Source organism: Paroedura picta, chromosome 3, assembly GCF_049243985.1.
Source record: "Paroedura picta isolate Pp20150507F chromosome 3, Ppicta_v3.0, whole genome shotgun sequence".
Taxonomy (NCBI): domain Eukaryota; kingdom Metazoa; phylum Chordata; class Lepidosauria; order Squamata; family Gekkonidae; genus Paroedura; species Paroedura picta.
Window position 1 is genome coordinate 147,971,981 of NC_135371.1, and position 71,201 is coordinate 148,043,181.

Here is a 71,201-nt window from a genome sequence, read left to right on the forward strand (position 1 = left end):
TTGTATTGTTATAAGGGGAAAGGTGACCAAGATGAAGGGTGCAGCCCATTTAGCATTCAGAGCTGGGAACCCTCAGCCCAGCTTTTCAGGGGACGTGGACAAAGATGAAATGCTCACCTGGCAGCTGATGTGCAGCTGTGAAGAACTGGGAAGCAAAACCAAGCTAGATAGACAGTCAACCTAAGTCAACCTTCCACGTCAAGTTAGCTTAAGGACCTTACAAACTTTGCACTGCTTTATAATGGAACTGCAGACCAAAATATTAGTTGCCAGCTGATCAAGAAACTAGAGGTTCTGTTCCTCTGCTTTTACTGGCAGCTTGAGATGCAGAAGTCAGCCAATGAAACTTCATCAGGCCAGGGAGATAATCACTTGCCAAGTATCTTCTCAGCAAGAAGTTTCATCTCCAGATTTCTGCCCGGCTATAAGAGTGGGCTGAAGAGGTGACATTTGTTGTGAAGGGGTTGAAAGCACAATGCCTGCATTTTGCTTTCCTATGTGGCAGTGAGGAGAGCCTGGAAAATTTGGGCTTCTGATGTGTCCCCCCCTCCATTGCATTATGAACTTACAAGCAGTGGATTTTGCCAAGAGCTCCTGAACTGCCAGTTGAGTGTGCAGTTCCCTGAACAAGGAGCAAGCAGAACAGCTGGTCTCAGCCACCAAGGTGACAGATTTGGAAGGGAGGGGGGTCACTGTAATAAGCCAGGATCTTCCTAAAGCTTGAGCTTAATCACACCCAGCCCCCTGCCCACCCACAGCCAATTAGGCAGCTCAGCAGGCACCCTTGGGAGGAAGGAGATGAATACAAGTAAATACCTTGGCCAGAAGGAAAACCATGTTCTGTTCACAGGTGCACAAAAGCTGGTGATGTGAGGGAAGCCCAAGGCCCCACCCCCTCTGCCCTTAAGGCAGGAGGACTTGCAGGTAAAAAGCAGGGCTGGAAGGGTGTGCATTGCAACTCTTCCCTGCTTGTCCTGTTCAATCCACAGCAGGCTAAGGCAAAAATTAGCCAAGCTCTGACACTAAGCCTTGCTGGGGAAAGCAAATGCGAAAGGGGGCATTTTGTAGGAGGAAGGATTAAGCATTCCCTTCCCCTGAAAAGTATCTTTTTGGTTTGCAGGACATTACACGAGAAGTTCACCTGCACATCACCAGCTCCATCAAGGGCCAGGACTGACAGATTGCACCCAAAGGGTGCTTGCAAGGCTGCATGTGAATGGTATTTCCCCAAATTGTGTAAATTGTTTCCAGCTTGTAGGGGAAATGCAGCTTTTGACATAGGCAGCCTCCTTTCATTCTCTTGTGGTGTACTCCTGCTTCTTTAGACTGGATTCTCACCAATAGGGAAGAACTGATTGACAACATAAAAGTTATGGATGCACTTGGTAGGAGCGACTATGTGATTTTGAACTTTATGATCCTGGGGAAGAGAAAAGCTGTACATAGTCACACATACAGACTGGACTTCAGGAGAGCAAATTTTTAACAGATTTCAAGTTATGCAGGGTAGAATCCCGTAGTCAGAATAATTTAAGGAAATGGAAGTCCAGGAAAGTTGGGAGTTTCTCAAAAGTGAAATAATGAAGGCACAATTGCAGACAATTCCCTTAAGGAAAGAAACCAGGGTGGCTCTATAAACGGTTTCAAAAAAACTGAATAATAAAGAGACTCATTTAGGAAATGGAAGGAAGGCCTTATTACCAAGGAGGAATATAAACAGATAACCAATGCTTGTAGGGAGACTGTTAGAAAACCTAAAGCTCAGTATGAACTTAGGATAGCAAGAAATGCTAAAAACTACAAATAAGGGTTCTTTAAGTTACATATTTAAAGTAAGAAACAGAAAAGGAACATGGTAGGACCATTGAGGGGACAAGAAAGTGACACTGTAACAGGTTATGAAAAGAGGGCTGAACTGCTCAATTCCTACTTCTATTCGGTCTTCTCTTGCTTAACATGGCAAAATCATTTCACGTTATGAGGGATGGAAGTTGTGGCCTAAGATCACTGAAGGGGTAGTCCACAAACATCTAGTTTCTTTAAATGAAACCAAATCCTCTGGGCCAGATGAATTGCATCCAAGGGCTTCCAAGTGCAATTTCTGAGCTTCTGTCCATTATTTTTGACAATTCTCGGAGAACAGGTGAAGTGCCAGAAGATTGGAGGTAGGTGAATGTTGTCCCAATCTTCAAGAAGGGGAAAAAGAAGGATCCAGGTAGCTACTGACCTGCAGTACCTTGATTTTAGGAAGGTTTTTGATAAGGTTCCACATGATATTCTTATTGGCAAGTAGGTAAAATGTGGCATGGATCCTATTACGGTTGAGAACCGGTTGACAGATTGCACCCAAAGGGTGCTTGTAAGTGGTTTGTCAACCTCTTGGAGTGATGAGTGGAGCACCTCCAGGATCTGTCCTGGGCCCTGTGTTGTTCAACATATAAATGAATTGGATGAAGGAATAGAGGGAGTACTTATTAAATATGCAGATGACACTAAACTGGGAGTGGGGGAGAACACAGAATAAGACAATCAGAATACAGGATGATCTTGACAGGCTAGAAAACTGGGCTAAGACAAATTTCAATAGTGATAAATGTAAAGTTATTCGTTTAGGAAGGAAAAATCAAATGCATCACTATAGGATGGGTGAGACTTGTCTTGGCAGTAGTATGTGTGAAAAGGATATGTGGGTCTTAGTAGACCATCCACTGAATACGAGTCAGCAGTGTGACTCTGTGGCTAAAAAGGCAAACGGGATTTTGGGCGGTATTAAAAGTATGCTGCCCAGATCACGTGAGATGATGTTAGTGCTTTACTCCACTCTGGTAATACCTCATTTGAAGTATTGTGTTCAGTTTTGGGCACCACAACTGAAGAAAGATGTAGACAAACTGGAGCGCATCCAGAGGAGGGCTACGAAGATAGTGAGGGGTTTGGAGCCCAAGTCATATGAGGAAAGGTTGAGGGAGCTTGGTCTGTTTAGCCTGGAGAAAAGGTGACTAAGAGGTGATATGAGAACCATCTTCAAATACTTAAAGGGCTGTCATATAGAAGATGGAGCAGAGTTGTTTTCTGTTGCCCCAGAGGGTTTGACCAGAACTAATGGGCTGAAATTCATTCAAAAGAATTTTCAGCTAAATATCCGGAAGAAGTTCCTGACAGAGCAGTTCCTTAGTGGAACAGGCTTCCTTGGGAGGTGGTGAGTTTTTCTTTGTAAGTTTTAAGGCAGATTGTGAGTGGGTGGGCAGGAAGGGATGTGCCAGTGTTTGTCTCTTGTGGCCCTTCCCTGCATACCCTGGGAATTGCTGATTGCCACTGTGGGATGGTAGAGACCAGGCCAGATTCAGGAGATTTTTGTGGGGGGGGGATCACTCAGGCATGAAATTGGAGTCACTGTGGGTGGGCAGGTAGTTGTGAGTTCCTGCATTGTGCAGGGGGTTGAACTAGAAAACCCTGGAGGTCCCTTCCAACTCTGTGAGGTGTGAAATCTACAACTTCAGGTGGTTATGATTAAAGACAGCTTTAAAATGTGTGAGTGATGTCCCAGCAAGTGACCTAGAATCTATGCAAAAGACTGGGAAGCCAATCAAGATTTCTATTAACCCCTTAACCACTGGCAGACTAGTCAGCCTTAGATGAATGGCTTCACCTACAGTTCTGTGTGTTTCCTGTCCCATGTTTCCAAACTCCAGAGAGAAATATTAAGATTGCACTCATGAGATTGTACCTCCCAAGGCTTAACTACACTGAGGCAGGTCAGGCAGCCATGCTAGGATCGAGCCAAACACTCCCACCCCAACCGGGGTCTATAGCAGAGGATCAAGTGAGTCAGGGCTGTGGAAGATGCATGGCTGGCTCTCCCGTAGGTTTCTTCCATGCGAGAAGCAGATGACAAGCATCTGAGTCTGCCCACATGGGCTCATTTGGATTAAGGCTTCGGGCTCCAAGGGAAGGGGGGGATTAGCCCCCCTTCCTCACTGCTTGCTTTCTTAATGCAAATGTTTCTAAGCTATTAGGCTGGGGGTTGGGGGAAGAAGCCCTATATCCAAGGACCTATAACCTGTGGTTGTTTAGCCAAATCTGACAGTGATAAAAAATGAAATCTGACAACATAAAAGGATAAGAATAAAAGGGGTGTCAGAACAACCAGCGTGCAAAGAGAATGGTGCCCTAAGCTACCGGGGGCCACCACTTGGAAAAAAAACACATGTGCATAAATATCTAAGCAACGTCAATGCCAACTACGTAGAAAGGTCAGCTAGCAGTGCAAGGGCACACCCACAAGTAAGCAAGGCCTTCCCAGGGCACTCCCCCAAACCCAAGCCTGTCAGGAACAACAGGAGGCCTGTCAGCTGGAGCTGGCTTTGGGGTTTAAGAAGCAGCTTGCATTGGGAGGAGGGGGGATTGTAGCAGTTGTGCAATTCCTCGGGAAGTTTTGGGAGGAAGCATGCTGCTTGGCAGATGGATTGTGGCAGCTTAAGGGTTCCAGCGCCCAGCACTCGAAGATGCCGGAATCCCAACTTGCCCCTTTTGTCAAAAGGCAGGGAATGCCAGGATCTACGCAGACTCCATTTACCTGTAGCAGCTGGAGCAATTTTTACCTCTGTTGCATCTTTAGATTAGCAGCATCAAGGGCTGCTGACAAACTTCAAAAAAGAACAAGCACTCCAAGACACATTTAAGTAGATGTAAGTTTTGCTGGCATGAGGATGAAATGGCAGAGGGAAAGCTTAGCCGGCTAGACGTATGGGCCAGCCTGCTATAAAAGGCCCACAAGCAGCGCCACTGTTTATTTTTCCTGTAGCACCCAGGGATCACCCTCAGCACAGCCGGGATGGTCATCCTTCCCACAGGGCACCTGCTCCTTCTCTCAAGCTAAACTTAACCAAAGCGGCCTCTAATCTGGGTTATTTTGGGGCAGCAATCAGGGCAGGGCAGTTCTCTCTCTAATTAAGGGTAGCCACAAGCAGTCGGTTGGGAAACTCCCCACTTCAGGACAAACTAGAGAAGTAAAAATCTTGGACTTGGCAGTACTGAAGGCATGCAAAGGCATCACACTGTTGTTAGGGCCTGGCAGTGCAGCTGCGACTGGGACAGGCAGCTACAGGAGAAGAGACCCATCTGCCCCAAGAGAACTTCCAGCCTAGCACCCAACAGCCATTACCCGCAGACCCAAAACCGGACAACTCCCGCCTGTTATTTCCATACCACTGGCAATTTCCCGGCCCTGGCAACCTTATGATGCATGTAACTCAAAAGAACCACCCCTGAGCCCTGGCTTCCAGAAGAATGATGCAAAGCCACCCGTGTGCATACATGGTGCAAGGACCGATACAAGAACGACACAACCGCTTGAATGCAAAAACATTTACTACACTTCTGCACATCTGAAACCATTGGTGTGCATGACTTGTAATAACCCCCAGCCCTTTCCTTCCTCTTTACTCCGTCACATTGCTGATCCTTGCATAAACTGCACTTGACCCTTTAACCTGCCCAGCTCTTGGCCTTGCCTTCACTTTGGACTGTGGTGTCTGCTTTTGAGGAGCATCTACCCCTCCCACTGCTGCGTCACCCACCTTTCCTGCCACTATTTCCTGAGATAAGCTTCAGCTACAACTGCAACCCGCTCCCCTCCCCCTCCCCACTTTGGCTGCTCCCATCTCTGCCTTTTGCCAGAGAGAGAATGATGAGGAAAAAAGGCTTTTGCAGGAGAAATTCTACCCCAACAAGATGATTTGGCCCAACCCAAGCCTATATAACCTTCCCCAAAACTCCTTTTGTACTGATTCCAGGAGGGTTTTCATTCAGTAAGACACAGTCATTAGCCTTTCTAGGTTGGCCTTTCTAATGTTTCCAGCTGCCTGTGGCTCTCCTGCTGTTTGTGGGTGACCCGCAGTACCTAAGACAGGGGCTGGATTCCTTAACACAGAGCTTGTCCGCATCATAAGCTTACCTGCGTTAATCTCCATGGCTTCCCTTCCCCAAGTGTCAGAGAGCAGGGGAACAGCTCTGACTAATCTCAGCATTACCCAAAGTACCCTAACAAATCCCAGGAGAGCTTTTCAGTTTACATTTTGCAGGCTTGATGTGCCTGCTGGGCATGTTTTTGCTCTCCGTCCTTGTGGCTTCCAAAAGCGTTCGGGGCGGCCGACAGACAGAACGCACACTACACATGGGCCTTCCCTTCCCTGCTCTACTCTTTGGGGGGAAAATCCTAAACTGCTGGTCTATAAATAGTAATAGAAAAAAAGTTTAAGAGCATCTGGACTTTTTTAAGTGTGAGGAGGCTGTGTGTACGCCTCTGTGGCAAAGCTGGAATCCGTCCTCTGCAGGTGACGCGGCAGGCAGGATGTGGCTCTCCTCGGAGATGATTACAGAGCAACCAGCAAGCCAAAACCACAGACATTCTGGGGCTGGAGTACACATGGGGAGATTCCCATGTTGTAGCCAAATTCTTTCAATATTAGAAGGCCAGATAGGGCTATATGTGACAACGTACAGGTTACTATTGCCAGTCGGATCTACCGGCCCAGCTGTGATAAGAGTTCCACTGTTCAAACTGTGGCTTAGAAAGAGCAAGAAAAAGACACTTAGGTCAGATCTACATAGTGCTTGAACTTTGGTGGACTCACCAGAAAGCAACAGGGTGACAGACATTCTGTAGGTTTTCAGACCTTGTTATCCCAATGCCCCTCAGCTATCTTGTGTAGCTTCCCCACAGCAGTTCAGTCGCCTCTTCGCAAAGCTGTTTTTATCCCAGGTCTGGCCAGCACCACATACACAAACCACCAGCCCTAACCCCCAATGCTACTTCATGCCTTAGGTCAACATGCCACTTCTGCTAACACCCCTTCAAGTCCTACAAGAAAGCCCACAACTACCATTCCATGCCCATCCAAGTTGTTAGAAGGTTTCACTTTAAAAAAAACAACACCATCCCTGCTGGTTAAAGAGGCCGGACCCAGCCACCTCTTCCCACAAGTCATCTAACCCCTTAAAAAAGCAACCACAACTCAGTTGCATGACGAGAGAGATCACTGCCCTGCTCCTGGAATGACAGCAGCTTCAAAGCAGGCCTCCCAGAAATGCCAGATCACTTGTGCTTCTTTGGCCCTAAAGTTTGCTGCATTTCTCTTTGAGATCCCCAACACCTCTAGGGCTCTGGCTTGCACATTTGCTCCCAAGTTCTCCCCAACACCTACGTCAGCCAGCTGGTTTCCTCATGAAGCCAAGCTGCCCTAAGCAATTCCAGCATCCCTCTCCTGGAGAGCACAACCAAGCCTACTGGCCTTGAGATCTGCTGGGCGGCTGCTTTAGAGCCCTTGGAATACCCCAACCGAGGCTCCGATCCTCTTGCTGGTAAAAAATAAATAAATAAATAGCCCCCCTCCCTTTTCTTAAAAAGGAGAGGCAGCCTGGCCCCCATCTGGCCCAGCCTCACTTCGCTAACAACACACATCCATTTACAACTGGCTCTCCTCCTCTTCGAGAGAACGGTTCAGTCCAGGGATGAACTTGAGTAGTCTTTTGCGGAAGCTCCCAGGTTTGCTCTTCCTGGGACGTGGTGTCCCCGTGGAGTTCTTTGGGTCGCAAGGCTTGTCCCAGAAGCGGGCAGCCCCACTGCTGCTGGCACATTTGACGCTGGCGCTGCGGGTCAAAGCTGGCCGCGGCCGTGAAAACTGGGAGAGCGCCGCAGGGAGAGCGTCCAGGGAGTCGGCAGAGTCAAAAAAGCAAGTCTGGTACACGGAATCCTCACTCTCGTCGGTGGCTGTGCTCACGCAGCCCACGCTGCTGTAAGTGCTGCTCGAACTCGGCAACCACATCCCCAACGGCATGGACTCTTTGGCCAACCCAGCGCCGTACAGGCAGGAACGCACAGACTCCAAGGTGTCATAAATGCTGGGGTCTTTCACCACAATGCCTGGCAAGAGAGATCAGAGAAGGATTGGAGCAAGTGCGGGGCCATGTGACCATCTCAAAAACAGAATCGGGCCTGAATGTTCATCCCCCCCCCCATTTGTAACACTTTAATCCTTTCCCTCCTGCAAGGGTTTCAGAGCTCCTCCCTTTTGCCTTTGACTGTCCTGGGCGGTGTATCGAGAGAATGATTGGTCCACGGCAGTCCGGTGAGCTTCACGGCTGACTGGGACTTGGGAAGGGGTCTCTGTAGTCTGACCTGGAGGGAGAAGAGCTTTTCCCATTTGGTCCCAGCGTTTGGGTCCCCAGGCTGAATCACAGTCCTCTAGCAGCCCTCAATCACTTAGCTGGACAGTGAGGGCAGAGGCCTTTTCCAGGTTAGAAGAAAAATGGATGTTTCTTTTGTATTAGCTGGAGCTTCAGCCCAGCATCAGTGCTACAAGCCCCCACCCACACATCAATCGGGACAGGTGGAGGAGTGCAGTCAGTGGTGGGCGGGCAGAAGATCACACTGCAAGAAAATGCCATTATGGGATGCGCCTCCTGGAGACAGTCCAATAGCACCTTTAAGACCAGCAAAGATTTGTGGAGCGCCTCCAGGACCTTTCGAGTGCAGAGTGCATTAAGTCTCGCGCCTTGAATAAATCTTTGCTGATCTTAAAGGTGCTACTGGGCTCCGTTTTTGTTTTGCTACTTCAGGTCAACATGGCTATGCACTTGAATCTACTGCTAAAAGTGCAGAAAACAAAGATGACAAGGGAACGTTTCTCAGCGGGAGGACAAACACAGGGGAGAAGAGAGCAGCTCTGTCTTTGCCACCAAGGGCCTCCCAAGTGCCCCTGGGCTTGGGATCGTGAGAAGTGCTCTCAAGCAAGGCAGAAGCAGAAATAATTTAAAAGGAGTCACAGACCAATTGGGAGGCTGAGTCGTGTGTCTTGCCTCCCACGCTACGTATCAGAATGGTCAGGTTAAGGGTGTAGGGCAGGGGTAGTCAAACTGCGGCCCTCCAGATGTCCATGGACTACAATTCCCAGGAGCCCCTGCCAGCGAATGCTGGCAGGGGCTCCTGGGAATTGTAGTCCATGGACATCTGGAGGGCCGCAGTTTGACTACCCCTGCTCTAGAGTGCTCATGCAAGGACATTCTACACAGTTCAGTCTGGCAGGCCAGGCCTCCTGGAGAGCCCATGCCATTGCAGTTCAGTTGCGAAATACTGCTTGGAGCATGCAATTCCTCCCCCCACCTCCGCCCCAGACAAACATGCTGGGCTGTGGTAAAGACATCGAGATCTTCCTCCTACCAATGCATTTCTTGTGTCCTGAAGGAATGCTTGGGAGGGACTGGGCTTGCCACATCAGAAGGCAGAGCTGGGGGGAACCCTGCCACCCCTTTGAGACCTGCTCTGCAACTATGGATACCCCGCATTTTACTCACCATGGACAAGGCGCTGCTCCTGCACCATCAGTGACCGATACTCTCCCCATTTCTCATACAGAGTTTGCTGAAAGGGAAAGAGGCCCGTTAGCTATGGCTCCAAACACACAGAATAGAACTATGTTTCTGCAGCTCACTTTCACTTGGATGCATATTAGCTGAGTTGCTTATTCTCCCCAGGTTTCTCAAAGAATCCACAAGGCTTTGGGGAAGGTTGAATCTCTCTACGGAAAAGCACAAAAGCTGCAACCAGTTGCCGCTACCCACCACTGCCTCCTCCCAAGCGGTCACTGGGCACCATCTAGGTGTCTCCCCCCGACCCAATGAGCAGCCACAGAGAATAAATTCATACTGGCAACCTTTTCTGGATGACAAGCCCTCTGTCAAATGCTGAACTTTGCAATGCCCTGGCAGCTGTAGGGCCAAACGAACAACTCTTCAAAGGGGTATGCACGGGAGTTCTCAAATTCACTAAGGAGTTCTGCTTAAGCACCCCCAGCTAGGTCTATCTCAGAGTGATCCCAAACAAGTGTGTTTATTAGGCATCCAGGGTGGGAGGCATGTACCTAACTATGCAGTTCCAAAACATTAAATTTTTGCAAAAGGGGGCAGCAATCCTCCCCCATTTCTGCCCTCCTGTTGTATAACCCCCCTCTGCTCCAATGCTGTTTTTAAGGGTCTGGGGGCCTCCAGGAATTAAACATTTGTGAGGATGAGGTCAATGGACTGGAGGAGATGGAGGAGAGCAGATTCCACTCAATAAAGTCCACAGTTGATGGGATGCACTCCAGCATGTCTGCCACCCACATGGCAGTCTTGTTTGCCATGACAGCACAGAACCAATTGTTAAGGACTGGACCCTGAGAGTTATGCTGAAGGCCCATTGCATAAAACACAAATGATCAGATTTTACTGCATGGCTATGCATCTGTCAAAGAGCAACTTTGTACTCATTCTTGAATTCCAGCCCACCTCTTTTTACTCCTAAATCCAGTGACACTGTCCCCCCCGCCAAAAAAAAATTGGCACATGCATTTCCCAGAAGCACCACTTACCTTGAGGTACTGCAGACGGGCCTCAAGCTCTGCTCTCCGGATTGAGGTGCCATACAAGGTCTCCAGACTGAATTGGGGTGGGGTGGGGTGAACAAAGTAGCTCTGGTTATTGATTGCCGGTTGGACCCCCTTTACACTATTGCTGTGGAAGAGCCAGCAAGGGCTGAGGAGATTTCCCAGGGTGAACGATCCTCCCCCCTTACCTGAGCATATTCCCGGATGCCTTGATGACCTCCACAATCTCACGGTGACGGATCCCCTCTACATTGAGGCCATTCACACCAGTAATTGTGTCTCCTGCAGGTGAACCAGGCAACAGAGGTGTCAGTACCCTCCACATAGCCTTCTGCCTGGGCTCTGGATGAGGTCCGGGTTAGCAAGATCTATTGCCTTGCCCTGCCCCACCCCCCCTCCCCCCGGTCCCACTGCAATATCTAGCACACCCTTGTTAGCTGACTGCGGGAGGAAGGAGGGATCTTGCCATCTCAGAAGATTTTGGATATGTGCTGTTTTTATGGTAAGGTTTTATGGGGTCCAAGGACAAAGGCAGGCAAGAAATTAAATAAATAAATAACATATAAAAGGGCAAAATCAGCATATTCTATCCTCTTTTCCAAACAAGGTATCTTGGGGGGTGGGAAGGATAACCTGTGCTACAAAGGTAAACGTTATGTGCTAACAAAGCCTCCAAATTATGCAGAAACAAGGTTCTGCAAACTGCAAATCATGCAAAGTTCCAGCGTCAGTTCTGCATAATTCCGTCTGTTGTGGACTCATTGCAGAGCCAGCTTGGCGTAGTGGTTCAGAGTAGTGGCTTCTAATCTGCCAAACCAGGTTTGATTCCCCGCTCCTCCTCCACATGCAGCCTGCTGGCTGACCTTGGGCTGGCCACAGCACTGATAAAGCTGTTCTGACCAAGCAGTGATATCAGGGCTCTCTCAGCCTCACCCACCTCCCAGGGTGTCTGTTGCAGGGAGAGGGAAGGTGAATGTAAGTCTCGTTGAGACTCCTTCGGGTAGAAAAAAGCGGCATATAAGAACCAACTCTTCTTCTTCAGACAGCCTCACTCTCTGCTTACCCGCAAGTCTCTTCCAGGGAGTTTCTCTAGCTTCTCAAGTTTAAATCAGCAATTCCCCACAATTCTAAGCCAATCTCAATAACCAGAAAGGCTAGAAAGTTTCCTTTAAGAAAAAAAGGATTAAGCTGAGGGAGGGGCCAATACCATTGTCTGAATTGTTCCTGCAGGCCTTTAGCAGAGGGGCATGGAGGCACACAGGAGAGCCCTTCCCATACCTCCCACACTGTGGGGGCCGGGACACCTCCCCCTGCCCGGCACTCAAGTGGAAGAGGTAAAGAAGCAGCCCTATGAAGAACCTGGGTGCCTGCTGCTCTGAACACCCTCCAGCTCCACCTGCAGCCAATGTGACTCTAGGAACATCATCAGCTCTCCGGGGAATGGAGCAGTGGTTGAGAAAGTCCCATGCACCGCCCTCTGCTGCTTCTTTCTCTCCAGCCTCCCTGAGGTCATGCTCATTCTGTGGACCCATCACGGGATTCAATCCATAAGAGGAAACTCTGCCTCCAAAAGCTCTCCCTTGAGTGTTTGCCAGATCACAGCAATGTCCTGCTCTGGCTCTTTTTCTCTAACACGAGTGGTGAAAAACCCTTGTTGATCCAGATTAGATATGAGCCTGTTGCAAGGGTGACATTGCCCCCTCTCTCCACAACGGCATCTACCTTTTATCTGCAACAGATCAGAAGTGACCTGGACAGAGGAAACCTTTTGTCTCTTGTGTTTGAAACTGAACGCCTCCTAGTCAAGGGAAGGGCTCTCTGCTTGGGAGGTAATCGGGTGGGCCAACCCTTCCACGACACTTGTTTTGTCAGAACTCAGACTTCTGCCCGAGCACTGGGAGGCAGCATGAGAAGCGGTGCAGGTGCAGCTCTTATTGTTCCGCTGGCCCAGCCTTCCATTCAGCAACAGCTGGGCAAATACAGCCAGCAACGTCACGAGGGCTCCACTATCCATACATGGCCTATTGATCCTCCGATGCCGACTGAGCGTTCCCCAGGCTCCAGTGTTCATGTTTGCCTGGCCTGGTCTAGTTTCAAGGCTGTAGCTGTTGAATGTTCAAAGAGGAAGGAGGAGGAGGCAACCTCAGGGCAAAAAGCCAGAAGTAGAGGAGGCAGCGATTTCCCTCAAGGTGGTGGGGAAACGATAGGACAGATCTCAGTCAGTGCTTGACTGAGAGCCCTGTGGACATTGTCATGAACTCCAGGATGGAAAATGTGGGAAATAAGTGAAGCAACATGAAGATCTACTTCCAATTCACTCCCCCCCATTGCACAGTTCAAATCATTCCCTCCCCTATAATGTTTTCTAAATAGTACCATAGAGGAGTTAACTGCGTTCTTTAGACCTCTTCCTCCTCCTAGCCCAGCCCTGCCCAAACAGAAGCAATTGGGGGGGGGAGGGGAAGAGCGATAAGCAGCTGCTAAGGGGGTACAGAGCTTCCTACTGCCAGCATGTTCAGTGGGCCATTTGCCAGGTCTCCTGTTCTAAGTTGGACACAGCAAGATACTGAAGAGAGACAAGATATCTGAAACCCAATCCGTATTTGCTCAGTTTCCCTTGCCCAAGGCTCACACTCAGAGCAGCTTATTTGGTCATGTTGTCCCTTACCAGGCTTAAGCCCAGCTATTTGGGCTGGGCTCCCGTCATGAACACGACAAACAAAGGTGAACATCTCCACACTTTTGGTGTCCTGGTGGTGCAGCCCATAGGTCTGAAAAGAAGCAGGGAGGAAAGATGTGGGAGGAGTGTTATTAGACGGCCACAGGGCAACCTCACAGCATCCGAGCTTCATCACAGGCTGAGCATTACCTAGGCGCATAGACACACCTGCAGGTACAAGAGGTTCCTCTAGATACCACAGATCCAGACACTTAACACAGAAACAAAGATTTCCCCAAGAACTGGGTGCATCCCCCAAATAGGTACTTTGGATTTTGAAATCATACAGTGCGGCTGATGCAGTTTTTGGCAAACATTTAACTTTCTTAGCCAAGTCCAAGAAGTTGAGTTTGATGCTGGGACCCGGAATCTATGAAAACTTAATATTTACCATCTCCAGTGAAACGGATCAAGTAGGAGTTAGTGTGAAAGAGTTCCACTCAAGAATCTGGAGAGCCACTGCTGGTCAAAACAGACCATAGTGAGCTTAGCACATCTGAGTTTATATAAGGCACCTTCTTGTGAGGTTCTCCCGGGACCACTGGGGATATTCTCTCTGCACTTACCTGAATCTCAAAACCAAAGGCTTGAGCTTCTTCCTTCTCCAGTGTGATCACCTTCCTGAAAATGTGCATGGAGAAGTCAGTAACTGGAATTTCCCAGAAGCAGCATAAGACACAAGGAGGGAGCCTTCCTACAGCCACAATCTCCACTGGCTGGGCTCAACTGTTACCCCAGATGATGGAGCCAAAGGACTCCCTGCCTTGTAGGCCAATGATTGCTTTCTAAAGAATACAGGCCAGGCAAGAGGTCTTTTGGCCCTGCAGGGTTTTTCTAGTGTTTGCATTGCACTAATCCGTCCTTTTCCGATTGCCACCCAACCTGCTCCCACGTTAATCCGAGAGAGTAAGCGAGAACAGAATTGTCCTTTATGTACCACCCCTTCTTCACAAAGGCTCCAAAGGACAATGTCTGGATACAGACACAAAAGCACAGCCAGAAGACCAGAAGCCTAATTATCAAAAAGGCAGGTGAACTTAGCCAGCAGTAGAGCAAAATCAGGTCACCGGAAATTGGGCATTTCACTATCATTTGCTAACAAGCAACCTGTACACAAACTCATTTATAGTAGTATAATGTGTACATATGCACTGCTACTTTAATCAGGGGGAAACATTAGGAAGCCTTCCAGCAAGTTAATTGTTCACTTGCTGGATTCTTGCTGCTGGAGGATGGGAGCCCCACAGAAGAGCCACACACAGTCTGGGTGAGTTGCATTAAAGAAACATATAAGACTATCAAAATCATTTAATAAACTATAAGGACTTCTTCCTGGGTCTCTCTGCTGTTCACGCAGAATACAGGAAGAGGTTATGGATGAGAATTATACAAACACTGATTGATTCTCATGTGTCATGTTTGCAATGAATTCCCATTGGAGAGAAGCTGAGCATTTATACAGCTTCAACACATGCCACACCTCTTACAAAACACCTATAAGGCAAGTGTCACCATATAACAGATGGAAGAGGGAGCTGATCGAATGAATGTGTTTGTGGAGCAGGTAAAATTTGAACCTGAGTCCTCCCAGATTATTCTGCCCTGCTCTGCTTGTGTGTGACCTATATGCACATGATCACAGAAAGGGACAGTTCACCAGCAGCATCCTGAGACAGTGAGTTCCACTGATAAGCAACAATGCAAAGATCCTTAAATGCAAAGCATCACACCACAGGGGGGAGGAGACTGTGACTGAAGCTTCTGCATCTGCTACTTGAATGGGGCAGGCTGTGATATCTCACCACCTTCGTTTCTGGCATCTTTTCTGAGCTACCCCCTCTACCTTTAGTCTTACAACCATGGTTCAGCAGAAGGTATGGGGGGCTGGGAAAGGCCTCAGGCTAAGACCCTGGAGAGCTGCTGCCAGTTTGAGCAAATCATGCTGATCTTGATAGAACAGGGGCCTGATCCTTCATAAGGCAGCTGCATGTGCTCATTTTACAGCAATGTTCTACCATTCCTGCTAAAGAGGTAGATCAAAATTAGAACGTCCTGATGCATCAACGATAGATCACCCTCACACACCCACAACTGCTTACACTGACCCAGATAGGAAGCTCAACACGGCCCATCCGTTCATTATTTGGTCAGAGAGGTCGAATTGCAAAAGCAATTCAGGTGAGATGGGGAGGGCCAATTTCCATTTATCGCCTGTGAGAGTGGGGAAGTGATAAAACCTCCACCATGACAGTGGAAGCAGCCGATTAACTGCTTTTTACGGGGGCTCTCTCGTTCGTATCCTGGATGCACTACTGTTTGCCCACGCTAAGGAACTGACCCTTGGATGAGTGTGGCTGTGCAATCAACACGGGCCTCTCCTCCCTCTTTACCGAACAGATTCAGTGTCTGAGGCTACAGATCTGGGTTCCACATTAGCATCCCCTGCTCTGATTCCCATCAGTAAAATGGGACTAATGGTGATGAAACAATGCCCAGTTTTTTGTCAGGGCAAAGTCTGGCAAGCATTTTGTTCATTAAAGCACTGCGGAACTAATTGTCAGCAGGCTGCCTGGCTGCCCTAACCTGGTTGTGGAGTTTGTTTGGAAAATGGGCAGGAAAGGATTTAAATTACAGTGCTCAAGAGGGTAAGTAGACCGTGGTTATCTTGGGGAATTCTTGTTTGCAGCTGTAGGCACAGAACCAACTCCTGATGCAGGAGTCGTATCTCAGCACTGCAAGAGGGTGGAAGTTCTGATTAAGCATCTGTCATTCTCAAGGGTACCCCCCAGGGAAGGCCAAAGGGCCCAACAATGCTCTGGGAATTAACCCGTGTGTACAAAGGCCAAGGTCTCTACTCCCTATTAAGCAAGCCACAGGAGGGGGAAATGTCAAAAACTCCCCTAGATGATCCATTTGCACTCCAGCTTTAGAAATCAGCCAAGCTATTGTTGCCATTGAAGGAGCTCCTCATTCAGAGGTATGAATAGAGGGCCCATCATTAAAGTCCACCCCCCCCCAAATGCCATTCACACCCCAGAGGCCATGAACGGAGCTGAGGCCACCAGAAGGTGGCTGCACGCGTCACAGCTGTGACCAGTGATTAACAAGCCACACTGACATAAATTAACCTTGAGGATGAAATTCCGGATGCAAACTTACTATGACGGTGTACTTGTCAGAGACAGGGGTGGCTTTCTTATTAAGACAGCTAAAGAAAGAAAACTACAAGGCCTACTTGCCTGTCCTGTCTTAATCTGTCTTAATCTGCAGACAGAACAGAATTTGCTGATCCCACTCAATTCTCCTGGCAGGAAAGGAACAAAGCCACATACCTGTGCTGCTCTGGTGACTGGCTGAGAGAGCGCCATTTGAATCCGGAGCCCTGAGAAGGAAGCAACAAAAACAGACTAATTAACCACAAACATGGAAGGAGAAAGACAAGAACGTTACAGCTCCAAGGACGGCATAGGCATAAGCAATCTCTTTCAGGGATTTGCAGCAGGAGAATTACAGGTGTGCTGGATCCTAAAATGTGCCCGAAGAGGAAGGTTGCTCGTGCCAGTTGTGCCACACCCTCCTGACCTCTCTATAGCTCTAGAAAATATTTTAATCTCAGGTAAAGGGTATAGAGTCCATTTCCTGACCTCTGTCTTTCCTGAAAAAAAAACTAAAAACAAGCCATGATCTCAAGTACTACTGTGCCATTTTTATAACACACTTGTGGCACCTTGAGGGGGAAGGGCTGGTAGGCCAGAGCCCTCTCCCATCAGCTGTCTGTCAACAAAAGCTTCTGCTTCAATAAGCTGACTAATCTTCAAAGTGAGATGAGACTGCTACAGAAGCTCAACATGCCCACCCTACTAGAATCACCTGTGAGCACACCTTGACAGAGTAGGGAATCCCAAGGCGCCGCATATGATGCTCTTGACAGTGTAGACCAGGGGTAGTCACAACCTGTGGTCCCCCATCTGTTCATGGACTACAAATGCTGGCAGGGGCTCATGGGAATTGTAGTCCATGAACATCTGGAGGACACAGGTTGACTACCCCTGGTATAGACTGTTAATTCCCCACTTCAGATTTCACCTCAGCAACAGACCTTTAGGTAAGTCACCATCTCTTGACCTCATGTTTCCCACCAGGGACTATCCTGGGATGATTCAGCCAATCCCATGGCCCTGTTGAAAAACACTACTGAGCTTTGTTGGTTCAAAACACAATAATGTGATACCTTTCAGTTACATGAAGCAAGGTTATCCCAACTCAGTGAGCAAGTTCGGAGTTGGCCAGGATTCTTCCAGCATGCTGAAAAGTTCTGGTGATCCCAAATGCTTACTGTTGTGACCCTGTGGTTGGTCAGAACAAAAAGGTGCCAATACTCTTCTTGACTGACATGGCTACCCATCGTCGCCAAGGCTCAGAGGACCCAAAAGGTCCTATTTTTTGCTGTTAAGTTGCAGCTGACTTATCAAGGCCTTTCATGGGGTTTTTGAGGTCCCATGGGACCTGCCTCTGTGTAGCAACCTGGGACTTCTCTGATGGTCTCCATCTAAGTACTAACCAAGGCTGACCTGGCTTAGCTTCCAAGATCTGACGAGACTGGCCTGTCCATGGGCTGCACACCCATGCCAATGTTATTGCCCTGGTCCCAACCACCCACTAAGGCAGCTCCCTCCCACTTCAATATAGAAAGTGCCACTTAAACTGGAGGAAGGCTTAAAAGCTTTGCTCAGTGGAGTAGCTGTGGCCACTTTATGAACTTGACTTGGGTAGCCCATTCAAATGTCATGTCTTTTATCAAGACCAGGCCTTCAAGGTATGTCAGAACTTCACAGGTTTAGCCTTCTCTGTGCCTGAGAATCTGCATAAAGATCAGAGGCCAGAAGTAAATGACCTATTTACTGTTATGTTCTTTAGAACTAACAGGAGACCCAATTACCAGGTCCAGCATAAAAATCAATAACGAGCAAACAAACCTGAGCATTTGGGTGATTTTTCAGAGGAACCTCCGCCCCCAGAAGCCCTGAAGTCAAATGTTTCAGACACTTGACTTGAGATTATAAATTCAAAAGAGGGTCTCTTGCAGCTGCTGAACACCCACCACAAATCTGGATGTCAAACCGGCACAGTTGAAGTCACGTTCTGAACATTGCAGGCTTTTAAAAGCCACATGGCTCAGTGCCACAGGGAAATGAAAAATCTTTGGGAGAGAAGGGCTTTGTTTTACCCCAAAGCCCAATTTTTAAATAAATTAATCATCTATCCCATCCGGAACAAACCCTCTCATTGTTGGGTATTTAACCAAAGAGGTGGTCCCAGTGCATGACGGGAGCCGGGCTAGGGTCTATTAGCCAAATGTATTCGCATAAATAGATCCCACCACCCTCAGAGGTGGGTGGAGGCCCCGCATTCCAGTTCACATTTAGCATGGAGAATGTCAGACAGCTTGGCAGAGTCACAAACAGCAGTTGGTAATAAAAGACAGAGCATTGTCATTAAGTTTTCCAAGTTGCGCGATGTGTGCAAACGTATGCGTCTTTGGTTTCTTCATTGAACTCAACATCTGAGATCAGCCAAGAGAGAAGGCAGCAGGTTTGTATTAAAGAGAGACACATGCAATTGGAATTACGCTCGAAAGTAAACATCTGCTCACACTACGATGGGGATGCTTCAGCACGTCAGCTGAGCCTGCATCTAAATGCACAATAACCTTCCCCCAACACACACACAGACCTTTGTTTTCACAAGCCTAAAAGGACTACCAGGCTTCCAAACTGCAGCACGCCAGGTCAAAGTGGTACTTCCTCAAGAACTGGGGATCATCCACAAGAAGGTTTTCTGAAGTCCAGGTTTACTACGAAAACAGAACCTCGCCTAGTGAGCTTGCTGGAGGAAAACCTCAAAAGACCATGATTCACAGCAACACGGAGCTGAGGATTGAGATCACCTTATTTGAGACGTCTCTGGTGGGTCTCTGCAGCTATGAAGGTCCAGCCCCATCCAAGTCAAGCAGGAAGCGACTTCTTTTCTAAGCCCTGTCTTCTTGTGACCTGTGCTTGTATGTGGCCCACTATCCTCATGCTATCCTGAATACTGGGTCAGGAGAACAGCATGCTAGGAGAAAAAGGCCCTAAATTCCACTACCCCCCCCCCCAGCCTCACCCAGGCATGTAGGACAACAAGGTGAGGTCACCCAGGACTGGCAAGGATTCCCCTTCATGGCTCTGATCCATCCACATGTAGAAGAAGAATTGGTTCTTATATGCCGCCTTTCTCTACCCGAAGGAGGCTCAAAGCGGCTTACAGTCGCCTTCCCTTTCCTCTCCCTAAACAGACACCCTGTGGGGTGGGTGAGGCTGAGAGAGCCCTGATATCACTGCTCGGTCAGAACAACTTTATCAGCGCCGTGGTGAGCTCCAGGTCACCCAGCTGGTTGCATGTGGGGGAGCGGGGAATCAAGCCCATCTCGCCAGGTTAGAAGTCCGCGCTCCTAACCACTACACCAAGCTGGAGGGAGATCCAACAAGAGAGAGATTGATTCATTAAAGGAACTCTTCATTCTGCAAGAGCTGAGCAGGTGCTTCAGAGGCTGCTAATTCAGGGGGTCGCCATGAGTTGGAAGCCATCCGATGGCACAGCACACAGGCCCACTGAGCTTCTTAAGGATAACTTACGGAAAGGGAAATGAAAAGTGAAGCCCGTAATTCAAGTGTAAACTATGCACAGATTTTTGCCAGTGTGCTAAAACAACTGTGCGGAGACCTGCTGTGTGTAGGGTCATCATTATGATGAGATGTTGGTTTTTCACTTCTTGGCAAAGGACCCTTGACCACCAGTAGTTGGGCTGCAGGAACTTTGTGGAGTATCAGCACCAGCCATCAGTAATGAGTAATTCAAGTTAGCTGCCTGTAGACCTCTTGCTCTGAATTTTGACAACATTTTGCTCTTTATTCATGAAAGGCTGCTGGCCCCAGAGCAAATACAGAAGTCTGCCATTCAAACTCTTCCTTGGAGATGGCTACCAACAGTGTAGGAAGGCTGTGTTGCTTGGCTGGCATGTGGGGCCTAAAGCTCCATGCTTGAAAACTCCCTGCTTTTTCAGTTTTGCTCAGGGCCCATCTAAATAGAAGCCGAACGTGCTCTCCCGCTCCTGAATATTAAACCCTCCTCTGTGTGGCCAAGCAAGTGAATAGTTCAGTCTGTGCAACAACGTGCAACTGGGAGCCAATGGGCTGCAGTCCTGAAGACTCAGCGGTGTTGGTCAGATTCTTGAGTGTGCGTCACTGCCATGTACAGAGGCTGTGCAAATAGCAAACCTCTTTGCTGTTCAGAGTCTTAGCCAACTGACCAGATAGTTGTGGCCAAGGGAGCCTTTACAGCAAGCCACAGGGAGGAAAGAACGCCAAGAATACACAAACAGGCCTTTGCAAGGGCCTCCTGAGGCCAGAGAGGCCTAGAAGTGACAGAAGCTGCTCCAAATGGCAGCCATCTGAGAGGGGATGCTTGCCTTTCGTAGGAACTCAATTACGCCCCTTTTACTCCCACCCTCGCCTTGGTTCCTAGGCCAGAACATGCACAAGGACAGCCATGGGCCCACTAAGACTGCTGTCTCCATCCGTAATTAAACACAGACGCTTATGCAAACATGTGCTTCCAACAGCAAGCCGGAGGCAGCTGGCTGCGAGAGGGAGACACACGGAGCACTGAGGATGGGGTAGCTGGGCACAAGGGACAGCAATGAACAGGAGACGAGGGTTAAGCCTCCCCAACGATGGCGATCCTGGGCACCAAATGAAAGAGGCATGCAAATAACTGCATGCTGCAGAGTTTTGAAAGTGAAATGAGCCTGAGCCACATCATTCCTTCCCGTCCAACGACTGATGGCTCTGTAAACAAACAGGCTTTTCATCTCCCGCCTGGGAGAGGGACTAGTTTCCTGCTGTGGGTGGGGGCTGCTTTTCCAGGGTTACGGCTGGGTTGGACCCAGCTGGCGCTTTGCAGAGATCGCAGGCAACAGACCAAAGATCGCCGAGAACATGGCCACGCGGCAAGATGTGCTCGCTAGCCAAACGATTCACCGAAGTAAGCTGCTGATACAAAAAGAGAGCAAGTTGGCTGTAGGAAACGGCTTCACAACTTCTCCTGGGCAAAATCTCCACGGCAGGCACCACGGCCAGATCTTCTGCCTGCATGCTTGCTCCTGCCCATACAGCAGTAGGTGCTTTGCTCCCGCCTGGCACTGAGGCCACTAAGTTCCAGGTGGGGCCTGGGGGTCTCCTAGCATTTAACCCTGTCTCCAGATGACAGAGATCAGTTCACCTGGAGAAATGGCAGCTTCAGAAAGTGTATTCTATAGAGTTACACCCTAAGTCAGGGGTAGTCAACCTGTGGTCCTCCAGATGTTCATGGACTACAATTCCCATGAGCCCCTGCCAGCAAATGCTGGCAGGGGCTCATGGGAATTGTAGCCCACGAACATCTGGAGGACCACAGGTTGACTACCCCTGACCTAAGTGAACTTACTTTCCAGGCATTCTCTCCCTCCCCATCCCAAAAAAAGCCTTTAGGAGTTGGTCAGGATGGAGTTGGCAACCCTATGTGGCAGAGAGTTCACTACTTCTGCAGTGAATTAAGCCCTGCAATCCGAGTAACAGGATCCCCCAAACAGACACACAGAATTTTGAATGGCGGGCCTTGTGAGTGCAGAAAGGTGGGATACAAATTTTGTAAAATGAAAAAAAACAGTTACAATGCAGATCTTGTTAAATGCCATGTGAGGCTGAGCTACAATTTTAAGTTGCTATAAACCACAAGGTCCTAACTGTTAACGGTTGGGGTTTTTACGGTTCCAGTATCCAAGTCTGGCTGAGAAAAACCAACAACCAGGATACAAATTTTACTCATTATCTATTAAAATAATTAATCACCACGATATACAAATAAAAGTGATCAAGAGGGAAAACAAAACAGCAACTTGGACCAAACTGCTTAAAAAGTGTCATTCATGATTATTCTTTATGTGTATCCAATCTTGCCCTGGGCTCCTAGGATGTCAATGAGAAGCAGGGAGCAGAAATCAACCTCCAAGTGAAACCAGCAGGAGACACAGCTAATTCTCTTGGCCTCAGGGCTGCCCATGAGATCTTTTGCACTGCCCTGGTCCAGAGGTAGTCAAACTGCGGCCCTCCAGGTGTCCATGCTGGCAAATGCTGGCAGGGGCTCATGGGAACTGTAGTCCATGGACATTTGGAGGGCCGCAGTTTGACTACCCCTGAACGGCACATCCATCACAAAAGGCAGATGTTACCTGCCAAGGCAGCTTTCCTCTTCTAAACACTGAAGTGCCAAGTACTTGATTCTTACCTCTCACAGCTTCAGCTTTCTTAATTAGTGGGGAGGGGAGAATCTTCAAGTGTGCGCTGTTTGCTGACACACTCCCACAGTGTGATGCTCACGGTACAGTACAAAATCTCATGCAAGAAGAGGCACTTAATGTCTTCCTCGAGCCAGAATTAGAACCTATTAGCATACACATTTTGGCAAGCCCCAAGCTCCTGGCAGGACCACAACCAAAGTCAGAATTCCCTACTGGCAACCATCTGGGCTGTAACTCTTGAGATCCCCCCCCCCCCTTCTGGTCCCAGCCACCACTAACAGTTACCAATGAAGAAGCCCATATTAAAATGACCGGTTATCATCTCACATTTACCCTCACCTCCCTGGGCAGCACTCAGAATCACTGAACAAAGCTGCTTTTTGGGGTCTATGATGCAAAGTTAGTCTTGAGGGTAGCTGACACCAGCCACTCCCTTCTCAGCACACTGGCTGGTTTGAAGGACAAGCTGCTGTTACAAGAACTACATCCCCAAACTGATGTTAAGTCTTTCACCAAGTGGCAGATCTATCCGTGAATTTCCCAGAAGCAAGTTGGGGGCTCAGACGTACTCCAAATGTACTCTTAAACACGAGCAACTTAACTCCTGCCATGAGTTCTCTACGTGCTTAAGCCCACTTCCCGATTATCCCGAAGGGAGCTCAGTTCTGCGGCTGAGAAGCAGACCCGGCATGAGCCGGCTAGAGGGGGAAAGGCAGCTGTTCTGCTTACAGGCATTGCCAGGACCGTGCAGAGTCTGATTCAGGGCAAACTTACCAGGCAGTTTCAAACTCAGAACCTTTCATTACTCACTGCCTGTATGGGATAACCACTAAGAGCAAAATCCACTGCTAATTAGAGATGAATTGTGCAGTGACACTACGAAAAAGGCTTGGGTAAGCCCATCCCTAGAAGATGTTGCCTGTGCAAAGGGCCAGTGCCCCTTTTAAACAGCCCACACAGAAGTGGGTAATTATTCTGCATCCGTACTCAGGTAGCATCCGATTTTGCAACCACTGCTCATGCAGCAACAACTTGCCCTCAGAGGGGACTGTACACTATATTTCTGCATGAGCTGGTGCTCTTGGCTTGCCTTCGTCCAGCTGGGAGATATGCTTGAAACACTAATTCAGAGGGAAGGTCATTCTTAATTCTTCCACAACGCTTCAGGCACAAGACTGGAGGAAGCCTGAAGAGTGAAGAGCATCGGGACAAGGTTTGAACTCGCCACAATAGTCACACAGGTGAATGCTAACCCAGCGCAGAAATCTCTATGAACAAATCGTATTAAGAATTCTTGCTTTGGGAATTATGTCTGGGTCTGTATGCTGATCTTGGGTTGTAATAAAGCAACTGAGAAAGCTTTGGGAATTCAATACTTAAAGTGTTCAGGTCAGACATTAATGTGTATAAAATTATTTCCAAATCCTTCCAAAGATTTGCTCTTGACTTCAGAACGTTTCTGGAACCGGCAGAAAAATCTGCTTTGAAATGGCTTAGTAAATCAAGCTATAAGCGGTCACCACACTCACCCAATTGTTCTGTTTCTTCGCACTTATGTCACTTCTGTTCTGAACACCAGGCATGTTTCAGGAGCCAAGGTAGTCAGCAAAGACGTCATTCTTCAACAGCCGCCAGGCGCTGCCCCCATCACCTCCCCCTCCACCCCCATACTGAGGTAACAACTTCTGTAATCTGGTAATTTGGGGACGTCTTTATAGCTGCTACTCTAGTCATAGTGTTCAGAGTTCCTTTCTACAGCTGTTATCTCTGCCTGCAGTAACAGGCTACCATAGCCACAGGATACCATTATGGGATGTAGACAGTGACACAGGAAATGAGTCTTTATTTCTTCCAATACTGTATCAACCAACAAGGGATGCTCAGAGATGTGATGCTTAAGCTGCACGAGTGGTAAAGCTTTCCCCCCTAACAGGTTGTTCTAGTCTTGTTTCTAAGAACTCCCAACAATATAGGTAGATGAATGGATATATGTGAATGAATATATGAATAGATCTATCATAAGAACTTCCCATAGATCATTTGTAGATCGGTAGGGTGAAAAAAATGGAGAAATGTCAAATGGAAAAAATGGAGAATGGAGAAAAAATGGAGAAACTTCCGTGAGGCATCTCTTGCTGACAGAAGCTTCTCGTCTCCAGATGGTTTTTATGAGATCTTTCTACTCTGATACAGATACCCAGAAATACAACCTCCTGTTACAGATACAAATACTATCCACAAATATGGTTCTATACATGTAGCAAGAGCCTCTTGTGGCGCAGGGTGGTAAGGCAGCTGACATGCTGTCTGAAGCTCTGACCATGAGACTGGGAGTTCGATCCCAGCAGCCGGCTCAAGGTTGACTCAACCTTCCATCCTTCCGAGGTCGGTAAAATGGGTACCCAGCTTGCTGGGGGGTAAACGGTAATGACTGGGGAAGGGAATGGCAAACCACCCCGTATTGAGTCTGCCAAGAAAATGCTAGAGGGCGTCACCCCAAGGGTCAAACATGACTCTGTGCTTACACAGGGGATACCTTTACCTTATTCATGCAGCAGAATGCCTAAAATCTACCTAACACAAGAACTGATCAGCTCCCTTAGCAAGCTTTTTTAGGAAGAGGAAAAGCTCTGCAAAGGATTGCACTGTGTGTTAGCACTTTTTACTAACACAGAAACCTAGTCTTAAGCAGTTACAAGTTTGCTGGAGGTTAACTGGCAGTACAATATTACTTAGCAATAAGGTGAGAAGAAGAGTTGGTTCTATATGCTGCTTTTCTCTACCCGAAGGAGGCTCAAAGCGGCTTACAATTGCCTTCCCTTTCATCTCCTCACAACAGACACCCTGTGAGGGAGGTGAGGCTGAGGGAGTTTGCAAGACCCTAGCAAGGCCTCAAGGAGCAAGGTGATGATGGGAGCGGGAGGCGAAGAACTTACTCCTTTCTCCAAAGTGTTCATTCAAGCTGGAAAAACTGTGATTTCCACATGGGCATATTTTGAGAAGCTGAGCCAAGTACATAGCACAAGCAGCACTTGAAATTAATGAGACTTAAAAGTGTTGATGAGAATTTCCAGTCACCTGACCACCAATTCCAAGCCGTCTGCTCAGGAAAGCCTGAGAACGTTCTGTGGACAAGGATTATTCCTTGCGCTGCCGGAAAGATTTCCTGCTTCTCAACAAGCATGAGAAAATAGCGACATGTGCAAGACACGGTTACTTGGTGGCACATTCCAACAAAATAGTTCTACCTGCCACCAATCTCCAGGCTTATCCCCTCCACCCACTGCTCTAATGAACCAAAATCACAATTCTTCTGAACACACAATAATCACATATTCTAAAGTCAGCTAAATAAAAATTTCTTCAGGCCTCCAGAACACAAAGCACCACTACCAAGGGTGGCATTGGACCAGTAGTTCAAATGCTATTTTCCCTGTACAATAGATTTTGATTTCAACTAGCAAAATCGGGCAATCCTTCCTCTTATCCTACAGGAAGCCTAACAATTTTGAAAATATCTTTTGCCCTTGCAGGTAATGGCCATTATAACACTCAGAGGGAGTGTTCTAGAGAAGTCAAAAGCTTACACATTGTTTGGGTTCTTAAAAAAAGGTATTACATGGATGGTGGTTTGTTTGCTGACTTAATCATTCTTGGAACAAGTCTGAGGATTAAAGAACAAACTGGACAGATTTGCATTTCAAGTGCTTTTCTCCAAGGAGCTGGCTAAATTCTAGTCCTCAGGGGCTACCTGCTCCCTTCCTACCTGCCACCTGCCCTTCACACTAGCAATACCCACCCTGCAGAGCTAGCCCATATTAACATATTGCACAGTTAAGAAGGCTCAGCAGTTGACCCACATACACTTGCCCACCCCAACCCATCCTACAGAAAGGTGACCAAAAACTGGTGCTAAACAGGAAAGTACACCCAAATGTTGAGGTAACACAAGGAACAATGCCTGCAGGTGGGGGCAGATCGGTCAGTTCACTGGCAAGGACATTTCCTGGTGGGCCAATGCCACGGAAGGCCATTGGTGGTCAAGCTCCAGCAACTCTGCAAGCGGCTTAGCCCTTTCATTGGGAATCAGAGTCAGCTTGCCAACTGCGTCCTCCTGCCCAGCTGCCCTTTTGTGGGATGAAGGCAAAGGGTGAGCTGATGCCCAGTGTTGGCACCAGGGCTGACTTGTAGCACCACAGGGGCCGCTCTGCCACTGGGACTTACTCCAGGTCCTCTTCCACTTCCTAGTCTACTCCTGTCTGCAACAATATCCTAATTTTGGGGCTGGAGAAAAACAAATCCTCATTATCTCAACAGACCGAGATTACAGTGAGTCAGGATTGCAGTAACTGCCCTATCAGATGGGGGGGGGGGGCAGTGACAGAGATCAAAGGATCCATTTAGTTGGGTGGGTGAGGCTAGTCCTTTGATATGGCTTCCTTGTTTAAATGCAAAAGGGTTTTACAGGGCCTTGGTTGTCTGCAGAGATGGAATACCTTAATGCAGCCATTATCCTGTAATCTACAATGTGACCAACACTCCTCAGCAGCACCTGTGCTAGTCATGAACTCGGCCAGGCAAACAAAACTCCCAGCATGGGAAGCACAATCAGTCAAACAAAATTCACCAATGCCCACATCCAACTGTGAACGTCAGCTTAGAATTTAGGAGATGTTTGGGGGAGAAGCGAAGGAGTTTCCTCCTGAAAGGGGCATCTTAATATAAGCCGCAAGCCCTTTAACTCTACATGCCTGTATTTAACCCAAGTTTCACAATTCACATTAAGCGCACATGTGGGACTTTGCTAAATCTCAAATGACAGCCACATGTTCGCTTTCATGCAAGTGTCTCTCACTGTTTTTGCTAACAGGGGAGCACAGAAGGTAAAAGAATCCCATTTTTAAACACAAAAGGCCACCGTGACTGGCACAGATCAAATGCTGACGCACAACACGAAATGGTCCTTGAGACAGGAACTCAAGCTACTCTTTTCAACAGAAAGCTTTTCTGGCCAGGCTAAATATTGAACCATGGTACCCACATACCCCACAGCAGGTGTACTCAACCTGCGTTTGCTGGCAGGGGCTCATGGGAATAGTAGTCCATGGACATCTGGAGGACCACAGGTTGAACCATGGAGCAGAAACTTCACAGGGCTACTCATGCCCAGCAATCTTAGCGGCAGCCGTCTCCCCCACTTTCCAAGAAGGCCTTTTAGTTTCCAAGTGGTCATCCGGCCTCGCTCGTGTCAAGACAGGTCAAAGGAACATTCACCCCCCCTCCCCATTTTCAAGTCAGCTTTATTAGGCAACACTATCCCAAATGGGCAGGGCTCTAGAAGTGCCATCAGCAAAACAAGCACCATCCACCCTTGTGTGGGTCTCAAGGGACAGGTGGAAAACACCTGGAAGGGTACCCTTGCTGAAGGTCTTGCTTTGGTCCACGTCTGGACAGGAATCTGATGCCTGCCTGAGTTCTAGGGCAGGTGAAAGGCAGGAGAAGGCGCATAAAATTAATTACCCGCTTGGGTCCCTCAGCCTGTCCCCAGGAGGGAAACTCTTCCTGTCACAAGCTGTGAATTAGGAGGAGGCAGCCGATGGCAGAGGCTTCAAGGACGTGAGCAGGAGTTAGGGAAGGAGTCACTTGGGGTGTCCCCTCCCCCTCCACCGCACTCAGGCAGATCGGGGCCCAAAGCAGCGAGGACGGCCACGCGAAGACTCGGAACGAGCCCTCCGAGCCCCTTGGCGGGGAGACCCCCTCCCCTGGCAACCCCAACCGCAGCGACGAAGCCAGACACGGGCGGGCGGGCGCGCAGCAGCCCCGCAAATAGCTGCCAAGACGGTGCGCGGACGGACAAGCCGGGCTTCGGCAGCCCGGGGTCTTCTCCCCCCCCTCGCCCGCGGGGCCGGGCGGCGATGGCCACGTCCTTCCTTTGTGGCGGGAGCTGCGACGGGCATCGGCCAGCGAGCCTGCTGCCCCGTCCGGAGCCAGGCACGCCCTCGGAGCGGGCTCCGCGAGAGGGAAGCGCGGAGGGGGGGGGGGACGAAGCGCGGCGCAGGGTGGGGGGCGCCCGGGGACGGCGGCGCCTCTGTCTGCCTCCTCCCCTCCCCTCCCCTCCCCTCCCCTCCCCTCCCCGACTCACCCTCCGGGCTCGGGGCAAGGTGCCCCCCGAGGCCGCCAGCGCCCGCTCCAGCTCCGACGCCCGGTCCCCCGCGCTCAATGCCGCCACCGCCGCCTCCCGCTCCGGCTGCTGCTGCTGCCCGGGCCGGAGTCGCCGGAGCCTCCGCAGGGTCATGGCCAGGCCGTGGGGAAGGGAAGGGGGCGGCGGCGAGGCAGGAGCCTATATGGGCTCTTCCAGGAGGCGGGGGCGGGGCGCCACGGAGGACGCGCCCACCGCCCGTGAGGCCACGCCCCCTCTCCTCCCTCGCTTCGCGAAAGGGCTTCTTCTTCGGCCCTTTCAAACGGGGGCAGGGAGTCCCGCCCAGGCCACGCCCCCAGCCGGGAAACCCGCCGCGTGGCGATGTTGCCGTTCAGAAAGGCGAGCAACTTTTCTCTCGCCGCCGCCGCCGCCTTTTGAAGCCAGAGGCTCCTGCCGCGCTTTCGCTTCCTTCCACCGAAATTCCGCCGCCTGCGGAGCAGAAGTGTCTCGCCGACCCCGGCTACCTGCGCCCTCTCCCAGCCGAGCGCCACCGCACCTGCAGGGATACGCGCCCTGTGTGGACTGACGGACGGACGGCGTGTCCCGCCCGCCGGGGCCGGGCGCCCAAGGGTGGGCGAGCGAGTGCAGAAGAGCTGCGGGTTTCCGCCGTCTCCGCCCCCCCCCCCCGGCTCACGAGGGGACACAATGCGCCTTTCTGGAGGCGGTGGCGTGGCTTCCGCAGCTGGACCGCCTGAGGAGGGGAAAGCGGATTTGGGTCCGGTTCCACTGCATGAAAGCGACTATTGTGAAAACAGAGGGGGGGAAACACTCTTGTTTTTAAGGGGAGGGATGGCCTCAAAGGATTCTTTTCTGGTATTAATTTGTGGCAAGGAACTGCGATGGGGGGGGGATCATTAAAAACAAGCCCCCCTGCATTATCTAAGGGCAGGAGGGCCGCTTGAGGGTGTGTGTGTGTGCACGAGCAAGGTTAAAACAAACGGAGAAAGAAATCGCCTTGGTTAACCAGGGTGGTGTGCTGGTTAAGATCGGCGGCCTCTCGTCTGGAGAGCCGGGTTTGATTCCCTCCTTCCTCCTTCCCTTGCAGCCAGCTGGGTGACTTTGGGCCTGTTACAGTTCTCTCAGGGCTCTCCTAGTCCCTCCTACCTCACAGGGTGATGCGGAGAGAGGCATGGAAAGTGATGGTAAGCGGCTTTGAGACTTCTTCAGGTAGTAATAAGTGGGGTACAAAAAAAGCTGCTCTTGTTGCAGTCTGATACACACTTTTAAAAATACGTCACGGGACTACAAATTTCAATTCATTTGTTCGTTCCTTTCCTTGTAGGCTATGAAATGCCTCTGTGGTGGCTTAGCCCCCTCTGCTGGCTATTCCTCTCAATTGCAGAGAAAAATCTTCATATTGTAATAAGAGGTGCGGGCTCAAAATGAAACAGATTAGTAGCTATTTACTAACAGGGATAGACTTTTTAATATGTCACCATCAAACTCCTTGCCTAAATAAAGAAATTGCCACCAAAGATTCCCAGTGTACCCATGGATACACGGAGCCACTTTCTACTGTCAGACCCTTGATCTAACAAGGTTATCACCTACTCTGACTGGTAATGGATCTGCAGGATCCCAGGTCCCCCAGGCTTTCACTCACCTACTACCGGATCCTTTTAATTGTTATTCTAAAGCTCTTATCTTGGTTGTTTTATTACTGTTGTACATATCTTATGCTTAATGAACAAGTGTGTGTTACAATTAGATCTCTAAACGGGAGCCGAAATGCATTAGATCTACAGTTCATATATTGCATATAACATTGTTCCTTCAATAGCCTATGGGCTGTGTATGTATGCAAACGCTGGCAGGGGCTCCCTGGTGCATGCCCTGCAGAACTGACCTAGCTCTGGTAGGGCCCTGATCTCTGGGAGCTCATTCAGGGGTAGTCAACCTGTGGTCCTCCAGATGTCCATGGACTACAATTCCCATGAGCCCCTGCCAGCAAAGGCTGTGGCCCTCGTTGAGGTTAGACGAGCTTTCCTGAGGCCAGGGATCACCAGCCAGCTGGTGCTGGTGGAGTGTAACGCTCTTTGAGGGGCATAGGCAGAGAGACGGTCTCTCAGAAACATTTGGCCCAGACTGCGTTTTGCTCGTGGAATGAATAATTTACCGTGGAAATGTTCCTAATCCTGGTTTGTTTGTACAGGTAGGATTTAAGAGGCGTGACATAAGCATTCCAGCTACGGCTGAGAAGTCCAACGATTGTTGCCAAGGAAGTGATCAAACAGGTGGCTGTGTGTGCAAAATATGAAGAGTACTTTACAAAGTCTATGTTGTGGCTCATTAAAGCTTGCTATCGTCTGATGATGCAGTCTTCAGGTGGTGACTATGTTCTTGTGCATGAACCCCCATGTGCAGTGTTTTAAAATTGGGATGCTAATTCTAATTCAGCCTTACAGCAAGAACTCAATTCCTCCCTTTCTTTAGTATCCCCCCCCTTTCCCAAGGAGGGTGGAATAATTTCTCAGCATTGGGGATGGATGGGGAAAGTGAACATTTCTTCAACTTGTAGTTGTGTCAGTTCAGTAGGGGGAATAACAGACATTCTGGATTCAAGGTAACATGTTGCCTGTTATGTTCAAGTGTGGTATAGACTGGCTCTGTTCTCCCCAGAATTGTGAGTGATTCCTGACTTTGCAGCTTTAGAGGAATGCTGTTGTGAGTCTGCAATTGTTAGTTTAACAACAGATCTCTGAAGCACTAATAGGCTTGACACAGCTGTCTACTCCTGAAGCCATATAGCAAGTAATGCTGAGTTCTGACTTGGAATTTACGGCACAGTAAGCATATGGTTCATTTCTTTTTTTCCCCAAGCTAAGCATGCATTATCAGTTGTATATGCACGTGTTTTTAGGTCAATAGTTGTTTAATTGCGCTACAGAGATAACAAGGGGTAATTTTTAAAATGCAGGCACACTGTTTTTGTATTTTAAGAATTTCTTTGAAAAGTGTAACTTCTTAAAATATGAGGATTAGATGTAAAACTAATCTACATGTGTGTTGGACTAAGATTAGGAAGAACCAGGTTCAAATCCCTACTTGCCATAAAATTTACTGGGTTGATCCTCTGTCGGCCTTACCCACCTCACAGGGTTGTTGTGAGGGTACATTGGCGGAGGGGAGATCCATATATCCTCATCAGCTTTTTGGAGCTAGGGCAGCAAAAGTGCATTAAAGAAACATGTAGTGTATAATACACATTTATAGTTTGATAAATAGCCATCAGGCTGCAACTGGCTTAGATATTCATAGGCACAAGGAACGGGGCAATATCCCACTCCTGAAGCAGCTCAAAACATCTCTCCTTTGTTCTGAGCGATGGGAAATCCCCATGAATAGCTTGGGGGGGGGGAGATTGCCGTTCTCCTTTGGGAGGGGGAGAATTTCCCAAAATCATTCTCCTTTGAGCCCATAAAAATCTAGATGGGATGCAGCTTTTGAGATGATGTTGTTCAGGATCAATATTTTCTCATGCTCTTTTGCATTTAGCCTCAGCGCAGCCTGCCTGATTGGAAGTGAATGATTTTTAAATCTTTCAAAAGTTGATTGTTTAACATATTTAAGCTGTTTCAGGCAGCTGGAGAAGAGTGGCGGGTGCATTTTAAATAATGAAGAGATGTTCCAGTTTCCAAAATGCTTGGGGTCTGTGTTCGTCTGCACAGCTACATACCTACATACCCTACATACCTCTTGTGTCTTGTTTGTGTGGCCCTGCAACTGTAACAAAGATGATGGGACCAATGCCAGACACTTCTTCAGAGCCTATGGTGGAAAGCAGCCATTTGCCTGTTGGGCAAAACTGGCCTTGGGCCAGTAATGTTATTATTCAGCCTAGCCTACCTTACAGGGTGGTTGTTAGAATACTGTAATCTGTTGCCTGCGTTCCTTGTAACAGGTGACAGATGAGCAGCTAAGCATCACTTGCTCTGTGGGTGAGGCCTAGCAGTTCCTTTGACATATTCACAGAGCATTTTCTCTTTCTGAGTAGCTTAGGCTCAGCAGATGGTTTTAATTTTTTAGCAAGGAATGAAAGCATTGCCAAGAGCCAATATGTCTCAGTTAAGAACAAGCGTAAACATGGAGTGTCTGGGGACAACTGGCCAGCAGCTGTAAGAGGATCACACAAGGGTCTAATATTTTGTATTTCGGAAGCAACCCTGAGAATGCTGTGAGTTATGCCTCCTTTTTGCCTTCAGGGTTTTCTCTGGTTGTTTTTGGAAAAGCCTCCCTTTAGAAGATGTTCAGAGGGATCTCCTTGTCCCACCCAGTGTTAAAAGGAAATAGCTGGAATTCCTTGTGCAGAGTCATTTGCGTGAGTGTGATGCACAAGCTTTATGGCTCAAAACAAACACAAAAATAAACACCACCTCCTAACCCAGAATAGAGCTTCAACAAAGAATGTAGGAAAGAAGACCCAGATTAAATGCTCATGTCCTGGCAGATTCTGAGCTTCTGCTCAGGCTGTTCCAGTGGTATTATCTTTCTAACCCTGTTCCAAATTATACTGAACTAGAAATATAGCCCGCTGTATAAGGGATACAGTGGGCGCTAGGTACTCACAGTTTGTTGCGTCCCGCGGCGACGGCTCTCCGCGGCGGCTCCCTCCCTGTGGTGTCGTGTCTAAGCGGTGGCAGCGGGGGAGGCAGGGAGGGCCCGGCAGCCGCGCTCCGCGTGACTGCCGGGGTCTTCGTCTGGCAGCGGCCTGACGCGGCGAGAGGCGCTTTGCGCTTCTCGCCGCGTCAGGCCACTGAGCAGGGAGACCCCGGCAGCCGCGCTCCGCGCGACTGCCGGGAGCTCCCTCGGGCAGCGGCCTGACGCCTCTCGCCGCATCAGGCCGCCGGGCAGGGAGACCCCAGCAGCCTCGCTCTGCGCGGCTGCCGGGGGCTCCCTCGGGTAGCGGCCTGACACGGCAAGAAGCACTTTGCGCCTCTCGCCACGTCAGGCCAGGATCAACTGCGAGCCGCGCTGCGCACTGTGCGCTGCTCGCAGTTGCTGGGGCTGGGAATCGGAGGGACCAATCAGCAGGCGCTTCACGACTGTCTGTCCTGAGGAAGCGTCCAATCCGGACCCTTCCTCATCACGGACACATCCCGCCTTAGAACCGCTTACCCATTTATATAGTCCGTGGCACCCGCGGCGCCACGGGCGGTTTAAAGACTAGCTAAAAAGCCCACTGTATTGCAAAATACAACGGGTGCGAGGACCACCCTCCCCTGCCCCGGGCAGGCCAGGGGGCGGGGGAGTGAGAAGCCTTTTCGGGGCAGGGGGAAGTGCTGGTGGGAACTCCCCCCCCCCACCAGGCAGCCCCACCGACCTCCTTTCCCTTTTTGGTGTGGTGGCGGGAAGCACTGGCGGGGACTCCTCCCCTTCCCTCCCCTTCTGAAAAGGCTCACCAAGGCCTCCGCAGGCCTTGGTGGGTGTTTTCGGGGTGGCGGCGGGGAGTGCTGGCAGGAACTCTGCTCCTCCCTCCGCTGCCCTGAAAAGGCTCGCTGAGGCGGACATTTTCATGGTGGCTGTATGAAGTGCTGGTGGGGGACTCCGGTTCTCCCTCCACCGGTGAGGAGCAGCCCCCCTGACCTCCTTTCCCGGCAGTGGTCAAGGTCAGAAAGGCAGTGAATGTACCAGAGTACTCCTCACCGGGTTTGTTGGGGGCGTGTCCTTATTGGCCCATGGACTGGAAGCAAAGGCCAAACTGGCTCCGCCCAGGAGGCCTCTGCTCAAATATTAATACAGCTAAGTGTTAAAGATGTTTATATATCGGTTTGTAAGAAAGAGCCAAGAGCCTCTTGTGGCACAGAGTGGTAAGGCAGCGATATGCTGTCTGAAGCTGTCTGCCCATGAGGCTGGGAGTTCGATCCCAGCAGCCGGCTCAAGGTCGACTCAACCTTCCTTCCGAGGTCGGTAAAACGAGTACCCAGCTTGCTGGGGGGTAAACGGTAATGACTGGGGAAGGCACTGGCAAACCTGAATCTGCCATGAAAACTCTGGAGGGCGTCACCCCAATGGTTAGACATGACCCGGTGCTTGCACGGGGGATACCTTTACCTTAAGAGCCATTGCTCTTTCACTTTACAAATGAAACAAGGGGCCAGTAACCGAATAAATATGGGCTTTAAAACATTCACACAGTTAGCCAGTTTGGTAGTATTTAGGAGTGAGGACTTCTAATCTGGCATGCCGGTTCAATTCTGCACTCCCCCACATGCAGCCAGCTGGGTGGCCTTGGGTTCACCATGGCACTGATAAAACTGTTCTGACCAAGCAGTGATATCAGGGCTCTCTCAGCCTCACCCACCTCACAGGGTGTCTGTTGTGGGGAGAGGTAAGGGAAGGCAACTGTAAGCCGCTTTGTAATTACTGATAAAGAATTCTGATATATTTCATTTGACTGGTGCAGTGCATACAGTCCATCAATTCAGACAAAAAAGGTCTCACCATAATCTTTTAACGTCAATTATTAAACACTTTTAATATACATTTAGGTAAGTCAAGATGGGTCACCAGGTTAGTCTGACTGTAGCAGTAGAAAAGAGCAAGAGTCTATGAGCACCTTAAAGACAAACAAAATTTGCGATATGGTATGAATTTTCGTGAGTCTCAGTGCAGTTCAATAGAAACCCTGCTATAAATACACATTGAGAGTTTATTAGTTCTAATTAAGCCCTGTGAAATATTGCTCTACACACAAGGTTTTTGCTTAAAATGTTTAAAATCTTAATATAAGATTCGATTTAATATAAAATTATGCAGTTGTCCACCAGGATAAAATGTATATTGATATAAGACTTCTTGATCTTACCTTGCAAAGTTGAATAGAGGAAGCTGTTTTATTGGTCTCCTGCAGTTAGTATTAACTGTTGTGACTGGTAGAAGTTTTCCAAAATCTCAGGGGTAGGCTTTTCACTTCACCTCCCCCCCCCCCGATTCTTTTAATGGAAATTCCAGAAATCTTCTGTGTAAATTTTACACTGTAAAAAGCAGATGCTGTGCCACTGAGCAATGACCCCTTCCCTCCTAAAATATCCTATTTTCAATAAACTAAAATATACTGTAATATTTTATTAAGATACAAGTGCTATCTAAAACCATTAATATGCAGGTGTATACTTTTTAAAAATCCAGTTATTTTGGCCAAAGTTCATCATAAACTACATGTGAACTTCAAATGGGAATGTGTCTGCCACTAATTACTAATGTGGACAGTTTTATTTCTCCATTGTTTTTGTGAACTACAACTGAACTCAAAAGGACTGATTAGCTGTTTTAGCAAAGAATTATCATATAGCTTAATTTGGATATTATGACAGTTTACTAATTTGCCACAATTTGCTTTTGCCTTCTATCTCCACAGTTATGATGGTTGTTCATTTAGTCGGAGGAAGAGTGCATGCACTCGAAAGCTCATACCAAATAAATCTTTGTCTTAAAGGTGCTATTGGACTCTATTTTTGTTGTCCAAATGTTATACTTTGCTTTGAAACTTGAACTGCTTCAATTCATCTCCATCAATTATTTCAAGCAATAAGGGTTGTATAGGGAAGAGAATGAAAATGTGAGAAGGGCACCATAAAAAGGGATTTGTAATTTCAGAGCCCACGTTAGTCTGTTGCAGCCAAATAAAACAGAAGTCCGGTGGCCTTAAAGTTGATTCTAGCATAAGCTTTTGAGAATCACATCTTCGTCTGTGTATGAGACTGCGAAACTGGGAAATATCCTGTGGTAGGAGAGGCGGATTTCAGGAGATGGAGACTTTCTGGGCATTTTTGTTACAATTAATTTGAAGTTAAACTGTTTTTGAGCTAGATTATTTTGTCTATTAGGCTACTCTGCTCACACAAATGTAGATGCTGATCAGACCAAGTTCAGCTTAACATAATGTCTGAACAAACTCAGCCGTTCTCTAAAAGATATGCAACAGTCGAAAACATGCATTTGGAATGAAGATAAAAGCAATGTACTGCATATTTGTATGCAAGATCATAAAATATCACGTGGTTCAGCACCATCAATATTTAACAATACAGAGCTCAGAACTGAGGCCCAGATAGTGACCTCCGGAAATGTGGATGTCCTGAGCTAAGTGAAATGGGGAGACTTACGGCTAGGCCATAAAACCACTTTGTCTGCATGGAACTTTGTGTGTGTGTGTGGGGGGTGGGGGGTGGAATCACAAGTGAGGGCACATAGCCTTACTACTCTACGCATTGATGTAATGGCAACTAGAAAGGCTGCCTTGTAAGACAGAAAAGACACATCAGACTTTGCCACAGGTTCAAAAGGCTTATAAGTCTTGTTAAAACCAATCTCCATTGTGGGATTGGAGGCACAACGGGGGGGGGGGGGAACCAATTGAGCAAATTTTTCAGAAAAGTTTTAGATTTGGGAGCCAAAAATACTGTGGTACCCCTCAAACCAGTGTGGAAGGTGGAAATTGCTGCCAAGTGATGAGATGGCTAAAGCCTTCTCTTTTACAGATAAAGGGTAATTGAAAATATTTGATCGTGTATAACTATCAGGTCAGATGGTGTTCCTAAATGTCCCAAGATCATTGCAATTCTCTTTCCAGTTTGCTGCACCTTCCTTTTCACTTGATTGTAGGTGCTTTGGAATACAGATTTATCTTGGTTCGGCATGTACCTCTTGCAGTTCCCCAAACTGCTATTCACATTCAGATATTCAGTTTTATTCTGGCTAAGTGGACAGTAGTAACCCAAACAGGAAAAAAGCCAGAGAGCTCATGTGAATAAAAACAAATTTAATAATGTACAACTGAAAATTGGACAACTTCATTCTTATATTAAAACAAAAGATTTTTTCCTATATTACACATATTTACATTTGCATACTGAGAAGGTAAAGTGTCTAAGTGGCTATTTTATAGTCTTTTTCTAATAAAACATACAAAACTTGAAACAAGTATAAAGGTCAAAGAGCCAATGGGGGGAAGAGAAGAAAGAAGGGAAGAAGAAACAGACAAGTACCAAGAAAACGATCTGTTCTGAAGCCAGTGTACCACACGCCAGAGACTAATAGCCCCAGCTGAGAACTTGGCCCTTCTACATCTGAAAAAAGACTAAGGCATTAGAGCAAGTCCTTCCTTCCTGTGTGAATGATTGGATGAGCACCTGTTAAGTCCCCGAGAAGATGTAGGGCTGGACTGGATGGCCCTTTGTGGTCTCTTCCAACTCTATGGGATTCTGATCTCCTTCCTTCTCCCCAGGAGTTCCCCTAAAGATCTCCAAAATGCCAGTGCTGGAAGCTGTGGAACTCACATGCTTGAAGAACCCCAGTATGGCACTATTCCTGCACCAGTTGAAGTTCTTGCATCCCTGGAAGCACTGCCAATGGAAGGGAAAGGGGAGGGCTACTTCACAGGTTCGTCCCTTTTCACTGCAGCGCCCCAGTTTATGTGACTGTCGAGTCCCATGACCTCCAGAAGCAGTATTTTGGAGGTCTTGGGGAGTACAAGAAACAATAATATCATGAGCATCCTTGTTGTGTTATCCAAGCAAAGCTACAAACATTCTACAAACTCTCTTCCATTTGGGCCTTTGCTGATACATCAGACTCTCCCAAGATATATGCTTGCTCCCTTACTGAAATGAGCTGCATAAAGTGGGGCTACTCACAAAAATGCAGAGTGCTACATAATTGTGCATTCTTTTCCTGTGTTTCTGAATATTGAGAATACACATATGGCAGGTAGTACAAATTTAATGGTTGTTCTTGCAACCAACATGTCACTGGACAGATAAATATTACAGTATAGAAATGGCAGCTCAGATGTGCTTTCAGGATGTCCCAAATGAACATCTACTGGAGACTATATTGCCATGAAGAAGCACATAGTATTTTTTTAGGCTGTTTAATCTCATTCTTCCTTGATGTAGCTGCACACTGACATTGAACAAAATTACTCCTCAGTTTAGCTGCAACCTTGCAATGCTCTTTGGCAAAGGACGATGAGAAATGCTACATTGAAAAATTTCTGTCCCAGAGACCCAGACACGTATAGCCTCATATGACTTTGAGCTGAAGTCAGATTATACCTTTTATACTTTGAGGTGCCACACAACACTGCTCTCGTCTCTTCATATATTAGTCTACATGTGGCTACAAAGGAAATATGTTGGCATAAGCCATTATGCACATTTCAAATGGCTCTTCCATGGAAGCATGCCTTGCTAATCTGAATGGAGTTTATTTCTGGATGCTCAGGCTTGCAATGCCATAAAGGCAGAGGAAACAATGGGAAATGTGTTCTAAAAAAAGAGGATGTATCACTTCAACCCCTTGGGTAGAATGTGTCTATGAACAGACTGGATTTTTTCAGCAAATTTATTATACAGGTATACTGGTTCACACTGCAAAGGCCAAGAAATCTTCCAAAGAAGATGGCTCTAAAAAGTGACTTTTACTAAGTGGGATCTAGCTAGAGAATTATCCCTTTGTTTCATACTCACCTGAGCAACCCTTTCCCCTCAACTACCCAATTGCAACACTTGAATCCATATGTGTTATTTTCAGCTTTCAGTACTAGCCACCGTGTCATCTCGGTAAAATTTCAAGGTGCCTTTCATCTTTGATCTGAGATGCAGGAATGATCTAGCTGGACGTGTCCCGTTGCTGGAGATATGCAGTAGCCTCTAGCTCAGAAACAATCAGAACAAAGTGACAGAGGAAGGCAAGTTTTACAATCAAAAGCACAAACTCCACACACTCCTCCACAAACAAGACGGCCTGAGAGCTTTTAAAACACAGACTGGAGGAAGCAACAGCTCATGTCAAACCAAAAGGAGCAAGTAAAGTTGGCTCCAAAATACAACGCAACAACTCTTCAGCTTTACACACTGACACAGTTGAGGAAGGGCTGAAGGAGAGAACACACACATACACACACACACAAAGAGACACAAATGCAGAATATTTTATAGTCTTAAAAAAAAGTCCTGCCTCTTTTGTCTTACAAGCCAGGATTCATGGTTTGAGCAGAAACAGTTCCAGTGTAAAACTGAGCTGTGTGCATTTTTAAAAGTTTTTTTTTTTGCAGTGATTTCTTTATAAACACAAGGAGAGGTAATCATCAATTTTACTTCTCTTATAAAGAATTGTAAAAAAAGTTAAAATCCCAGCCCTCCCAATAAAATAATAATTAAAAAATAATCAAACCACTCCAGTTAAAAGTTATGGCTTCAAGAGTTATCTACCACAAACACCTGACCTAACCCATACACAATGGAGTTATTAATGCATTATTTGCATCATAATACAGTCTCAGGCTGTTCCCTAAGCAAATGGAACAGCCAAATCAATCTTACCATCCCCTGATTATTCAACTGAAACAAAATACATGCAGTTAGTTTGTTCTCATATCACCCCTCCCTCCCTTGCAAATGACACATAACTGCTTCCAGAAAATGGGACACTATATATATATACACATATATATATTTACACATACACACTTAGACTCGTTTGCAGTCACAATTCCTTAATGGAGAAATGTTGCCTGGAAGCCTCTGAGTTACATTTCCCCCAATGGATGCTTCCCTCTTACACCCAGAAATGTACATTGCTAGAGTAGTTCTGCCAAAGGCACCTTGAGATATGGAAAGGTCGTTTTCCTATAAGGATGACATCTTTCCCCAGCCCTACTTTTGCCTCACTTGCTCTTATCAGCACAAGCTCCAATTACAGTGAACATCTACTCCTTCTGCAAATGGCTCTGCTTACCAGGCAATCTTGCATTGCTATTCAGCACTGCCGGGGATGGGGGGGGGGAGGGTCCTGAAGGCAAGCACAGGAAAAAGCTGCCCCCCGCTTAAAAAAAAATGAGGGCATGGGTGGCAGTGAGATCATATATTTCGCACCCCTGGTAGGTCTACCAGGTGTCAGGACATACTTCGATTTCTCCTGAGTGAGAGGAGAGCATCACAAGGAGGACACTAGCACCTGCACTTTGGAAGAAGACTCTGTTATTTGCACATGCACAGGAGCACAAGGGAACACAATACATACCTAAGGGGAGTAGGAACACGTACCTTTGCACGTGCACACGCTGTTGAACACTAATAGCTGCTCTGGTTTAGAATATGTCAAGCTAGAAAAGGGAGAAGAGCTTCACGTGGCCAGGTGGGGAAGTACACAAGGCTTCTGATATATGTCGTTGTCAGTCCTCAAGACACCCCTCCCTCTGAGGACACAAATCAGTCTTTTCTTCTCCCTAGCCAGAAGGCCTTCCCCAATAAGTACGTCACTAGAATTTTCAGGGATTTCCACCGGAGAAACTGAAGTTACAGTTGTGGCCAACATTTGTCTATACAAGTCCCTCTTTATATTCCCAGGAGGGCAGTAGAGAGGGGAAAAAAGAGATGTGTTTCGCTCCTCAATCAGGAAGAGGTCTACGAAGTCCTGCCTCCGCACCTAATCACCTGCAGGCCAAAATTGTCCATGTTACTTTGATAGCAGCAGGCTGCGTAGCAATATGAGGTAGCCGTCACCACATTTCAGTTCTGGCATGGCAGCTTTTGTGCAGTTTCCTCAGAACGGCATTTGCAAATTAAATTTTCACATCTTCCTGGACACTGAGCTGAGAGAGAGTTTTCTTGATGCGCAAGGCTGTTAATCGTGCGGCCCCGTTAGCATACCAGCACTCTCGCATCATTTTCCCCATGACTCGCAAGGCCTGAGAACACAGGGAGAGAAATACCATCAGGAACGTTGCCAGACATATTAGATCCTATGGCTCTTTTAACCTACTTACATGCAATAGCTTATGCTGCTGTAGTACTTTCTACTCGTCAACAAAAATCACAACACACTAGAGTCTATTCCTACACAAACATCACTTTGTTAATTCACTTCCCTTATGAAAAAGAACATTTCTCAGTCCTTGAGGGGTGGGCTTTGGGAATGCAGTCTTTGGCTACCACCCTGACAGAACACCAAATTGGCCTTTGTTCTTTGACAATATCTGTTGGTACATTTGATGGGTACACATAGGTAAAACAGCAAGAAAAGGTTTACTGAACTTTTTGATAAACCTCACTTTTGACACAACTCTAAATGCTATCCGATACTCAGTTCATTTAGCAAATGACTGTGCCTTTTGCTATCCATACAGCTATTCCTCTAACTGGAAGAAATATGGCAGAGTTGTCATGCCCATGCTGTCAAGCCCCCTTTGTTGGGGTTTTATTGTATTGGGGATAGATAGATGTTTTCCCCTTCCACAAGCCACTTGTTGAGTGTCAAGAAATCAATAATAATAATAATAATAATAATAATAATAATAATAATAATAAGTCACAGGTGACTTATGGCGACCCTGTAGGGTTTTCAAAGCAACAGATGTTCAGAGGTGGTTTGTGATTGCCTGCCTCTATGTCACAAATCCTGGTATTCCTTGGAGGTCTCCCATCCAAATACTATCCGGGGCTGACCTGGCTTAGCTTCCAAAATCTGATGAAATTAGGCTAGCCTGGCCTATCCCATCGATCGAGGCATCTGAAAATAATACTGAATATGTATCCCAGGACTTAGCGCATACTGTTCCTCAACGGAAACTATCTTTATAATCACTCAATAATAGAGCTAATCAATTCCTTTAACACTTGAAAGCTTTGTCTTCTGCAGTAAATAGTGTTTGGTTTTCCTTGTGGCGGGAAATTCAAAGGAGGGAAGGTAGGACATTTGAAAACTGCTATCTAGCTTAATTTAGCAGGTTACTGGACATAATCCCTCTGTACACTAAAGAAGAGCTATAACAATGCTTACTATGTGAATGTATCTAAAGTCTTGCATGGACTTTGGTTAGCTAGATACCATAGTCTCGGGTGACATCTCAAACTTCTTCACTAAAGGCAGTGAAAACAGAAGCCATTCACTCCAAGATGGAATCTGCACCTGGGTGGCTTCTACTACTGCTGTTGCTGCTGAACAAATGTTTAATGCCAACAGGTTCCCAGCTAGGCCTTCCTACATGCCACAGGATCATGTTATATTTATGTATTTATTTATTACATTTCTATACCGCCCTCCCCAGAGGCTCATGGACATATCAAAAGCAGTGTTTGTCAGAACATTCTACTAACAACATCCTCTCTCTTAGCCTTCAAGTTGTTTATAAACCAGGCAAAAAATCCAGCAGCACCTACACTGGCATACTGGCTGAGAGGACAACCTGCTCCACCAATCGCCAGCTAAAGGATAAAAAAAAAAAGAAAAGCCTTCAAGTTGACAGGCAAGCTTTACCTCATAACTTTGCCACCAATTAGGAATGTTTGGCCGCAGCTTCTGATCACATACAACCTTTCGCATTTCTTCAATGGAGGGGTCAGAGGGCACAAGATCATAGTATGGTAGCTGATACTCTTCATGAATACCTGAAAGAGGGGGGATGTGAGGGTAGGAGGCTGGATCATTATTCCAGTCATTAGCATTTTTCACAAATCATTCAATATCCTATGCAGAAAAGGAAGAATCCTACACAAAAGGGCTCTGGAAATCTGCAATATGTACTCTTGAGTCTACCAGAAAAGTTGAAAGTTGCTGCCCTGAGATAGCTGGTTTTCAATGCATAGATGACATATTGCTTTTATATTTAACATAGATCCCAACCCATGTCCATGACTCTGCCATCACCCACCTACTTCTACAACATTTGTAATTTCCTCAGTCCATGACCAAGAAAAGGAAAACATTCTAAAACTGTGATTCGTCATTGTAATAGCAACAACATGAGTTTCCTATTCCAGAAGAAATTATGCAACCAAATGTAGTCTTTCTGGTTCAAGATTTTGTGAGTTTTAATTTAGAATCTTTATGGATGAACTTCCAAAAATAGATGGACATCTTAACAATGAAAATGCCTGCAGAATTTGATTAATACCATCATGTTAGTTAATTGGTATGGTTTTACAAGATCCAGAACACACCAATTTCAGCACCACCACCACAAAAAGTATTAATGGGACTTTGAGTAGACTGCTAAGTTACTGGGATCAACAGGATTTTCTGAATCCTGGACCACTTCCTTGAAGCATAGTGCTCCGCTGCCTCCATCATATCTAATACACCCTAGCCCCAAGTCACTTCCTTTTTAAAAAGAACACTTCAGTTTCTATACACTTGGATGACACTGCTCTGATCCAACATTTAAAGCCTAAAGAAACCATTTTTACATGGAAAAGAAGGAAAAGTATCCTATTACCTCCTGAGTTGCATCTGCGAGCAATTTCCCAATAGACTAAGCCCAGGGCATAAATATCGGCACATTTAAATGAATCAAAATGTTTCATGTTAATTGTTTCATCAAGAACCTCAGGGGCCATGTACCTGAAGCAAATAAGACAAAACACAATAACTGCTACACGATCTACTGGGGATAAAATCCATATGGCAAACATTTCCACATGCCCTGTTATAATCAGGATCTATTAATGTGCCCAAGTACAGAATAGAAACCCATCTGCCACAGATATTACCTAAGGATCAGCATGTTCATACCAAGATTCCCATCCAGACCAGATTGTCCCACATTTGCCCCTGGCAAATTGTACTTATGTTGCAAGTAAAAAATATATATATTACAATACTATTTTTGTGTTCTATACGTCCTATGAACATTTTTGTTGCTCCATATAGACCACATTTTAAATCAAGAACACCCCCCCCCCCGGTCAATGGTGTCCCGCTTTACCAGTGTTAAAATCTGGTTACCTTAAAAATGAACCTTGGAGAGATGTTCAGTATATTTCATATCATAAGCTATCTTCCTCGGGGCTTTTTTTTCGGGGGGGGGGGAAGGGTTAAAGAAAAAAACAAAACCCTCAAGGTGCTATGAAGTTATGGATGAAGACAAAAGTGACTGGATGGCAAGTAGGTAGAACCAATCAGAACACCAGTTTGGTTCTGAGTGGGGGGCAGGGGAAGGACAGCATCAACTAAACATTTATAGCAACTTCCAACTATGGCTCTTTGAGTGCACCACCCAAGGCTAAGAGTATGAAGCCCTACTCTAGTTGGCAGGTCCCATCAGTTCCTTACCGCTTTGTGCCAACCCTCTGATTAGGTGCGATGTCAATGGTATCAGTAACAGAGTCATGGCGGACAGCCAATCCCAGGTCTGCAATAGCACAAGTTCCATTCTTCTTCACAAGTATATTCTTGGATTTCAAGTCCCGATGTGCAATCCCAGGTTTTCCTAACAAAGCAAAATTCCACATTATCCCTTCTGTGTATCAATCAATTTTTACACATTTACAATTTTTACAATTTTTATAAAGGGGGGAAGGGAGAAGGAAGCTGTCCCAGAATTGCCATGACATTCAGTCAGTTTTAACCTGCAATGTATATAGTACATCAGGATTTATAACCCTGAAGGAAACACAGAAACCACTTCTCAGACTCCTTGCATATACTTTAGCAAGAGTGCCAGCTGAAGGAGCTTGCTACTGCCAGCAGGTTGTAGTAAAGACAGGTATGCACAGCACATACAGAATTTGCATCTGGAACCATTTGCTTCTTACCTTGAGTCCCCATAATTTCCATGTGCAGATGTGCCAGTCCACTGGCAGCAGACAAAGCCAATTTAATCATCCCCTCAATAGTTACAGCGTATCGATTAAGGTAATCAAACAGAGATCCATGCTCATGGTAATCAGACACCAACCAGAGCTGAGTCCAAGTGCCATTATCTGTTGGCAAGACAAAAGGGGGGGGGAGAAGGGTGCATGTGTTTTAAAGCTGTACAGCTACTTTTACTTCAGAATTCGTTTCAAAACAGCAAAGGGTATAAGCAGCAAATACTTGAATAAAATGTATTAATAGCTCCTAATTTCATAAAGCCATTTACTGTAGGCAATGCAACTCCTTTAGGTTGAAAATACATTTCAGAACCGTGGAGGATACTTATGTTCATGTGGCAAAGATAGGCAAGGGGCAGCCCCAACACACTTCACCGTGAAAAGAAAGAATGCTACAAATGGAACTTTGCAAATGGCTAATAGTCTGTCAGAGCCGTTTCAGTACTGGCCAATTTTGGCACCTTCATTGTTAATTCCTTCTCACAGCTCCCCCATGTTACTAGGGTCCTTTGTAGCACTTGTTCTCAGCCCCACCTTTTTCATGGCCCCTCCTCCCCAGATTACTGTTTCCTCAAATTCCCACTTATCTTTCACTGCCAGAGCTAGTGTGCGGTTTTAAGTCATATCCAAATTGGCCTCTTAGCAAAGACCATCTGGGGACATTTCATTTCAATTCTGGAAGGCAGAAAAGGGCAAGACGCTTGAAAGGTCCATTCAACACAGCCAACAGGCATGAGATGCTTCATCATGCGTTTCTAACACAATTTAAAATAATAATAATAATCTTTTAGTCACTTCACCCATCATAAACATTTTACACTTCAAAGACAGCTGCAACATTTTAGCTGGTATTCTGGAACACTAAGTCAGCACCTTTATTGTCTGCGGCAATAAAACCGAGAATATTCTCATGGCGTAGCATGACGGTCTGGTAGATCTCAGCTTCCCTGAACCAGGATCGCTCTTCCCGTGAAGAGAAGATTTTCACAGCCACATCGCCACCACGCCACCGACCACGCCACACTTCACCAAAACGACCTTTGCCAATGATTTCCTGCAGGACTATTGTTCGAGCCACAGTGCGCTGGACAAACAGTGGCAAACCTGAAAGCAAAGGAAGAGGCTAAAAATGTAATAAGACCGATAAGTTTTAACTGCATCACAAAGAATTGGCCATCCCTGACCATCCTGCTTGAGAATCAGTCCTCTTATCCCATGACCTACTAGTCTTTGGTGAAGTACCTTGTTAAAAACCTTTTGAATGTCCTAGTATATAATAAGTCACTGTTGTCTACATGCTTGTTCACTCCAAAAAGTTGATGTGGCAGGAAGCCATACTGATTTTCTCTCAACGGGCTTTGTCCCTCTATTCTATCTTTGATTACAGTTTCTGCTAATTTGCCTGGGACAGGCATTAGGCTAAATGGCCTGCAATATCCTGGGTTCCTCTCTGGATCCTTTTTAAAGATTGATGTAGCATTTACTGCTCTTCAGTCTTCTGGTACAGTGGCTGAATTTAGTGGTAGGTTACATATGCGGGTTCCCTAAGAACTCTCTGGTGGATGCCATCATGACCTGGAGACTTACTGGTTTTTAATTTCCTCAACAGGTCTAAAACTTCATCTCTGGGTCACCTCAATTTGGCTCAATTTTTCAGACCCTTTCATAAAATGGTGGCTGTGGCATGAGTACATGCCCTACACTCTGCACAGTGAAAAGAATCTCATAGGAAATGAAGCTGGTCTAGCACATTATTCAATATATATGGAGGCAAAGCATTGTGTTTCAGATCCTTGCACAAGAAGATGACTCTCTGTATGTGTCCCCTGCCCTATGTACGTGGTGAGAAATCTCTCTTCATCCATGAGTTCACTAGATCACTTTAATATGTGATGAGAAATCTCAGTTTAATACGTGGTGAGAAATCCCTCTTCATCCATAAGTTCACTAGATCACTTTAGTACATGGTGAGAAATCTCTCTTCATCCATAAGTTCCCTAGATTAGTGATCCCCAACCTGTGGGCCGCGGACCACATGTGGTCCTTCAACTAATTGGAGGTGGGCCCCGAAGGACGCCTTCTCTCCCCCCCCCAACCCTTTACTTCATCCCCCCCAGTCCTTTACAACACACTTCATTGTTGTGGCGTGTCTGTGTCTTATTTTGAAGGGATGTTTAAACATTACCATAACGATCAGAGAGCGTTAGGGCAGTGGTTGAGAGTAGAGGAGTAAACTACCCCCCCCACCGGGCCTGAGTAAAAGGCGTTGAGTGGTCCCCGGTGAGTGGTCCCCGGGGTTGAGTGGTCCCCGGTGATAAAAAGGTTGGGGACCACTGCCCTAGATCACTTTAGTGGCTTCCTTCTCTCTCTCTCTCAGCTCCTTGTTTACAATAAAAGGGTCATACTGACTAACCTAAAAAGGTTGTTGTAAGAATTACCAAAATAACGTGAACACTGACATTACTATTACAATAAAACATGGAGCAAAAAATGCAGCTGGAATAAGCCTCGTTTTAAAAACATGTTGCCTCAGGACAGTGATGATTGGAGAGACAACTGATGTACTTCTTTTGGAATAGAACATGGGTACAGCCCTCCCTTAATTTTCTTCCTTGGCACAGGAAGGAATATCAGCTTCAATTTCAAGGCTAATGTCTACTTACAGGTAGAGCTGTGGAGCGGCTGACAGTTCTGATGACAGAGGGGGCAGCTCAGGGACTAGCTGAAAAAGCAATTATGTAATTGCAGCCCTTTAGATTGAAAACAGTTTCAGAATAATGTCCTTGAAAAGGATGCCTTGGTTGTGTGTGGCAGTGTCCAAATCGGCCATTCCAGGCTGACGCAGCCAGCGCCTATTTGATATAGGCAATTTAAGGGGAGAGTACTGCATTTCTTATGTAGTAGAAGTGCATGTGGTAGTCGCATATTAAAATACCTCTTTACACAAAAATAAGATCTCCATACCTGAGCCAGAACCAGAGGTAGATAGATCATAGACTAAATCTTGCAAGGTTTTGTCCTTGGACAAGCACATCTCACAAGAGGGATCCTCCATATCCAGCCGTTGACGATTGTGGTAGACCCGCTGGTGGTGGTGAAAGACGAAAACCACTATGATCATAATGATGAACACAAGGAAGACGGGCCCTGCAATCACGGCCACCAGCTCCACAGGACCCCAGCTAGAAGGTGCTTCTTCATCTTTCCAGTGTCCTTTAGAAGAGAGAAAGAGCTAGTCTTATAAGCAATACAGTATCTTCCAATAATATTTATCACTCTCCATTTCAAAACCACAATGCATAAAATACCTGCTTCTAGCAGCAGTAGAGGATCAGAACAAGGCAACGTTTATAAAGGAATTTAAATTTTATAATGAAAGAAAAAATAGCACTGGGTGTAAGGAACTCTACTCAAATGGGCAGACAACAAATAGCATACTGAAACAATGTAAGAACACAGATATCTGTTCTGGATCCCATCAACTTTCCTCCTAATATTTCCATTCTAGAAACTCAGAAGCCTCAACCACTTCTAAGGATCTCAATGTCACCCTTGCTTTTGAATACAGGAAGACATTTGGCAGATGTGGGATTTGCTAATACAATCCTCTAGAGCAGGGGTAGTCAAACTGCGGCCCTCCAGATGTCCATGGACTACAATTCCCAGGAGCCCCTGCCAGCGTTCTCTGGCAGGGGGCTCCTGGGAATTGTAGTCCATGGACATCTGGAGGGCCGCAGTTTGACTACCCCTGCTCTAGAGAAGGTAAAACTGCATGCATCCTTCTGACACGCACGTTATCAGTAGAACAGGTCGAACACTAGCAAACCTGAACTAGGAGAGCAACCACAATTTTCATCTTATAGCAACTATAAAAATTAGCTTATTCTGAATATGCATATATTATTTATTCATTTAATATTAAACTTGTGTTACATATCCCTCGTCCAATGCAGAAGCAGCCTCTCAATACCTTAGTTGGTCTGACAACAAGCCAAACGGAGGCTTCATTGTGTGTAAAGCTCTCTCCCTCTTAAATTTGATTCAAGACCTCTAAATGTAGGTCACTTAACTTTCATATATGTAGGTTAAACAAAGTTTGAGTCAGTGGCATATTTTATTCAAGCTACTAGTAGTAAAGCCCGTTGAGTTATGTAATGCAACAGGCACTAGGCTCATGGTTTCATGGGTTTTATGCCTCACTTGGAAGTTGGCAACCCTAAAAGGAGGTCTCTCTGTGCACAGTAGTCCTGGCCCAAGTCAGGTTCAAGCACACCTAGGAAGTGTGGAATTCCAATCTGGCAAACTTACCTCCTCTCTGTAATGTTTTCCTGACCTGAAATAAGTCAGGGGGTGCTATGTGGCTGGTTAAGTGGCTGCGGGGGCACTATACACTTTTGAGGCTCCACTTCCAGACCTCTAGGAATACTTCCAGACCAAGGACAGCCAACCTTCAGGTGGGGCTTGGAGATCTCCTGGAATTGCTGCTCATCTCCAGACTATGAAGATCAACTTCCCAGGCAGAAATGGCTGCTTTGGAGGGGGGCTGTGTAGCATTGTATCCCACTGAGGTTTAGGGATGTCAGCCTCCAGGTGGGGTCTGAGAATCCCCTAGAAGTACAGCTCATCTCCAGGAAGTTAGGCTGAAGGGAAAGCTCTCCCCCCTCATATGTGCCCCTTCAAAAGGAATGCACGTGGCCACAGAAACCCCTTGGTTAGCACAGTCTGTTGCTTGGCTGGTGATGTCTGCCCTTCTGACACCTGAGGCCTACAGCTGGCAATTGCAGTTCCTGTAGTTGTCTGGAAGGCATTAATTGCTTAATGTGGATCACCTAGCTCCCCTCCCCCCCAAAGTCTCACTGTCTACTTTCCTGTAAAGCTAACTCCACTTGAAATTCTGGGCCATTTATGCCTTTGATTTTGTAGGACCTTCCTGGCAATTACTGATTTTTATTTACCAGGCCAAGCTTGAGAAAAGTTCCTATATCTCTCCAGCCATTTACTTGTTCACTATTTACAGTTTCAGCCCGAAAATAGTCTTTATTTAGATCTTCCTGCACTTTCCAGGCTCACGGGATCCATGCTGGTCTGTCTGTCTGTGCCCCAAAATACAAATTGTTGCTGGTAAGGGCTGGCCAAAGCTTGTAGCCCAGGAGGGACACACCTGCGCCACTCCAGCCCAACCTCAGCCTGCCTGCAAGTCTCTACCATCATCTTTACTATCGCTGCTCATCTCTATCACAATCAGTTCTGCAGGCAAAAAATGACTACTTTGGGGGGTGGAGTGTTTGGACCCTTCAGTATGTTGTCAGAAGTATGAATAACTCTTTATGTATATAGACAAGTCTTCATGTGCAAGCATGCTTCTGTCTATACCTTGAATAAAACTTCACTGGTCTTAAAAGGTTCCACTGGACTCAAACTTTGTTCTGCTACTTCAGATCAACATGGCTACCCACCTGTCCAGCATGAAAAAAGTGATGCACAATATAACTTACTAGCACAAGGGGGAGCCAAAGTTATTTTCACGCATACTCCTCCTCCACCAATTGAAGAGTACTTTATACTGAGGCAGCACACCAAAGCAGGAAGGCTCAAGAATACAACTAGTAACATGGAATGTCATGCTTAAGTACAGCAGTCAAGTCATGACCAAGGCTCTACAAACATGCACAACACCAATCACTTCAGAGGATGGAAGAGAGTCTTAACATCTAGTGATAAATTCACTGCGAGTCCACTTGGCCTGGATGCATAAAGTGCTATATTCCCTTGGCAGAGGAATATGTAGATGAAGTACAAACAAAGTTTTACAAGCCAAAGTCTGATGGCTGTTAAATCGGTATATAAATTCCAACAGCAGCTTCTTACTAGAACCCCCCACGGGAAACGATTCTGCTGAAGTCCTGCAACCTTTAAGTCTATGTCAGATATATTGGGAGGCTGAAATGTTCCCACACTGATCTGAGTGTTTTAATTTTTAATATTTGATTTGCAGTTATTCACCATCCAGTTCAGCCGATTTAAATGACTTAAAGGGCGTTACTGGCATATATTAAAGCACTTTCTAGGGCATGTAGGCGAGTTAGGCTTTGATGGTGTGACTGGTAATGTTAGTCCAGTGACAGTGCTACTTGGGTGAGCATGGGCAGGCCTCCCTACCTCACAGCCTGCCAGAAGAAAGGATCATCTTCCAGGAGAGGCTACAGGTTTTAGCCAGGGGTAGTCAAACTGCGGCCCTCCAGAAGTCCATGGACTACAATTCCCATGAGCCCCTGCCAGCGTCATGGGAATTGTAGTCCATGGAACTCTGGAGGGCCGTAATTTGACTACCCCTGGTTTTAGCTGTGGCAAGGCTAGGCAGGCACCAAGTAGTCATCTTCAAAAGGGCAGGCTCAATAGAGAAAAGTAACTGAAAGCCACCTATTATTCCCTACCCTTCCAGTGCATCATCATAAAATGATAGAGTTGGAAGCGTCCTCCAGGGTCATCTAGTCCAAGCGCCTGCACAGTCTAGGAACTCCCAACTACATCCTGCTCCTATATTAGTTTTTTCTTGAGGGGTTAGAAGGGTATAGTCCGCTATGTTTTTAAATTGTTTGGAGCCTGTTGTATACATTGATATGCCCGGTATGGTTTTAAATCGGACAAGTTGTAACCCACCACGAGTCAGATATGAGAGTGGCGGGCAATAAGTCCAATAATAACAATAACAATAATATGCATTAGTTATTGAGTCTAATGTCATTAACAATAGCAAAATCATTTCCCTGCACCACTTTCTGACCTGGCGATGTAAAAACAAAGAGAAAAATACTGAGGACAAGATTAGTGCTAGTGTGAGTACAGCAATAAGAAAAAAACTAATTTTAATTGCCTGGAAGCGGCCCAAAAGCACTCCCTTCTTCAATTATGTAGCTCCTTACTTACCACTGGGCACCATAAGATCAATTTTGTTGCAGTAGTCAGAGTAGCAGCAATGTGTATTGCGCAGATGGTCTGAACTCAGACAGAAGAAAGGTTTTCCAGCAGGCACAAGATCTTCCTCAGGGATGCAGGCTCGGACGTGATGCTTGACTCCGTTCATGTTTGATATTGAGACCATGCAGGCACCATCTGTTTCACATGTGGAGTTTGCTTGGGTGCAACCAGAGCACAGACACAGTAAGGCTATAGAGACCAAGGGAAAAAAAATCTTTCTAAGAACAACATTCCACAGAAACAGAAAGGGTGATATTTTTTCCCTTGAAAGCAAGTTTCAGCTTACTCCGAGGCTTCAGATAGAAGTAAATGGTTTTAAAGAAGAGCAAGTAACATTTGTAGTGCATTCTGAATGCCATAGGTTAAGACAATATGGAAGGCATTTACTGTTAGTTCTCAGACTTCCCATCTGTCTAAGTCCATAAATGAATGACTCATTCCAAGTCCCCATAATACTATATGAGCTCAATTGCCAACAAGAATAAGAGAACCTTTCTCTCTCTCTCTCTCTCTCCTATAGTGCTTTACAGAGAAAGCTCACTAATAGCCAGGAATGTACACCTATAGTTAAGAGCAGTTCAGTCAACTCAGCATTAAAAGAAGAATGTCTCTAATATATGCCATATAATGGCAGAAGAGTGCTGGAAAGGCTGCAGTGCTTAATTACCTTAGTTTTTCAATAGGGGAAAAAAGCATCCCAAGTCATCTTTTTATTTATACAACAATCAAAGGTGTCTCATGCATTGCTCTGGAAGGTCAATATTCTTGAATACTGGACCACCATGCCTCCCCACTAATTTCAGCTTCAAAAGGCCACTTTATTATTTATTATTTATTAATTGCATGTATATACTGCCCTCCCCCGAGGCTCAGGGCGGTTCACATGGAACGTACAGAAGTATACATGGAACTCAATTTCTGTGTCAATAAACTAGAATGCAACAATGCTAACTATAAGAACAATAACAGAAGGAAACAGTTTAACAGGATAGTAATCAAACAGGTCCATGGTTTAGATGCAGGTACATGGATTCCTGAGAGGGAGGTTCAGGGGCCCACTGGTTGTTGCTGATTCCGGCCGACCTCAACCAAATGCCTGGCGGAAGAGCTCTCTTTTGCAGGCCCAGCAGAACTGTTTTAATTCTGTCAGGGGCTTGATCTCCTTCGGGAGCTCATTCCACCAGGTGGGAGTCAGGACACAGAAGGCTCTGGCCCAGGCTGAGGTGAAGTGGGCTTCTTTTGGGCCAGGGATCACTAGCCAGTTGGCGGTGGCAGAGAGCAAGGCTCTTTGAGAGGTGTAGGCAGAAAGGCGGTCCCTCTGGTACACTGGGCCCTGATGGCCTATGGCATATTGATGACAACCCACCCCAAACTTCCGTACCAGTTGAGCAAGAGGGCGCATGAAGCAAGTCTGCCAGGTACAGTCCCCACTGTGGCATGCTAGAATGGGGATTTCAAAAGGATAATAAAACTTTACTCCATCATGCCTTCTCTCTAATGTAGACTGGTTGTGCTATAGGGCTCTTCCATTGATTTTCATATGACTCTGATTGGAAATTCTACTTTTTGTTGTCTATGCACATTGAATTTTATGCTAATTTTATTGGAATTTTATGCCAATAAAGCCAATAAAGGTTTTCAGAATCTGAATCTACTCCATCATGAATGCAATCCCTCCTTCACCCAGAAAGCTCCCCCACACATTCAAACCTGGCAGGTTCATTTTCTGATAGCCACTGAAGAGATTAGTTGGATAAAGGGTTGATTCTGATAAACCCACAATGCAAACAGGCTATCTGAAGTTAAAAGTTCCAAATTCTGCTTGCTGTTTGGAAATACCATCAATTTGCTATTTAAAAGCATGAGCATGCGCGCACCCCCCCCCTATTGCCCGTGAACCAAATTATTTGCACTGAGATTATTCTATGACTGGAATTTCAGATGTGGTATTTGGCCCTAAAAAAAGAAGCTGGGCGGGGGGGGGGGTAGATGAGCGTTATGACATTGGGGTAATGGGAAGGCTTAATGTCTTCCCTCATATGTCATATTCTAGATTACAAATGACACCTAGACTGCTTTAAGCTTGTGTGTGTGCGTTTGTGTGTGTACGCAAGCCTGCATGAAGGGACCACAATATGAATACAACTTTTTCCCCTCTACAGCAGGGGTAGTCAACCTGTGGTCCTCCAGATGTTCATGGACTACAATTCCCATGAGCCCCTGCCAGCAAATGGGAATTGTAGTCCATGAACATCTGGAGGACCACAGGTTGACTACCCCTGCTCTACAGAACCTTAATGCCTAGAGGAAACGTTATTTTCAATCACAGAAGCAATGTAAGGGAGAACACTCTCCAGTGCCTAGGCCCTAAATTCTTACCCCTCCACTGATTTGTAGAGCAAACCATAATGTCTGGGGGAACTCCAGTATTATATATAGCTTGATCACTGAAGCTTCAGTTAGTCTTCTAAAACCAATCTGGTGGGAGAGGTTTAGAGATGGTGCCTTTAGAGTGGCCCATTACAGCAGGACCCTGAAGCTCCTGCAAATGATGGCATGAAGCTATCATGTCCAACAAGCATGTGGGGCATAACACTGACAACACTGCCAAGCTAACTGCTTGCAACAGTTGTTATTTTGTAGTGTGAGAAAGGACTGCCTCCTACTACAGGCCTGTTTTAGGGTATAACAGTTTTACAGTTGGCAGTCACTTAACCAGTAGAGCAACAAAGAGAAATTTACACCAAGGATTCAAAACCATGCAAGTCTGGTTATGGTACATCAACGTCTCCAACATATGGCATGCAGTTGTAGCCTGCATCACCCCTATATGCACTTTCTATTTATTCAGGCAATGGGCTGTAAACCCGCAGTTTTTGTTGAGTAACCTTGAAGCATCACAGCCACTTCATTACAGTCCCAAAAGCACTAAGGACACTTGGGCCAGGGCATTTCTTAGCACGTTCATCATCATGATCTCACTAAGTGGCCTTAGGTAACCTGTATCCCTTTAGATACAGCATTTCACCTGCAAAGTATTGTAGTGACCCACCTTACAAAGATGGCGATAATGAATGAATGGTTTAAAAGAGGAATGTGTTGTGGGTTTGTGTGATCTTACTACTGGATTTCCAGTCACTGATTCTTTCATGCAAAAGGATCTCAATCTGCATTTCATGGGTGAAAAATCATGGTGGTGGGAAGTAGTCTACATTAGTAGGAAAATGTGAGCAGGTACAGGAGGGGCTAAACACCCTTCCTTCCCTGTAATTCTCCCTCACAAATCCCCCACTGCATACCATGCCAGCAAACACAAGTTCAGCAACACACATTTGCCAAAATATCATGTAGTTCTGCCCTAAATCTCACAAGTATGCAGTACCAGATTTTTCCCAGACAATAGCTGATTGCTGTATCCTTTTACATTTTACTCTTCTAGTCAAAGTAATATAAAACAACTGCTAGGTTTACATCTCCAGCCTCTTAGCAGAAGTTGATTTTATCTCAAGGTGCCTGGAAAAAAAGCAGACAAATTCTCAAGCAACAACTATTAATTTAATCATGGCAAAGAGAAGGGTGGGGAACCCTGACAGCATTACTGTATTTTCTCCAACTGTCATTAGATCCTGTTCCCCAGAGGGAATAAATAAGGAGCATGTATATACTTGCTGAACATCTAGGTAGTTGAAAGCAAAAAGTTACAAGTAAGGAAAAATTTGTGGTTAAATGCTGCCCACTCTTAACAACAAAGTCCTCTAAATCTATAAAGAAAGTATAATGGCATGACAGTTCAGACTCTTGCAAAAACACAGACCATTTTAAAAAATAATAGGACAGCAGTAAACTATAACAATATACAAACTGGCACAGAAAATGAAAGCAAAACAGACATCAGCATTAAATGACATTAAAATCCTAGATGGGCAGCTGTGATTTTACTTTGCTTCTAAATTGTTTCTAAATACTATTAAAGTAAATGCCGACTGAATGGATGTGGGGAAAGAATTCTGCAAATACCACCCACTTAGAAGGATCTGTCCCAGGTACCCACCAATCTTATTTCAGAATATATGGGGGCTACCAGAGCCCAGTCCCCTTCAAAGTTTATAGGCAACAGATTCATACAGAAGCATACAGTCCTACAGAGCCTCAGTCCCAGATTTTTTAGGGCTTTTTATAAGCAAAAACCAGCACTCTGAACTTTATCCAAGAACAACTAAGTTTTTGAGTATCAGAAAAATGTGCTCCTTCCTCTATTAACAGCCAAAGGACTATAATATTTCTGAACCTTTTACATGCAATCAAGTTTGTTAAGATTATAGTGGCATTTGTCCCACACTTTCTCACACTACAAAAGCTCCGTGGATTTTATAAAGGAAATTTGGTGAATGATTTTTAAATAACTTTGTGAATGGTAAATGTAGAGACAGTGGTCGCATATTATGGAGTCCTGACAACAGTATATATTCCTCTTTCTATCAGAGATGCATGCCTACCTTTTGCAAATTGTACTTCTTGCAAAATATAGAACACAGCTCTAGCAAACAGAACAGCACACAAAGCATGAAGCAATACTACAATTATGATGCTTGCCCTGCCTGTTATACTTGGGTGAATGAATTAAAGAAACCCACTCACCTCACCCCCTCTCAGGAAATGAATACATTTACCAAGCTAAACAGGGTGTGGCCTAGATTAAGACTTGAAATCCCAGTTCCCAGGAAAAAGCTAAGATTCTGCAGGAAGTGGTTATTTATAAGGACACATGTCTCCATGACAGCAGGGTACCAAAAGCTGTATTGTAACACTGGACAGAGAAAACACAGAAATGTTAAACCTTGAGTGTGCTGCATGATTCTTAGTTGGTTCAATATTAATTGAGTAATTACATTTAAGCCTTGGAGTTTTGACTAGATATTGCTTCCTAATTTCTTGTTTGAGCTGTCCTAGTAAACTACAAGACAGGAGATGCATTCTAAAGTGGTGAACATTTAACTGGATATTGATTTGCGAGGGCTAAGAGATACAAAAGGTAAGCTATTTAAAAAGCAGTTATAAACTAAAGAAGGTAGTTAAAATTTCCTTCTCAAGAGCAATTCACAATAAACATAGCTCAGTGCTACATAGGCAGAAGCAGATCTTTTTTCTATTTCAGAAATGGGGAAAAGCGAAAAAAAAGCAGCTGTTCCTGGAGAGGGGAGAGATTACTATGCACTTGATCTATATTGGTCATAAAGGATTGCATTTGGGTATGAAAAGAAGCCTACTTAAGTTTGGATTACAATGGTCATTAGGTTAATTAGTTTTTGGCAAGCAGGTTGATAGAAGCTCCTTTATGAGTATACATCACCAGATAAGGCACAGTGGACACTTCCCATCCTCCAGGTGCTGTCAAGCCCAGAAGCATTTGTGAGCTCTCTTCACTACATAAGCAGTGAATTATTTGACTTTGTGTTAAAAACAACCATTGCAAGCACTATGAAAAGATTCTCTTTGACATAATCCATATGTTAATTTAGTTTGGAGGCAAGATTAAATTGAAGTGGTAAGAATCATAGATGTGAAGGTTTGAAGGGGGAGGGAGATTTCATTTCTTCCTAGGCCCCTTTTCAGTTATTCTGATGGAAAACTGCAATTTTTTAAATGGGGGATTCCTATGAAATATTTTCTCTTTTGGAGTGAGTGAAATGCTTCTTAAAACATTTGTGTTTATTTAAAATATTCCATCCAATTTGGGCCCACAAAGTGGTGAAAATTTAAAAATAATTTTAAACCAACTTTCAAAACAAAGCAATGATGTAACGCAATTATAATGAATGGAAAGGAAGGTCAATAAGAGAATGACAAACAAATCAAAAAGGTCTTCTGCAAACTGGCAGAAATTAATGATGGGACACACGCAAATCTCCCTGGGCAGGGAACACCAAAGTTTTGGTGCCATGACCAAAACGCTCTTTCTCAAGCTGCTAAGCATCTAGCCTCAGATGTTGGGGGCACCTAAACCAGGGCTCCAAAGATGCCTATATGGGAATAGATGGCTCTTGTTATTGTTGTTGTTATGTGCGAAGTCGTGTCCGACCCATCGCGACCCCATGGACAATGATCCTCCAGGCCTTCCTGCCCTCTACCATTCCCCAGTCCATTTAAGTTTGTACCTACTGCTTCAGTGACTCCATCCAGCCACCTCATTCTCTGTCGTGCCCTTCTTCTTTTGCCCTCGATCGCTCCCAGCATTAGGCTCTTCTCCAGGGAGTCCTTCCTTCTCAAGATGGCTCTTAAGCGATGCTAATTATCAGCTGTATAGGACTGAACTAGAAATCTTGACCTGAACCCAGAAGGAAACTGGAAACTAGAAACTGGACAGGGATTTTTGGCTCCCCTGAGCCTTCGGGGGGGCGGTTTATAAATCTAAATAAATAAATAAATAAATAAATAAGAAACAAGGCTGGAAAGATAAGGTCTCCTACAATGTACGCTAGTCAGCATTTGTGTGGCAACATTCTATATCAATTATTGATTTTGCACACTCTTCATGGGCAGCCTCACACAGTGTGCATTGGTGCAATCCATTAAAAGGTGGTGAGGGGGAAGGAAAGCCTTAAAAAAAATCCTCTGAAGACCATTTTTCCAAGTTTTACTGTTAAAAAACTGGGCATTTTCCGGACCACTAAAATGCTTATGAAATATCTTCTATTGGAATGAGGAAATGATTATCTTTTAAAGCTTTGTTCATTTAAAATATGAAGCTTTATGATAGTACAGCTTTATGTTAGTAAAGCATGAGAGCATACTGTAGACATATAAAACACTCAAATCCAAAATGTGCATCTCCACTAGACATGTGCACATATACACAGAATTTGTTTTTCAGTTTGGGGTATAATGGACCCCTCAAAATGTGGGATTCCTGAAAAAAAACAACGAATTTCTATACTGGTACCCTATTCAGATTTGGGGTTTTCCATAAATTCAAATAACTAAATTTCATTCTCCCCTACTGGCTCCATTATGCCCCCCCCCCCCCGAAGGAGGACTGACATCAAACCAGATAATCTCTACAGTAGAAATTGAAGGAGGGGATTTTTTTCCAAGCCCAACAGAACAAGCACATGTACAGAGTGCTCCACAGAATCTATGCATAAGTGCCTAGCAGAACCAGTGTTGCTGTGGCAATGCCACTTCAACAGATCCAAGCAAGGTTGCAAGTACATGTACAGTGGCCAAAGCAGATGCCCCCATCCTCCATTGTTTTCAATGGAGGGAGGAAAGCATTTAAGGGAAGGCACTGGATTTTTCTGGGCACTAGTACTGGTACTGCTCTGTACATGCTCCACCTAGAGGATACTGCCATCTTCATGAGGAATACCTATAAGGCCCTCTTTTTTTGTAAATTGTTGCTTGTTGTCTGCGACAGGCAGTATTTAAAAACAAGCCTCAAAATGCTGAAACATCAGAACTGGGAGGTGAAGAGTTAAACTTTCACACAGCAAGAAGTCTTGAGTGACAGGCTGCTACAAGCAATCTCTGGTCAGCAACACCTGAGACAAGTTCTATGAGTTGCATGCTGAGGGAATTGGGATTCCAACAGAGATCTGCATTGAGAGAAGACCATTCTGTACCTAAGCTGAGGAGATTTAGTCAAAAAACACAGTTTTGACTAAAGAGTCTGGGCTCAGCCTGACCTGAAATCAATTGATTTTACATAACCAGAAGAACTGGGAACAATATTTGGCAAAGTGATTTGAGTAGTGGACTGAGACTCCCAGTCAGGCCAAAGGAAAGGGGATGTATCTGCTAGGGAAAGAAGAAAAATCCCTGTCCAGTTAAACAGGGAAATTAGCTCTGAGGAAACTCAAAGAACACTATAGAGTCTGTGAAAACACAGATACAAAAGCTGAGAAAAAAAGCTTCTATAGCTCTCAATAGTCTGTATTTAAAAACCTCAAGTTTTCAACTGCTCATTCCACCTGACCTTTCTTTGTGTTAAATAAAAAATGTGTTTAATTTTAACAATGTCTCATGTGCCATTCTGAAGGGGTTTAGGTAAAGAGGGCTCTTGCACCTTCCCTTGATGTTCCAGGGCTGAGTTAAAAGCCAAATTATCTTATAGTGACAGGGTGGTACAGCCTGGTTTATAACTTTCAATAAAGAAATCAAGTTATTTGGGTGGCTTAGTCAGTGATGGAATGGAATTTTTGGAGGGAAAATTGCCTCAGTATGGGAACATGTAGGGGGCTGTCATACTATCATTTGATGACTATTAAAACAAAGATATAAGTGCTAGAGTAGCATGTGGTAAAGCAATTTGCAACTCTTGTTTCTGGTTCTGGGCATATTTGCTATTTTATTTGTAAAAACAAAGGCATTTATACTTTTTGATGTGGAAACACATCTAGTGGCTTACCCTGATACAGAAATATCTGTTGTCCTACCTCAGGGAATGCACCAGTAGATGTGAAGACAGGTGGCAGCTTACTGTTCCTAAGCTGCCTGTCTTCCGAGGCCGGCCCCGCCATCAGGAGTGCAGGGCCAGGCACGGAAGATGGGCAGCAGCGCAGTGAGCAGGGCTCAGCATCAGCCCTGCCCAGCCGCCTCTGGTGCCTGCCTTCTGCACCCAGCCCCGCACTCCTTCTAGAATCAGTCTACAGGGCCCCCTGTCAAACAAGGATAAAACACAACAAGAACAGATAGACTGAAAATAGTTTATTACAGAACTGCAAGAAAAGCTGACCATTCTGTCATACTGAAAAAACTTTTAAAAAGACTGTATAGAATTAAAGTTTAAACATCTATCAGGCCTAATGCGATCTTTGAGTTTGTTACTTTTCTGTAGGTATCATGATGTTGGGCTCCAAATTAGACAATGACAGTCAGAGGTCACCTCTTGTCGCAATATCCATTCTGTTCCTGGATTTTGTCAAGGAAACGACCTTGCTTAACCTGCACTCAACCAAATATGCTGAAGGAAAGGCAAAAAAATAAAAATAAAAATGTCTGGGCTTTTCTTTCAGTGTTGGAAATTTATTTGGCAGATCACTCTTGATCTTTTGCAAAAAAAAAAAAAGGGCCTAGGAAGATAAGAGTGAACTAACTATACTGAGTGTACCTTATCTTATATATATGCAAGACAGATTTCTAGAACATTCAACCAAGAAAAGCATGTGCATTCATTTTTTTCTTGAATGTATTAATTCAAGTACACATAAAAGAACAGAGTACATGATTTCTTTTTCTTTCCCTTGATAAAGGTCAAACTTTCTAGAAATTAATGACATTATGTGACAAAAGGGATATTTCATTGGTTCAGTAACCAGGGCCCCCCAAGAATCCCTTGAGCTTCCCTTCAGATTGTGACCTCCTTCAAATGTATATAAATGAACTTTTATTCCATTTCTTCCCATCATTTCCATTTTTAAAAGCCTGGAAAATAGGTGGAAATAATTGGGTAACAAGGAGGAAGGACCGTTTTCACAGAAAACATTGCATGTTAATGTAGTGCAGTTATTTGGGCAACCATAATTTGCTTTCCTTCTTCAAACTGGAAAAAAAAGTTTACCAACACAGCTGCTGGTACAGACAATATGAATAGGGGTGGACATTTAGAAGGCTTCAAATTGGTGCTGATGTATCACAAAAACAAAATCCTACAGCCTGCTTACCCAATATGGACAATTCTTCTATACATTCATACATAAAACATGAATAGATTTACAGTAAATCATGGTGTTTTTTCAGCAGCTCTGGGCTCCTGCCAGCTGTACATGCTTAGCCTGGTTGGTCTCGAGTTCTGATGGGGAAAATATATGGATCATGGATTTAACAATATGAGGATAAGGTCTTTGAAACTGATTAACCCAGTGAGCAAAGATTGTTCCAAACCTACTATTTCATAAGTGACACAGAAGATGTGGCAATCTGAAATTTGTTTCTTATGTCTGGTGAACAGCTGTATCTTTTATTATTGACGATGTATAGTGTTACAGAGTTGTTTCATCCATTTTTTTAAAGGGCCTGACCACTTTGGGAACAGATGACATATCCAATAGCTTTAACTAATTTACTGGATCAACTGGTTTGAAAGGTCTGTCTGGGTTTCCCCCCCCCCCCCCAGCAGTAAGAGGGCCTTCAGTTAAATGCTAGGATTGTCATTTTGGAGTACTTCTGGCAGATGGATTATTGTACATAAGGAGTGTAGTGGTGTACTGGATAAGGTGTCAGGATTTAACACTGGAAAACTGGGTTGGAATCCTGACTCAAGTTACTCTCTGTCTAATTTAGAAATATTGCATTTCCAGAAAATTTGCCATGGAGAAAAATTCATTTTTTCAGCATGCACAACTGAGCTGTTTGGTAATTACTATACTGGTGTGACAAAGTTTAGAGTGAACAATCCTGAAGAGTCCAATGCGGAAGCCTCACTCATACATGCCTATTTCTCCAATCAAATTTCAAATAATACCATTCATAGGCCAAAGAGTACGAATTAGAAACAGCAGCACAATTATTCGTACATAGAATGTTAATTAAGACACTGTAGGCCAAAACTGGCCTGCGATATTCTTTGCCCCAAGGCAAAAACTTGAAAATCCCTTTCTGCTGACTCTATACATTTAACTGGCATTTATTCGATTACCACACAGAGGATGGAGACAAGAAAATCCCCCCCTCCCTCACCAGCTTCATAGCAAATGCTGGTTGAAGTAGAAAGCATGGAAATCCATCAGCAAAGTATAACCAGGTTACTCTTTTACTGCTCAGCCAAAACCATTCACTGCAATAAGCTGCATTTGTAGGTAAGAAATCCCAAGAGTTTTAATCTCTAGTCCATTAAAATGTACTCTAAGCCACCAACCTACGCATACCTTTGGAAAGTAATTTGAGGCCCACAGAAAACAGGAAAAGCTTGGTTCTTATTTGCTACAGTAGATCAGGTGAATGTTTTACAAGCCTTTGTTGAAGAAGCTCAAAAGTGGTCCCATGCTCGCTCTCCCTCTCTCTTAATAAGGCAACATGTTGACTGCACCTTACCCATGACTGATTTTGTGTTGCAGCATTAAATCTTAAGCGTCTGCAGGAAGTGGGGAAATGTACCTCAAGGAATATGTACTAACAGCACAAGCCTTTTCATTAAAGTTGCTACTTTTGGGATTTGTTCCCTACACTAATTTTGCTAGACCCCATTGAGCTTCATGGTAAGCAAGGATTTGATCTCCCCAGAGCTAGACCCTTACTGGTATACATACTACTTTGGTTTCTAAGCATTCTCATTAATACTTTTATATAAAATTTTTAAAGGCTGTAATTTCCCCCCTGTAATGCTCTACTCTGAAAAGAAAAAAGAATTTAAGAAACATCTGCAGTTGATCATATTTCTCAGATACCTTAATTATCTGGTGTTCTCTATTAGAGTACTTCTAAACTATGACTAAACCAAGCAAACATATATTATGATGCTGTTCCAAATGGCCAGTATGAAGCTACAAGATCTGTATTTGCCTGCACATATTGTACATGCTTCGCTACTAGCTAAAGACTAGATGACGGTAGTTTTACCTGAAACAGGTATTTTTTTCTCAAACCCTTGGGGGGGGAGAACTAGGGACAGCCTACAATAAACAGATTATGCAATTCTAGCATTCTTAAGTTCTGACTAGTGACAGGGAAAATTCATCCCCCATCAATAAAACCGAAAGCAAACTTGTAATACTGCTAATTATTTCACTGCAAAATGTTCAGGAACCAACTAGCAGGTACTTAAAGAGGCCAGTGCACATTCCTCTCACACACACATCCCAAATCAAAGTGCAACTGGGAATGTTTGGACAAGTTCAATAAAAGAAACATAGAAACAAAATTCAGATCAGACTTTCCAGCGGTTAAATTGTAAGGGGAGACACCCCTCATATGTAAATATATGTAACCCACTTACATAAAAGGAAGTTCCTAAGTACGATACAAGGAGGAAAATTAATTCAACAGAGATCTTTATCAACACAGCTCTAGAAAAAATGTGTGTGCACTGAAAGCAAGGAGCAATACAAGTTTGTTGTCGATTTATTTCTGTTTGGCATGCCTGTGTCTGACATTTTGCACTGAGACAGACCCAACCCCAAAAGAAGCTGTTTAAACAAGCCCAGCAGTAAGCTTCAGAGCCGCAGAATGCAAGCTTTGTTCTTGCTCAAGAGAACTATCAGGTATGCATTTGTGCTGAAGTGAACCAGCACTGTCACAGAACACAAGACTTGTCACGACATAAGTCTGGGTGGGGAAACAAGGCTCATCTCAATTTCTCTCAGTTTGGGACACTACTTTTTAGTAATGCCATAAATAGTATTTAGGACATCTCTAAGCCCAAAGAGAGAAGCTTTCCTCTCCCCCATAATATCAGAATTTGAAATTCTAGGACAGAAATTCAGGATAGATACTGCATAAGTAGCTTTTTGAACTCACTGCAACAAAACACAGTGATGGCCTACAGCTGATATGGCTTTGACAGGAGATTAGACAAATTTATTGTGGACAGACCTATCAATGGCTACCTGCTGTGGGTAAATACAATGAGGCAGTTCCAACCCCTGTGCCCTGCTTGTGGGTCTGTTGGGGGAATCTGACTGGCCACTGAAAGCAGTAGAATGCTGGATTAGGTGGATCACTGGTATGATACATCAGGAGTCTTCTTATGTTTATAGAAGGGGCTTTCTCAAAGCCTCTTTTGCAAACACATCTCTTAATGGCACTAGTACTATGACTGGTAGACTACAGACTGGTGTCAACAAGTGTGTAGCACCTTTAAGTAAGGAAAAGTTTGCTATCAAATCTTAACAAACTCACAGAATCATAGAGCTGCAAGGGACCACACAGGCCATCTAGTCCATCCCCCTGCTCAATGCAGGATCAGCCTAAAGCATCCATGATAATTATCTCTCCAGCTGCTACTTGAAGACTGTCAGTGAGGGAGAACTCACCATATCCCTAGGCAGTCGATTCTACTGTTGAACTACTCTATGAAATCCACCCCCCCACACACACATCGATATCTAGCCAGTATCATGGCCAACCCCATGAAGTGCCACCTCATGGGGGGTTTCGAGGCAAGAGATGCAGAAATGTGGTTTACATTGCCTTCTTCTGCAAAGCTAGTCTTCCTCAGTGGTCTCCCATCCTAGTACTAATGGTGGCTGACCCTGGTTAGCTTCTAAGCTCTGACAGGAACAGGCTAGGCTAGGCTATTAGGGCTGCTGCTAAACCTTGACTTGTTTTTCAAACTGCAGGGGTAGTCAACCTGTGGTCCTCCAGATGTTCATGGACTACAATTCCCATGAGCCCCTGCAAACACTGGCAGAAGGCTCATGGGAATTGTAGTCCACGAACATCTGGAGGACCACAGGTTGACTACCCTTGTCAAACTGGACAGCTGCTCCATTCCTGATCTCAGAAGGACTGCTAGAAGTGAACTGACAAGAAGACAGAGTTGTGTTAGTACAGTAGAGGGGTACAATATAGAGAGGACTATGAACTGGTTTACAAAATGAATTAAAGCAACTGGAGCTGCAAGCTCCAAGAAACCATTTAAACTGGAATACAAAAGCTAACATTTAATATACTGGGGGCAATTTAGGATGCAAATTATGACCACATATTAATTATCATTGTAACAGCACCTCTGTAACTAAGAATGCACAAAGTTAATGCTGTGCACTTTACATTCTTTGGAAAATCATCTTGTTGAATACTGAAATGGTGCTCAGTAAGTAGGAAACTTCCACCCTCAATTTAAAAACGCATCACGAATAAAATCAAGGGATATTTTAGAGTTGAAAAAAATCACCATGGAAGTAAGCTGCAGCTATCAGATATGGTAGCCATTTTTCAGAACTGGAAAGCTTTTCCTTTTTCTAACATTTTATCAGAGTGGCTGACTAACAAGCCTCTGAATACTACAATATAACTATTTAAAACTTTTTACTTGGATTCACACTGAATTGGTTGACCCTGCAACCTTATAACTGAACATGTGGGAGTTTGCAAGTAAGTGAAATGCTTAATTATTTTCAGACTAGATAGATCCATATCCTGTATAAGATTGATGCTTTGACAATCAATTGATTATGAAGCCAAGAACTGGCTATTCATTTCTTAGTGCCTCATTGTTATATCTTGAAGCCATCTGAAAAAGGGTTCCTTGCCTTGAGTTCTGCAGGAGCCTGAATATACATGGAAACACACATTGATTCTAAGAGCAGATAACCCTTACTCTTCAACTTTTTCCATAGAACCTTCATTCTCTCAACCTTTCTCTTGCTTCCAATAGGCCCTGTGGGACTGCAGAAACTACTGTGCAATGAAGAACAAAACCTGCTGTACAATTTCTTTCCTACCAGTTATGTGCTATAGCTGAAAGAAGCTCCCACTGGCATATCTGTTATACAGTACTTTGTTACAATTGCTTATATTTTAGTTAGTCTCATACTATTTTTGTTATTCCTCTCAAGTTTATTGTAGTTTAAGGACACCACAACGGTAATTTCTGGTACAATTTTTGACTGTCAAATCAAACATGGCAAACCATTTGTATCCTACAGCAGGGGTCCCCAACCTTTTTATCACTGGGGACTGGTCAACATTTGACAATTTTACTGAAGCCCGGGGGGGAGGGTAGTCTTTTGCCAAGGGATATTGCCGCCGCCTGAGCCCCTGCTCCGCTTGCTTTCCCGCCGGTGCCCCTGACTTCCTGCCGTCCACTGAGGGGTGCTGCCAGCAGCAGTTGTGCAGTGCCATGCCAAGGGGGAGCCCCAGCTATGGCAGCCGCCGGAGAGCACCAAAGGTGAGCCGGCGGCAGAGTGGCAGGGCAGCCCCCGAGGCAGCAGCCAGGGGAGGACGACGAGGAGGACCCACGGCCCAGTACCGACTGATCCATGGACTGATCCAACCGGAGGTTAAGGACAGCTGCCCTACAGGGTCTTTTGAACTCTTGCAAGATTTATTCCATGCATGGCTGGCTGGGGACCACAGGTATAGACTTGGGGAGGGGAGATTGTGATACAGCGGGAAGGGGAAGATGAGAAAAGTCCCAGTCTGCAAGCGGGAATCAGTCTATTTACAGAAAGACTGTGTTGGCTCCAAGTCCTTGTCTCACACAGTACCGTCATCACATTCCAATTCCTAAGCCTTATTCACTTCCTATTATTATCGGAATAATATAATTTTTTTCTTCCTAACTCCATGCACATATATGTTGTTTTTCTTTATCACAATGTTTGGATAAAAGCCATCATTCTTGCAGTGTCTCAGACTCTAACATGTTATGGAAAATTTCACATTGTTAAAAAACACTTTTTAAAAAGGTGAAACACAGCTACACAACCAGGAATGAAGGGGGAGCATGTCTGTGGTGGTGGTTGGTAGGTATTTCAGCAGAAGTAACTTTGAAAGAATAATTAGCTGGAAAAAATAAATCAATTCCATCTATATCCAAAACTCCATCCATATCCTTTCTTCCTCTGTTCTCAATTGTCCTAAAGTAGGTAACCCCCCAAAAACCCCACCCTAATTTTTGTTTTAAAAAATCAAGATACATTAGGGGAGGATATCTAGTACCCCTTATGGCTTGACCCTAACTCTATTATCTCATGTGAAACATCTCTTACCCTTGCCTTTCCAAGTTGTATCGCTGCCACAACTTTTAATGTTAGCACTTTATTTTGGGGACAGCTTAATCATTATTTTCAAAATGAATTTTTTACTGGAATCATTAATGAAAACTCACTACATAAATCCAGCCCACACTTCCTCTGGTAATCAGTGTTACAACAATGATACCTAAACTAAGTATATCTACATACGATTTTGCGGAGAATATTTTACTCACAATGCAATGGAGACAATGGCACTGTAATAGACAGTAGGTTTGGAACAGGGTCAATTTCCTTCGGCTCATTTTGTTTTTCAGTCATTTCCCCAGAACCTATTCAAAGTATGAAATGCCTTCCTCCCCAAAACATGTACCTTTTAAAAACATGTACCTTTAAAGATCAACATTACTTTCAAGTCCTAGCCAATAGGAATGAAGATGGTCACAGCCCAGGCTGCCAACATTCTACTCACTTGGGCTTACATTACACTGCCTTACTATAAATGTAATTGGCCTTTGAGAATTCCCTCATTATTGCTTGTTCTATTGGTACAGAACAGCACAAAACCATAGAAAGCAAACAATGAACTTATGAAAGAGGAAATCTTCTCATTCCCTTCCACCCTGTGAACTCTGTCTGCTTGTGCTTATCATGAGATTTATGTCTTCTAGAAGACTAGAAGTCTCTTGCAAGAGCAATTTCCCCAGGGCTATTACAACTGGACATTCAACCCCATTGCTATAAGTGGGGCGAGGGGGGGATCTCTTCTAACTAGCCAAGTTGTTTACAATGGATTTCAAAACTTTTTGGGGACATTGCATTCAATTCCCATTTAAGTGATATCATTCTTGGTAAAGTCATGCAGTATAAATTATCTTCCATTCAGAGTTAATCTGGACAGCATAAAGCCTTGTTCTAAGAAACTATCAGTAATAGAACATTATGGCTGCTGAAGCAGATCATAAAATGATTAGGCTTCACACAGTCCTTCCCATTTATTGTTCCTCTTGTTAAAAGGCTTTCACCTACCCACACCTTTCGTTAGCACATTTCTCCACGCTCCATGCACACCTGACCAAAGAATATTGTTAGTCAAAATATACACACAGCATTTGGAGGAAACAGAACAGTCTATTGAAACAAAACATCAAACAATAAGAAAGTCAATCTCCCAGTTCCTGTTTATTTTCTGAGCAACCCCCTTCCCATACACACGCACACAAAGTTAAGGAAATCATATGAACTTTCAAGAGCAATTAAAAGCATGACAATGATGGACAGGTTCAGTCCTGGATAGACTCCACATACACAACTGCTTTGCTCTTAAAAAACTTCACATCTAACACAACTTTTGTCCACTGCCTTGGAACATTGGTAGTTGCAGACTTTATTTAACAACCCAATAACAAATTGCTTTAAAGGGTTATTTTAGTCTTCAACGGAAAGAGACCTAGATAACTAACCACCAGATATAAACATCTCTGATGCTGACCACAGAAGAAACGGAGGGCTCTGGGGGTCAAAAGATCACATCAACAGTTTTTTTTCCCTGACACTCATAAGAGATTATCACCACCCAAGAACTTACATTGTTATTTACAGAATTTTGCGTTAAACTGCTTCATATTCAAGCATACACTTTTTTACATGGCCATAATTTCTGATCTTTCCCCGGCTTAGAACTCTAGCTACCCAGAATGTAAGGGGTAACCCTTTGTGAATGAGCTAACAATATGAGCCTCAGGGTGCAACCCTAATTAGGAAGTAAGTCCTATAGAGACTGGCGGAATTTACTTCCAGAAAAATAATGTTAAGGACTGGATTGAAAGATTTTTTTGCTCATTCTTTTAAAACGTACAATAGTCCTAGTAATGGGAATCATTCTAGAACTGCTAAACAGACGTATGCCAGTGATATGCTGATTTTTAAAAGAAAACATTTCATGACTTTAATAAGCAACCATTTACATTAAAGGTCCCAATAACAAAATCTTTGAACAGCTGTGTTATTTCCAATAGTAATCAGTCTTCAAAACCAAGGCAGTCGATAAATATTATAACGGGTTAAGCACATAGTTTTGATCATCATCATGTAGGGACACAGTGAGGTCTTCTTTCAAGCTCTGTCAAATCCTACAGCAAACGGTTAGATGTTATATGTAATAAACTGATTAATTTGCCACACACACCAAGAACATTCATAATGAGAAATGTGTTACTTCATCTCAAGCTGGCTGGTGGTCTGAACAAACAAAGTGAACCACTCAGACAACAGGTATACCATATGGCAAAAATGATATTTGGGATGAATTCAATTCCAGATTCCAAGAGCATTACACTCTGCCAATGCCAACTGGCTAGTGATCCCTGGTCCCAAAGAAGCATGTCGGTCTTCAACGAGGGCCAGAACTTTTTCTGTCCTGGCCCCCACCTGGTGGAACGAGCTCCCTGAAGAGATCAGGGCCCTGTCTGAACTCCCAAAATTCTGCAGGGCCTGCAAAAGGGAGCTCCTCCACTAGGCATTTGCCTGAGACCCTCAGCAGGTCCCCACTCAGACATCCCTCCATGGCCTGAACCAGACTGTCCTCTCTGGGGGCTTTGGCTGGGTTCCGTTCCTGTTGTATTGTTTATGATCACTGAAATTGCATTATTTGGATTGTTGTTGTTATATTTGTTTATGTTATGTATTAATTTGTTCCATGTATCCCCCATGTTGTATGTAAACCGCCCTGAGCCATATGGAAGGGCGGTATAGAAATAAAATAAATAAATAAATAGTCCTTCTATGGTCAAGTTCTAACCAGACATTATTCAACGGAATGGCTAACCCCACCTGAGCTTTTGTAAACATACCGCTAGTTTTAAACAAAAAAGGCCCACTTAAAAAACAACAACACACACTTCTGCAGAATACGGAGCAGATTTTTTCACTGTCTCCTTCTTTGATCATATCTTTGTTGAGATGTCAAGAGGGATCTGGTGTCATCAGGCCTGACAGAATTTTACAGTGAAATGAAGCATCATATCAATCCCAGAAGCCAGGTTACATGGGGTGAATGCCATTCTGGGCTTCCAGCCAGTTAAACAGGTTCAAACACCAGTATCGTTTGCCGTTTTAAAACAGTTCACGTATTTATGGGCATGACCGATAGTGTTATTGATTAAAACGGGATTTTATTGATGCTTCTATAAGAACAAAATCTGATCTGCAGCCCTCCTTACTAGCAGCCCTCCTTACAGACAGCGCGCCCCCTCCTTCGAAATACATCGCGGAGAGAGAAG

The 71,201-nt window shown here is 45.2% G+C and overlaps 2 protein-coding genes and 2 long non-coding RNA genes across 5 annotated transcripts in view; 1 reads left to right on the plus strand and 3 right to left on the minus strand.

Moving 5' to 3' along the window:
* Positions 1-5,352: 5,352 nt before the first annotated feature.
* On the minus strand, positions 5,353-28,947 carry TAMALIN (trafficking regulator and scaffold protein tamalin). Its single transcript, XM_077328605.1, has 8 exons — positions 28,662-28,947; positions 16,476-16,525; positions 13,710-13,764; positions 13,093-13,195; positions 10,613-10,706; positions 10,410-10,476; positions 9,355-9,421; positions 5,353-7,924 (listed from the first exon to the last, which is right to left on the minus strand). The coding sequence occupies exons 1-8, from the start codon at positions 28,812-28,814 to the stop codon at positions 7,467-7,469; spliced, it is 1,047 nt and encodes a 348-aa protein (XP_077184720.1). The 5' UTR covers positions 28,815-28,947; the 3' UTR covers positions 5,353-7,466.
* Positions 28,948-28,999: 52 nt separating this feature from the next.
* Positions 29,000-31,599, plus strand: LOC143833143 (uncharacterized). The gene is made up of 3 exons (XR_013229537.1): positions 29,000-29,288; positions 29,764-29,860; positions 30,871-31,599. It is a non-coding gene; the product is annotated as an uncharacterized LOC143833143 (long non-coding RNA).
* Positions 31,600-37,464: 5,865 nt separating this feature from the next.
* ACVR1B (activin A receptor type 1B) overlaps positions 37,465-71,201 on the minus strand; it is a 34,699-nt gene continuing 962 nt past the window's right edge. The window contains exons 2-10 of one of the 2 annotated variants that reach the window (XR_013229538.1): positions 52,238-52,477; positions 48,275-48,523; positions 46,184-46,414; positions 45,254-45,421; positions 44,772-44,928; positions 43,936-44,060; positions 42,978-43,108; positions 40,766-41,409; positions 37,465-39,370 (exon numbers count right to left, since the gene is read on the minus strand). Coding sequence is in view for 1 of the 2 variants with exons in the window: in XM_077328610.1 (XP_077184725.1) it covers positions 41,284-41,409; positions 42,978-43,108; positions 43,936-44,060; positions 44,772-44,928; positions 45,254-45,421; positions 46,184-46,414; positions 48,275-48,523; positions 52,238-52,477 (1,427 nt within the window). In the remaining variant the exon portion in view is untranslated. Of the gene's footprint in view, positions 41,410-42,977; positions 43,109-43,935; positions 44,061-44,771; positions 44,929-45,253; positions 45,422-46,183; positions 46,415-48,274; positions 48,524-52,237; positions 52,478-71,201 lie in introns of both variants that reach the window. The other variant, XM_077328610.1, reaches the window with a different exon arrangement.
* The window catches only part of LOC143833146 (uncharacterized), a 9,336-nt gene continuing 525 nt past the window's right edge, over positions 62,391-71,201 (minus strand). The window contains exons 1-2 of the long non-coding RNA XR_013229539.1: positions 65,696-71,201; positions 62,391-65,570 (exon numbers count right to left, since the gene is read on the minus strand). The exon at positions 65,696-71,201 is cut by the window's right edge and continues 525 nt beyond it. This is a non-coding gene — a long non-coding RNA (uncharacterized LOC143833146). The remainder of the gene's footprint in view (positions 65,571-65,695) is intronic.

Bases quoted from the DNA above. Each gene is read 5' to 3' on its own strand.
- TAMALIN (XM_077328605.1), bottom strand. From the start codon at position 28,814: ATGACCCTGCGGAGGCTCCGGCGACTCCGGCCCGGGCAGCAGCAGCAG. The intron at 13,765-16,475 runs GTATGTGGCTTT...GCACATTTTCAG, and splicing joins CAGTCACCAGAGCAGCACAG to GAAGGTGATCACACTGGAGA. The intron at 10,477-10,612 runs GTAAGGGGGGAG...ACCCCAATTCAG, and splicing joins GCATCCGGGAATATGCTCAG to TCTGGAGACCTTGTATGGCA.